Raw genomic sequence first — 61,042 nt, forward strand, 5'->3', positions numbered from 1 at the left:
TGTTTCCTCGTGTTCTTTGGATGGAATTTTTAAAATACATCAAAAGTATTTTTTTATTATTATTAATAAGAGAACATTCTGGTTCCAGTGATATCTAGATTAAAACTAGTATCTTTATTACACCATTAAGGGTCACTAATGCATGGTCTCTCAAAACATGACTTCATAGAAAAAAAACCTGTTGATTGTATATATCAAGGGAAATATATTTGTTTCTTTACCTTACAAACAGTTCACAGTGTCAACTGTGACGGATACATAATGTCATATCGTTAAAACTAATATATTGAAGACAGAAGGACTACTAGCTTAATCATATAATACAATGTTCACGGTGAAAATGTTACAAAACGCTAGCATTCAGTGTGGTCATACCAAAATTGCATTCAGAAGAAAAGCTTGTATATCGAATGACGGTAGTGAGTAGATGGATGAGGTCATTCAGTATAGTCATACCAAAATTACATTTAGAAGAACAGCTAGTGTTTCAAATGATGCTAGTGTATAGATGAAGGATGGTATTCAGTGTGGTCATACCAATATTGCATCCATTCAGAAGATAAGCTAGTGTACACAAAAAGATAAGTGTATAGCTGGACGAGGGAATTCAGTGTGGTAATACCAAAATTGCATTCAGAAAAAATCTAGTGGAAGGGGGCTTTCGAATAAGTCATAACAAAATTCATTCAGAAGAAAAGTTTGTGTATCAAATGTCAAATGAGGCTAGTGTAATGATGGACGAGGGTATTCAGTGTGGTCATACCAAACATACCAAAATTGCATGCATTCAGAAGAATAGCTAGTGCTTGTTTATAACTGGACAAGAGCATTCAGTTTGGGTATATCAAAATTGCATGCATTCAGAAGAAAAGCTAGTGTATCCAATGACGCTAGTGTATAGATGGACGATGGTATCCAGTGTGGTCATAACAACATTCATTCATAAGATAAGCTAATGTTTTCGTTCAGTGTGGTCATACATTTTGTACCAAAATTGCGTTCAGAAGAAAAGCTACAGTACTCAATGTAGCTAATGTATAGCTGGACGAGTGCATTCAGTGTGGTCATTCCGAAATTGCATTCAGAAGAAAAGCGTGTGTATCTAACGAGGCTAATGGATAGATGGACGAGCTTATTCAATGTGGTCAAAACAAAAATTCATTCAGAAGAAAAGCTGTTTTATCAAATGAGGCTAGTGTATTGATGGACGAGGACATACATTGTGGTCATGCCAAATTTACATTCAGAAGAAAAGCTGGTGTAGCCAATGACGCTTGTGTATTGATGGATGAGGACTTTCAGTGTAGTCATATCAAAATTGCATTCAGAAGAAAAGCTAGTGTAGCCAATGACACTTGTGTATTGATGGATGAGGACATCATTGTGGTCATGCCACAGTTGCATTCAGAAGAAAAGCTATTGAAGCCACTGACTCTTGTGTATTGATCGATGAGGACATTCAGTGTGGTCATATCAAAATTGCGTTCAGAAGAAAAGCTAGTGTAGCCAATAACGCTTGTGTATTGATGGATGAGGACATTCAGTGTGGTCATAACAACATTGCATTTAGAAGAAATATGGTGTATCCGATGAGGCTAATATATAGTTGGACGAGCTTTTTCAGTATGGTCATATCAAAATTCCATGCATTCAGAGGAAAATCTGGTGTATTGATTGACGAGGGCATTCAGTGTAATCATACAAAAAATGCATTTATAAGAAAAGCTACTAGTAGTATATTGATTGAAGAGGTCTTTCGGTGAGTTTATAACAAACATTCATTCAGAAGAAAAGATTTTGTATTAAATAAGGCTAGTGTATCGATGGACGAGGACATTCAGTGTGGTCATACTAAAATTGCATTTTGTAGAAAAAATATGTATCCATTGAGCAAGGCAAATGTATTGATGGACAATGACATTTAGTCTGGTCATACTGCAGGTAATTGTGTATTCAAAGAAAAAGCTAGTGCAATCAACGACACCAATGATGCAAGTGTATTGATTAAATAAAGGCATACAGTTTAGTCATACTAATTGTATTTTTAAAGGGAAGTTAAACTGGAGGCTCTTAAGAGACTGTGTCGGTCTCCTTGGTCTATGTGAATATTAAACGAAGGAAGCAAATGGATTCGTGACAAAATTGTGTTTTGGTGATGGTGATGTGTTTGTACATCTTACTCAACTGAACATTCTTGCTGCTTACAATTATATCTATCTATAATAAACTTGGCCCAGTAGTTTCAGCAGAAAATATTAGAAAAATTTACAAATTTTATGAAAATTGTTAAAAATTGACTTTAAAGGACAATAACTCCTTAGGGGGTCAATTGACCATTTCGGTCATGTTGACTTATTTGTAAATCTTACATTGCTGAACATTATTGCTGTTAACAGTTTATCTCTATTTATAATAATATTCAAGAAAATAACCAAAAACAGCTAAATTTTCTATAAAATTACCAATTCAGGGGCAGCAACCAAACAACAGGTTGTCCAATTCATCTGAAAATTTCAGGACAGATATATTTTGACCTGATAAACAATTTTACTCCTTGTCAGATTTGCCCTAAATGCTTTGGTTTTTGAGTTATAAGGCCCGAGAACAGTTATTCCGTACTCGTTTCTTTTAGACACAAAATCGAACCTGCTCTTTCTCAAAAAGATTTTTACAGAGTAGTGTACCACCAGTGAGACAAATAATATAAAAATTATAGAAACATCAAGATCTAACTCAAAATATTGCAAATTCTGTGTTAAGGGTGTGTAAAATTCAGTTTGACAGCGTCAGACCCGATAAATTTGACCTTTTAGAACTGGACCAATTCACTTCTTAACATAAAGATTCAGCACCCAAATTTTTTTGCCAGGTAATTACACCCCCTTACTTAATATTTCATGCATTTAATATCAAGAAATGAATTGGGAAAGTGTATCAAATAAAACATGCAAGTTATACACTGTTTACACTAGGGACTATATCGAAAACCAAAGGACGATAACTGTGTCCTTAGACCATAAGCCAAAAACTGCATTTTATCCCAATGTTCTATTTTAACCGTGGTGGCCATGTTGATTAGATGGCAGGGTCACCGAACACATTTTTTTAACAAGATATCCCAAAGATTATTGTCGCCAAGTTTGGATTAATTTGGCCCAGTAGTTTCAGATGAGAAGATTTTTGGAAATATTACTAAGATTTACGAAAAATTGTTCAAAATTGACTATAAAGGGCAATAACTCCTAAATAGGTCAACTGACCATTTCGGTCATGTTAACTTATTTGTAAATCTAACTTTGCTGAACGTTATTGATTTTTACAGTTTATTTCTATCTATAATAATGTTCAAGATAATAACACAAAACAGCAAAATTTCCTTAAAACTACCAAGTCAGGGGCAGCAACCCAACAACGGGTTGTCCAATTCATCTGAAAATTTCAGGGCAGATAAATCTTGACCTGATAAACAAATTGACCCCATGTCAGATTTGCTCTAAATGCTTTGGGTTTTTGAGTTATAACCCAAAAATTACATTTTACCCCTATGTTCTATTTTTAGCCATGGCGGCCATCTTGTTAGGGTGGCCGGGTCACCGGACACATTTTTTAAAAGAGGGACGAAAGATACCAAAGGGACAGTAAAACTCATCAATCTAAAACAAACTGACAACGCCATGGCTAAAATGAAAAAAGACAAACAGAAAAACAATAGTACACATGACACAACATAGAACACTAAAGAATAAACAACACGAACCCCACCAAAAACTAGGGGTGATCTCAGGTGCTCCGGAAGGGTAAGCAGATCCTGCTCCACATGCGGCACCCGTCGTGTTGCTTATGTGATTACAAATCCGGTAAATAGTCTAATTCGGTAGGTCAAATTCATGAAGTGAAGGGGCTTGTAGTTACGACGTAAGGAAGATATCTGATATCATTTGTGAAACGGTTATACCATAACGGTCAACCAACTCGTGATGGCATCCGTAAAATTTACGAAGGGATGATTTCAACTTCCCCATTTGGAACTCTTGGTTTAATAGCTTCCTTGTGAGCAGTAACCCTCTATCAAGAAAATCATGATAGGAAATGCAAGCACGGGAATATCGTATCAATTGGGAGATATATACCCCGTATGCAGGTGCTGCTGGAATGTTGCTACTTAGAAATGGAAAGTTCACAATTGGAAAGCTGAAATCATCTCTTTTGTCGTAAAGTTTTGTCTTCAACCGACCCTCATTGTCAATTTCTAGATGTAAGTCAAGATATGAAGCCGACTTAACTGTATCTGTAGTATCCTTAATCTCCAATTCGATGGGATAGATGCGATCCACATAGTCACCAAATTTTGAATTGTTTAGTGAAAGAACGTCATCTATATATTTTAAACTAGATATCCAAAGATGATTGTGGCCAAGTTTGGATTAATTTGGCACAGTAGTTTCAGAGGAGAAGATTTTTATAAAAGATTACTAAGATTTACGAATAAATTGTTCATAATTGACTATAAAGGACATTATCTCCTAAATGGGTCAAGTGACCATTTCGGTCATGTTGACTTATTTGTAAATCTTATTTTGCTGAACATTATTGCTGTTTACAGTTTATCTCTATCTATAATAATGTTCAAGAGAATAAACAAAAACAGCAAAACTTCTTTAAAATTACCAATTTAGGGGCAACAACCCAACAACGGGTTGTCCAATTCATCTGTAAATTTCAGGGCAGATAGATTTTGACCTGATAAATAATACTATCCCATGTCAGATTTGCTCTAAATGCTTTGGTTTTTGAGTTATAAGCCAAAAACTGCATTTTACCCCTATGTTTTATTTTTAGCCATGGCGGCCATCATGGTTGCTTGGCCGGGTCACCGGACACATTTTTTAAACTAGATACCCCAATGATGATTGTGACGAACTTTCGTTTAATTTGGCCCAGTAGTTTCAGAGGAGAAGATTTGTAAAAGTTAACGACGCCGGACGCAAAGTGATGGGAAAAGCTCATTTGGTCCTTCGGGCAAGGTGAGCTAAAAATTGAAAACAACATGTTCAATAATTTCTTGCGTCCAAAGCAGATTTCTGGATTTACCTTCACCAGAAACGCTGAAAGCCAAACATTTGAAATCCGAAGATGTATAAGTACCGATATCTTTCAAGAGCTATATGTTAAAAATACCTCAAATAAATAGCCAAATTCTTCTAAAGCCAAATTTGCCTTAGGGAGTTGAAACCTTAGTTTTTTTGTTTTTTTTTATAGTAAACGGTATATTCAGTGTGGTATTGATAACTGTATATTCAAAAGGAAATCTAGTGTACTCAGCCAGTAATACCAAGAGGGCTAGTGTAATGTTGAATGTATAAACATTTAGTGTGATAATAATAATTGTGAAGTCAAAGGGAAAGCTAGTGAAGCTAACGTGAGGCTAGTGTACTGATGAATGTAGAATAAGTGTATTCAAATTGAAAGCGGGTGTAATCAGCAAAGCCAACGATGCTAGTTTAACGTTGAATGTAGACATTCAGTGTGCTCATCTTAATTTTGTATTCAAATGGAAAGCTAGTGTGCTCAGTGATACCAAGAGGCCTAGTGTATTGTTGAATGTATATACATTTAGTGTTTAATTTAATAATTGTGTATTCAAAGGGAAGCTAGTGTACTCATGGATGCAAAGGATGCTAGTGTTAAATCAGTGTGATCATATGAATTGTTTACATATTCAAATGGAAAGCAGGTGTATTCGGCGAAGCCAACGATGATAGTTTACTGTTGAATGTAGGAATTCAGTGTGCTCATTATAATTGTGTATTGAAATGGAAAGCTAGTGTGCTCAGCAATGCCAAGGGGACTAGCGTATTGTTGAATGTATACATTCAGTGTAGTATTTAATAAAAGTCAAAGGGAAGCTAGAGTGTACTCAGCAATGCCAAGGAGGCTAGTGTACCGATGCATGTATACATTCAGTGTGATAATAATAATGTAGTATAAGGAAAATCTTGTGTACTCATCGATGAATTCAAGGCTAGTGTACTGATCAATAAGGGCAATCAGTGTGGTAATACCAATAAAGAGCAATCTAGAATAACCAAGTTGGCTAATGTATTAAACAATTCGCACTAATTATATAGTTAAAGGGAAAAATAGTGTACTCAGCGAGGAAAACGATGCTAGTTTACAATGAATGAAGACATTATATGTGATAATAATAATAATGTATTTAAAGGGAAAACTTATGATTGCAACGATGCAATCGAAGCTGACATATTTATGAATGAGGGCAATCTGTGTGGGCATACCAATACAGTGTGCAAAAGGCAAGCTAGTATAAACAATGAGTCTAGGCCGCTAGTGTATTGAAGGAGGAGTGTATTCATTATGGTCACACTAATTGTGTATACAAAGGGTAAACTAGTGAACTCGTTGAGGACAAAGAAGCTAGTGTACAGAAGAATAAGGGCAATCAGTGTAGTAATACCAATATAGTGTTTAAATGGCAAGCATGGATAACCAATGAGGCTAGTGTATTGATGGACGGGGGTATTCATTGTGGTCTCACTAATTGTGTATTCAAAGGGAAAGCTAATATGCCCAGGTATGCCAGAGAGGCTATTATTGATGAATAGAGGCATTCAGTTTGCACGTTGTTATAACACTCATGTATTCAGTAGGAAAGCCAGTTTTACATAAGATGGAAGTGTGTACATGTATAGTATTGTGGTCCTTGTGCACATGGAAAGCTAGTTCTCTTCTAGTAATATGGTAATAGACAATAAATATTCTCTTTCATTTGGCACTTTTATTTCAAACAAATAACAAAATGTTCTCAAGAAGATATAAAACATTAAGAACATCATTTAAATATATCAAAAACAGTTCACACTAAATAACAGTAAAATTAAAACCTTCAATTCAAATTATATTAAAAAAATTTTTGAATGAACCCAACGGCTAAGAATATTTAAAATTAAATTATGACCTCTTATCCCTTTTATTATTATACAAAGCATTAATATACAAAATTAGAATATGCACATGTAAAATGTTTTATCTGATTTATATAAATATTTAAAAACCACAATGACGATCTCTTATTGGAATGTCAAATGAAAATCAATATCATTAAATGGCTATTTTTTTAAAATTTAAGCATGTGTATACAAATACTTCATATTAAAATGTCAACATTATATGACCAATTGTCAGTTTTTAGATTTGTTTAAAACATTACCAAATAAGGCACTGGTCACTGACATTTATAATCTATTTCAACTTTACAATATTATGTATGACATATATGTAAAAGGTATTGGAAAGGTGAGTGGTGCTATGGTAAAGTTTGCTCAGAAAGGTTCAGACATACTGTGAAAGCACTTTTATTAGTGGGGTACCAATTTTTGAGGTTTTCGTGGATGACTTTATCCTCGAATTTCAGTGTCCAACCAAATGAAAAAAACTTTGTCCAAATCAAGCATAGAAAGATCCCCATGTAGGTTTGGCTACTGATATGATCTAAAAAGTAAATTGAATATCACCAAACTGAGGATACTACAGTACATGTAGTTGTCACAGGGCAAATGCACTATAAACTACAACTGCAGGCAGGATTGTACCTATTAAATTTTTAAAAACGTAAACTGTTCAACTTTTGATCTGTTAATTCTCATTAAAAAATATTTTTGATCAATGAAAGTCGGATTCCCGGCATTGATATTCTATGATTCAAATTTATTGTTCATTTCATGTCCTCAAAATTCTCGTACGAGTTTGAAATAATAATTTCATGCTAGGCTTGCTTTTAATAATAAATATATTATAATTCAAAATATGTTTAAAGTATTTGTTTTATGTAACTGTTTTCTTTAGGTGACATGTTTATGGCCTAATTTACACCTTTGATTGTCTTTAATCTGTTGATCACTCTATCTCAGTTAATAAGTGTGATCACTACGTACGGGTCAATTTGCAATTTTCTTCAATCCAGACAATTGTAACTTTCGTTTCTAATGGGTACAATTTTTCAATCGTTTATTGTTTTAAGAAAACTTAAATCCACGAATTTAAAAACCCTCGAACATGTAAATGTTGCTCAAACCACAAAAATTGATACCCACAAATTAAAGTACTTTCACAGTAATCATTCTTTCTCACAGGGAATAAGGTTATTTTTATGGACAAATTCAGGAATTTTACTTCCTCCCTATCTTATTATGTGTCAAAGACTCAGCTTTCTTATGAATGAAATCTAGACCAATCAGAATGTCAAAAAAATAGTGATAGACCAAAAAATGGTTAAAAAAAAAGTTGAATACCCACTTTATCAAACATACTTCAAAAAAAAAATCAGAGCAATCGTGTATCAAATAATTTAACTTTTAAAGCTTAGATTAAATATCATGATTTTCTTCGAAAGTAGATAGTAAATAATAAACCTGCTCCTATAATAGAACCAATACCAAATACATAAAATCGTAAGTGAGATGATTTCTGTTTTAATTTAAGGTCTGTCCTAGAGATAACAAAAGCTTCATTCACCTCCTCCCGAGTTATAGCTTGAGGGTGGAATCTATAAATAACTTCAAATGCCGCTCTTTTCCCAGCTTGCACTGCTCCATTCATAAACCCACACCACCTAGTGGCAGATTCTGTACCAGCAAAATATATTCTAAAATTAAAAAAAAAAATTAATGTTAATAATATGAAAATCCTCATCTATTTATCATTCTGTATGGTCTCACTGCTTTTGGCAGAGAGTAACTGTCTTGCAGATATGAAAATAACCCACATTTGCCATAAATCATTTAACTCAACATTGTTAAGTCCAAATCAAAATATAAATTCATTTTTGTCGAGCCTTTGACTTTAGTCGAAAAAGCTAGACTAAGCGATCCTACATTCCCTCGTAGTCGGTGGCGGCGTCCACAAATATTCACTCTGTGGTTAAAGTTTTTCAAAATCTTAATAACTTTCTTAAACTATACTGGATTTCTACCAAGCTTGAAAAGAAGCTTGTTTATGATCATAAGATAGTATCCAGAAGTAAATTTTGTAAAAATAAAATTCCATTTTTTCCGTATTTTACTTATAAATGGACTTAGTTTTTCTGCGGTGCAACATTACATTCACTCTGTGGTTAAAGTTTTTAAAATTTTAATAAATTTCTTAAACTATCCTGGGTTTGTACCAAACTTAGACAGAAGCTTGTTTACGATCATAAGACAGTATCCAGAAGTAAATTTTGTAAAAAAATAAATCCATTTTTTCCGTTTTTTACTTATAAATGAACTGCTAGTAGTCTGTTGTTATTTATGTATTATTGTCATTTTGTTTATTTTCTTTGGTTACATCTTCTGACATCAGACTCGGACTTCTCTTGAACTGAATTTTAATGTGCGTATTGTTATGCGTTTACTTTTCTACATTGGTTAGAGGTATAGGGGGAGGGTTGAGATCTCACAAACATGTTTAACCCCGCCGCATTTTTGCGCCTGTCCCAAGTCAGGAGCCTCTGGCCTTTGTTAGTCTTGTATTATTTTAATTTTAGTTTCTTGTGTACAATTTGGAAATTAGTATGGCGTTCATTATCACTGAACTAGTATATATTTGTTTAGGGGCCAGCTGAAAGACGCCTCCAGGTGCGGGAGTTTCTCGCTACATTGAAGACCTGTTGGTGACCTTCTGCTGTTGTTTGTTTTTTATTTGTTCGGGTTGTTGTCTTTTGACACATTCCCCATTTCCATTCTCAATTTTATTTGTATAAAAATAAATCCACTTTTTTCCTTATTTTACTTCTAAATAGACTATAGCTTGTTGTTCGGTGTGAGCCAAGGCTCCGTGTTAAAGGCCGTACTTTAACCTATAATGGTTTACTTTTTGAATTGTTGTTTGGATGGAGAGTTGTCTCATTGGCACTCACACCACATCTTCCTATATCTAATTAGTTTTTCTGAGGGGAAACATTAAATTCACTCTGTGGTTAAAGTTTTTAAAATCTTAATAACTTTCTTAAACTATCCTGGGTTTGTACTAAACTTGGACAGAAGCTTGTTTATGATCGTAAGATAGTATTCAGAAGTAAATTTTGTAAAAAAATAAATCCATTTTTTCCGTTTTTTACTTATAAATGGACTTAGATTTTCTTCTAGCTAACATTACAGTCTGCAGTTAAAGTTTTTAAAACATTTATTGGATTCAAAAACTATCCTGGATTTTTACCAAACTTGGACAGAAGCTTCTTACAATCAAAAGATAGTATCAAGAGGAATATTTTTATTGATTTTTTTCCTCACTTTTGTTGAGCCTGCGATTTACAGCAAAAGTAGGCAAGACACCGGGTTCCTTTGAACCCTTACAAATTTTTTAACACAGAAGCAAATTGCATTTGGATGGATGGACCACAGATAAATAGAAGAAAAAAACAAATAAACAAATGGGAAGAAGTCAGGAACCTGTTGAACAGTGGTTGTAATTGTTTATGTGGTTCAAGAATAAGTGATTCTCTTTTCACGTTTTTTATATAGATTATAATGTTGGTTTTCCTGTTTGAATTGATTTACATTAGTCATTTCAGGTCCTTTATACCTTGTTGTTTGTTGCAAGCCAAGGCTCCGTGTTGAAGGCTGGACCTATACTTGTTAACTTTTTACACACATTGAAACTTGGATGGATAATTGTCTCATTGGCACTTATACCACATCTTCTTTCTATAGATAATGTTATTGCTATGAACCACCAATTTCAAGCTTGGGATTTTAAATTCAAAAACTGTTCAAAGGAGGATAATAATATAGTTCCAGTTCAGTCATTTACTAACAATAAATGTATTCCTTTCTTTAGTTACCTATCAAAAGAATGACGTAATCCACTAACAAAGTATGGCATAGCCCCAGGTGCTGCACAACATACAGGGCTACCTTCACTGTAGGGCTCCAGTCCCCAGTCTTGTTCCCTGTAATCTTTATAGTTCCATACAGCATCACCAAAAAATGAAGACAAGCTTTTTAAAACAGCTGACTGTCTGTCTGCTTCCTGTTAAATAAAATACATGTGAGTATCAATCAGATTTCTCAATAAATTTCTTCCATTAATCTCTATCAATTTTATCAACTTGAAGATACAAAGGTATTTACCATTAATTTACTTCAGTTCAATGAAGATCTTTTTTATAACATGAAGATTATCTGTAAGTTTTTTGCTGAAAAACTACTGCTGTGAATTTCTAATTAAGTTTTGTATTTAATTAGTGTTTTTGTAAACAAGTATTACTGTTGATATTACACATATTTAATAGGTGTTGTGGATTAATTAAGGAATGACTGTAATATTTTTTCTGTCTATGAAGAAATAAACATAAAAAATTTGGTGCACACTAAATAACGTGTGTAGCGAGTTATTTAGCAGTGTGCATCACATTTTTATGTAATTTTGAATAGACAGAAAAAACACTACAGTCATTTCTTATAATTTTATTCTTAATTCCATTTTAAATCGTAGAAAACCATGAAAAAACGTTGATGACGCCACGATCAAATGACTGAATTATGTCTATGGGCTGATAACAAAATAACGTCAGCCAATCAGAAGACGTGTTACATCCAAAATTAAATTATATGTGTATAAGTATAAATCCCTAATTTTAAATGTTTAACAAAGCATAAATTGTCTATATCATTGTATGAAGTCTTTAGCAAATCTATGAAATCAAAACATCCACCAGTATAGCTGAATCCATAGTATATAATTTTTAAAAGTTATTAAAAAAAACCCATATTTATCCACTAAAACCTAATCAAACTAGAATTTAACTTAACACTTACTGGTTGCAGTTGCCACTGCACGGCTTGTTTACCACCAATAAATGCCACTAAAGCAGCATTGTTATTTGATGACGTAGCATCATATACGATACACAATGGTCCTTCATCACAGCCCTCAACAGAAGATGGGCCACCAATAGTTACAATCTCACCAGAACATCCAGCTTCTCTCCAGAAGGACTACAAAACAGCAGTATTGAAATAAGGACTATTCTACCTGGATTTATATTTTTGATTCTGATATAAATAACCATTTTAGGGGTTTTGCTTTTATTTTCTGAATACTGTGGACTTTATAGATGACTGTTGATTCATTATTATTCTTTGATATTATTTTTTTGTGAATTTTAAAGGTACATATAAACAACGAATTAAATTTTTTCAAATTTTCTATAGAGATATATACTTCGGGTCCGGGAATTTCTCGCTACATTGAAGACCTGTTGATGATCTTCTGCTGTTGTTTTTTTCTATGGTTGGGTTGTTGTCTCTTTGACACATTCCCCATTTCCATTCTCAATTTTATATAAGAACATTTGGTATGAGCGCCAATGAGACAACTCTCCATCTTAGTCACAATTTGTAAAAGAATCAAAGCCTGAAAGGCTGTAAAAGCAATTGCTGCCATGTTTATGTTTTGGGGACTTTTTTTTCATCCACATATATTTAAGAATTAAACATGACAGGAGTGTTGTCTAGTGAGAATTAAGAAGGTTTTAACTTTATATCAATTAAAGACTTTAGCAGAAAGTCATTTTTAATATGTTTTATATTTCACAAGGAGACAACACGTTTACCAGGCTGGGGTCAAATATAGATGTGCTGAAACATATAACTCCAAGAGAAATTATTATGGATTATCCCCTAGTAGTGTTTGTAACTGGGCAATAATTTCCTTTATTGATTTAATTTTCATAATTAATTTAAATTTAACACTTCAGTTAAAACATTTCAACTTTCCAGACGCAAATGTTGAAAAACGGGAAAGAAACAAAATATTTTACAAGACATAAACATGTAAAAAATAAATATATATTTCAGCTGACTAAAAATATTTTCATAATGTTAATTTGTCATCATTTCTTAAAAACTAAGTCCCAAACATTATTGCTCAGTTGATATGTGTCATCCTCATGCGGTACGAGATAACTATAATTCTCATGCAATCCCGAAAAGAGGGGCCATCGGCATCACAGACAAACATGACATTAAATCGTCATTATACGAACAAGAACAAACAGCTCTAAGTTGCTTTGATATGTTTCCAATTTTCAGGAAACATTGTGAAAATGATCTTCAGTATTTCGAAAACATGTGAAATAAAATTGCAAACACGGTGGACCGTCGAGGGTCAACAAACGTAGTAGACTCGTCCATTGGAAAGACGAGGATAATGGTTTCATCATTTGTCATGCATACCCAGTTTTGAATATGATATCCAAAAAGGATGTACTTTTTTTAATCTATGAAACTAGAAAATTCCAAATTGTAAATATCTCTTCATCTGGACTTGGCCTCTATCACGTTTGGACGGGTCCATTTCATTAGTAAGGTGATCGATAAATCTTACGGAGTTATGACAAAAAAGGAAAACAAACTTATTGTTATGTGTTTTTAACAAGGGTTTCGTTCCTCCAAATTATTTGCGCAAACAAATCAACAAAATAGGTCAGTTAACTTTGTCTATTTTTAGATTACAGGTAATCATTTGACACTACGTATAACCTGATAACCTGTGTAGTGATTTTGATTTTACGATAAATTTATGAATGAACGACATTTTTATGAATGAACAAGAGCACCTGACCTCTTTCTTAAAAAAACACCAATTAAACATATAAAACCGTATATTATAAAAGATAATTCAGTCAAATTTTCAATACTAAATCAACAACTGAAATGATTCCATATTTTGTTGAAACATCGTACGAACGGAAAACGGAATCGCAGGTATAAAAATGCATTTTTTTCACTCGGACGTCTATGTTTTTTGATAGTCAAACGGTTGTCCCCCTAAATACAAAAATACATCTACAAGAATGTATGCTGAAACTTCTTAAATCCACTAACGTTTTTCAAAAGTTTCAAGCTATGTATTGCATTAGAAAACATACATAGGTGTTTAAGAATGACAGACCAGGAGCCTGTTTAACAAAATACTATGGCTTGATCTGGGCGGAGTCTCTGATCTGGGTCACAAAGATGGCCATACGCGACGGCATGAAAGCAATTGCTTTAAAAACCATTATAGGTCAAAGTACGGTCTTTAACAAGGAGTCTATATGCTTGTACATGTTGTATGCTAACTTTGGTAAAACCTCAAAATTAATTATCCACAATTGTGCAAAAAGTAAAATCACAAAAATACTGATCTCTGAGGAAAGATCAAAACGGAAATTTTCTCATCAACAAAAATTGGTACCCGCGAAAAGAAATAAATCCAAAGTATATGACAAAATGCACTTAGAATGTACAAGAAAAATAATCTAGACATTCTTAAAAATGACTCTTGAGAACTGAATAAATGTCCGAGGATGATTGTACTAGTTAGATTTCTGTACCTGCCTGTTATTTGTTAATATTTTTATAAAACTTTGTTAGTCAAGAGGTGAAGCATTTATAACATATAGCAAAGAATTTTGTTTCAACTGGTATTAGGACGGACTTAAACTTTTAGTAAGAAGACCTGGTTGTGACCTAGGATAATAAAATAAAATAAAACGCTGTTTCTATACTTTGGATTTTGTCAAGAGCATGAAAGGATTATGTGTCATGAATAAATACACTCTGTTCTATTGGATAATAAACTTACTTTTTCATAAGTAATAATAACTTTATTTAATAAACCCACTGGCATTCTGTTCATTATTTCCTTTTTGGGTGCTGGAAGATTAGGCTTGAAATTTATTTTATCTGCAATAAAAATATACATGCTTTAGAATTTTACTCATTCTTGAAGGCTGAAGGTTGTACAGTGACCTAAAGTTGTTAATTTCTGTGTCAATTGGTCTGTTGTGGAGAGTTGTTTCATTGACAATCATATCACATCTTCTTATTTTCATATTAGGATTCATTATATTGTTTCATATGCCTTTTATTTCACAGCTTCTGATCATTTTTTCTAGCCTATGGTCATGATGGTTAGAAAGGCAAAGCCCGTCCTCTCCACCCTTGGCAGGTTAAGCCATCATTTATGATAACAATGCTGCATCATCTACCAGTTTCAAAAATTATGCCTATTCCGACTACATTATTCTTGACCAAAGAACTCTCTTCAATGTGGAGGAGTAAAATGGTTGTTTCTAATGTTTTCAAGTTTCATGAAGCAGGAAATGAAAATATACATTGATATTTGCATGCGAAGCATATCTGAGAACTTCAATTAGTTGCTTCAGAACTTAAAAAAGTGTTACTAAATATCTTCTTATATTTTTGGGGTAAACGCATGTTGCACCATAATCATATGACAATTGTTTAATTACATTTTCTGTATTCACTCACGATCATTTTAAAGGCATTTTTAGAGTGGACTCTGACCAATGGAAATAATTTACTTGTGGATTTAAAAAATAATAGAAACATCAAAACAATTGATTTTACCATAATTACTCAGTTTATGATTAATTTAAATTAAAAATTAATCTTAAAGTTACTATCTAATTAATCTTAGAGTTCGACCTTTACCTGGACACCCGGATTAGGTATTTTTAGGCTCAGGATTTTGGGATTGATCCTTTTTGGATCCAGGATTTTTTTTTTAATTTTTGGATGTCAGGATTTAAATTTGTACCCCCCCTCCCCCCGTTATATTTATTACGAATTTACTTACTTGTCATGTTTGGTGGTGTGGCCATTATCACAGATTTACATTTAAACTCAGTTCCATTAAGGGTTTTGACAATAACACAATCTTTGGTCTACAAAAAAAATATGAATATGAGCAATAAACATAAATAAAAAGTTCAACAATGATTGAAATTTTAGTAAGATTTTAATAATAATTGATATTTAAGTACTAAGCGTTCAGTAATAATTGAATTTTAGTTTTACATCATTGCTTACCTAATTATTCTTTATGCAAATTATAACAAAAGGAATACTGTAATTATTGGGTGCCCTTATATGAGATTTAAATGATAACTTTTATGATATTGAGAAAAATTCTGTTTAATTCATAAAAAAATTAAATTGCAAGTGTAAATTATTGCAATTACAAATGTATAACCCTGTTAAGTTTTTCGAAATAATAAAAACATCGCAATAATTTCTGAATTTACAGTACTCCAGGTACTTATTTGTTGTCCGCAACAAGTCTTTCACATATTCCAGGATAGCAGTCATGTTTTAGGATTTTATGTGTGATTGTTGGCTTCTTTATGCATGTCATGCAGAACACCCTACATACAATATAACATGCAATGTCACATTTAACAATAGACCTTATTCCTATTCGTCTGCCATTACTGCACATCACAAAGTCAAAGGTTCCCACAAGATTTTAATGTTAAAAAAGAAAATGTCTTAAGCCAGAAAAAAAATTGGCAAGTTTACTGACTCATCAACGCTTACTTGTTCAATACTTAGTACTGGATGACTAAGTTTAACAGTGTCTTTGGCAAGTTTACTGACTAGTTGTTCAGAAATCTGCTGTGCTCCTCCCTAAAACAAAAAAGTAGAATAAATTTATACATTGTTTGTACTAGATACAAGTCAAAACAATCATGAAGTCTTAAAAGTTTGTTTTTTCTTGTGATGTCTTCCTACATTATTATCTTCATCATACTTTATTTCCTCCTAAAGGAGATTGACAAAATGCATATGAATTATGTACAATTACAAAGTTTAGAAATTAGATAATAGAATTAATGTCACTAAATATTTTGAAATCAAAAGTATTAACAGTCTACAGTATTTAAGATAGGAAAATCCTTCGTTCAGGACGTCTAAACAATGCTCTGGTGTTAAAAAGTCCAATAGAGCTTCGTGATTGCCAAGCAGAAAACAGGACACATACTCGTCTGATTTTGAAAGCAGTGTGTAAAAGAAATTGTCACTAGTAATTTCTGATAATCTTTTATAGAGCAAGTGTCTTTGCGTTTGAAGTTCTGTGCACATTTTAATTTGATGGTTAAGTGTATCTTGAACAAAGTGCCCACACAAGTTGCAGTTTCCGCTTGTCGGGGGAGTAGACCAAAGTTTAGCTACATGACTTACTAGACACATATATAAATCATCTGGTACTGTAAATTCAGAAATTATTGCAATTATTTTTATAATTGTGAAAATGCCAATAATTTGAGCTTGAAATTTTTTAATTGAAATAGACAAGACTTATCTATATCACAAAACTTAAAATCGCATTTAGTCTAAAATGACAAAATTGGCAATAATTATAATAAATGAAAGCAATAATTTCTAAAATTTACAGTAATCTCCGTTTTAAAAGATGTCAAAATTTAAAAAGATTTTATTGAACAAAATGTTTTTTAATGAATGTTTATGGGTTGACATATCTCCATACTACAGTAAAACCTGTTTATACAAATCAGTCTCCTAACCAACGATAACTGACCTTTTAAGAAAATTCACCTCCACACTGAGGATCAAATTCATATGTATTACTTACCATTGGAACAGACCTTACAAGACAGTTTTTCTTTTTATAAGGGTTCAGGTTTAATTTATTTATTTCCTTTACTTAAATTGAATTCTGGACAGTTGTGCATTTTAAAGATTAATAATTATATTACATGATATTGTATGTTTCTTATGAATCCTTCCTTTTAATTACTGACAACAATTTAAAGGAGTTTCAAATTTTTTTTTTATTTCGCAATAGATAAACTCATCATAGATACATGAGAATAGATATAAGGATTGCAACTTTATATTTATGCCAGACGTGTGTTTCATCTACAAAAGACTCATCAGTGACGCTCAAATCAAAAATATTAAAAAGGCCAAATAAAGTACGAAATTGAAGGGCATTGAGGACCAAAAATTCCTAAAAGTTTTGCAAAACACAGCTAATAAATATAGGAAGATGCAGTGTGAGTGCCAATGAAACAACTCTCCATCCAAATAACAATTTAAAAAAGTAAACCATTATAGGTCAATGTACAGACTTCAACACTGAGCCTTGGCTCACACTGAACAACAAGCTATAAAGGCCCCAAAATTTCTAGTATAAAACCATTCAAACGGGAAAACCAACAGTCTAATATATATATATATAAAAAGGTTATCTACTCCTAAGGTAGAAAAATGCTACATTCATGGACAGAAAAAATGCAATTGAAAACAAACCAAATATTTCATACAGTTGTAAAAGTATTGATCAGGCACATGTCATAAATATGTATGAAGCACTTCTTAGATTTAACAACCCAATAAAATTACAAGAAGATGCTTTTAATTCTAAGGTAAATGTTGAAGCGATTGAATTCAGGAAATGTGAAATGTTATGTGAACAATTTTCTACTTATTAAACCAATTGTATGTACAAAACATTTATTTTTCTTCTTTACCTTAATTTTGAATTCCTGACCACAATTTTCAGTAGCTTCAATCAGTTTTTGTAAAGAACCAGCTGCATTTACGTATGATAAAAAATACAACACTGAAATCTGTGACAATTCAACACCCATCATGCACCTAGTTGCAGACACAAGGCAATCTTTTGCAGCTAAAATTATAAAGTTTTGATATATAGCAAAAGGCTTTAGGCTGAGGATGATATGGCCAAAAATTCAACAATATCCAAATCGCATTAATTGTCAATTACCTTGTACAGTCAACCATTGCAGCTAAAAGAAATGCACGCAATATTTTCTGAATTTATACTTTTTCCAAATTACTGACCAGAAATTAAAGATCTGTTTCCATTAATAGGGACCAAAGTTTAACCTTAATGGTTTTCAATATTTATTCTTTACTAACAATTGGTTAAAATGTTTGTTTATCACTTTGTATTGGCAGCACAAAGATTTGTCCAGTTAAACAATTTTAAAGAACTTAGACAACAAATACCAAAATGAAAACAAGTTGTGTAACATAGTCAAAAGTATTAATTGGCAAATGGACTATTATATTTGTATTACATTCTACAAACCTTGAGTCCACACATTCTGACTGACAAAAGTTTCTACTGTCATAGCATCCCATTTTTTAGCCTGTGGACTTTTATAAGGGTCGAGAATATTTACAAGTTTGGCCATTTTGTCCATCTGAAATATAAACTTACATATTGTGAAATTAGTTACAAAAGAAAACTGGAATTTCAAAATATTTTAAAATGGTAAAAGTTCAAAAAATGTTTCTAAAATTTTAGCACCTGTTTTTAAAAGTTAATTAGAAACATAAGAGACATGTTACAATTCATTTCATTAATTAACTCATATATTATCATACAGTGCTTCATATTTTTCATGTTGAAACCTTTTATATCCAACTTTAACTGATGGGTTTTCCTCATTGATGAAGGCTGTCCAGTTGCCTATAATTGGTAAGATCTATTTCATTTGAACTTAGTATGAGAGTTGTCTCATTGGTTATCATACCACATCTCCTTTTTATGCCAGTCATGACAGATAAAAACTGTTTATCTCAACTGCATTTGATGAAATTTATTAAAGAAACATGTGTTTATTGTTTATCTAAAATTGAGAATGGAAATGGGGAATGTGTCAAAGAGACAACAAACCGACCAAAATAAAAAACAACAGCAGAAGGTCACCAACAGGTCTTCAATGTAGCGAGAAATTCCCGCACCCGAAGGCGTCCTTCAGCTGGCCCCTAAACAAATATATACTAGTTCAGTGATAATGAACGCCATACTAATTTCCAAATTTACACAAGAAACTAATATAAAAATAATACAAGACTAACAAAGGCCAGAGGCTCCTGACTTGGGACAGGCGCAAAAATGCGGCGGGGTTAAACATGTTTGTGAGATCTCAACCCTCCCCCTATACCTCTAACCAATGTAGAAAAATAAACGCATAACAATACGCACATTAAAATTCAGTTCAAGAGAAGTCCGAGTCTGATGTCAGAAGATGTAACCAAAGAAAATAAACAAAATGACAATAATACATAAATAACAACAGACTACTAGCAGTTAACTGACATGCCAGCTCCAGACTTCAATTAAACTGACTGAAAGATTATGATTTCATCATATTAACCTCAGGCACAATCCTTCCCGTTAGGGGTTTAGTATCATACCATCATAACATATATGAGAAGAAAATAACCCGTGTCATGCCAACAACTGTTTTTAGAATAAATGTCTTTAGTTCTGACACAAAGACCTTATCAGTGACTCAATATTAACGCCAAAATATGCAATCTTTAATGACTTGACAACAGTATCGTAATTACATCCCTTCTTAATCAGTCTATTTAAAGGTTTTGTAAGTTTCTGAGGTGAATACTGACACCTTTGTGCTTTATAAAGAATATTTCCATAAAAAATTGGATGTGAAATACCTGAACGTATAAAAAGTCTGCATGTTGAGCTATATTTACGAATGATGTCTTTATACCGATGATAAAATTTAGTAAAAGTTTTGACTAGTTTGTGATATCGAAAACCCTGGTGTAATAATTTTTCAGTAATACATAAATTTCTCTCATTTAAATCTAAATTGTTACAAACACGAGCGAATCGTACAAGTTGAGATATATAAACACCGTAAGATGGTGACAAGGGAACGTCACCATCTAAAAACGGATAATTAACGATAGGAAATGAAAAATCATCCCTTTTATCATAAATTTTAGTATTCAGCTTTCCGTTAGTGATATAGATATCAAGATCGAGGAAAGGGCAGTGGTCATTATTAGTATTAGCTTTATTTAAAGTAAGTTCAGCAGGATAAATTTCATTAATATACATACTGAAGTCGTCATTATTGAGAGCCAAAATATCATCCAAATATCTAAAAGTATTATTAAATTTGTTTATCAAATGTTGTTTTGATGGGTCTTTGCTTATTTTTGTCATAAATTGTAACTCACAACAATACAAAAAGAGGTCCGCAATAAGTGGTGCACAGTTAGTTCCCATTGGAATTCCGATAATCTGACGATATACGGAATCCCGAAAGCGAACAAAAATGTTATCTAGTAAAAATTCAAGGGCATATATAGTATCAAAGCATGTCCAATTAACATAGTTTTTTTGTTTATTGCTACTAAAAAATTACCTAAAAGAGTTTGAACATATATATTCACATTCTGATTTTTTGAATGCCCATTTAATTAGGTGTGTGAATTTTTTCTTAATGAGAATGTGAGGCAATGTGGTATACAGGGTAGAAAAATCAAAACTTTGAACAGATTCAAAATCACCAATATGAGCATGCAATTTATCAAGTACTTCCAACGAGTTCTTGACACTCCAAAAGTAATTTATTCCACTATTTTCGAAGGCCTTATTTGAACAATTTATTATAAGGTTTTTAATTGTACCAAGTGTGCTGGTAAGAAGAATATACAATTTAGTAGTTGAACAATGGCTTGAAGACGAAATAAATCTATATTTGTAAGGGGTTTTGTGTAGCTTTGGAAGCCAATACATAGTTGGGACTTATCTGTATATTTCAAATTAAACTATATAAAAAGATTTATAGTAAATTCGTTATAATTTGTGAGGTACTAATTTTTCTACATCTTATATAGATGAATCCTAAATTGAATTCAATGCATAAAAAAATAGAAACTTAATACCGACTTATATCCTGCATTACCAATGATTAAAACAAGAACCTATGGAAACGCATTTATGTTCTTGCTGTGTTGAAGACTCATTGGTGGCCTTTAGCTGTTTTCTGCTCTTTGTTCATAATCCCCATTTCCATTCTCAATTTTATTCTTAAATCTACGATAATCAGTACTCACAGGTTATCAAATTGTTAGGGCATAACAGTGGGGTATCCAGGGGGGGGGAGTTCCAGGTGTTACCCCCCCCCCCCTGTTTTTTTGGACGATCAATGCATTTAAATGGGAGCATGAAGTTGGAACACCCCCCTTTTTATAAGGCTGGATCTGCCCCTGCATAACCAATTACCTTCTTTATGGACATATCCAAGTCAATCAGTGAGAAGAAAGACAGAGAGGGTATAGATGATGTATAACTGGATATTTTATGTCCATCAACCTGCATAAACTTTCTCCCTTGTATATACTGACTGTAGGTATCTATACCTAACTCTTTCAGTAGGTCCATTACATCTATTTGAGAACTGGAAATAGAAAAATTATATACAGTGAACTCTGTTCTTCTTGTTGAACAATGGACAAAATTATGAGATTAATTATACCATTTAAGAAAAGGAAGCATATAAATAATTTGCAGAAAATAAAAACATCTTCAAATTTGAGAATCTAAAGTATTATGCAAAGTTAACACAAAATATTTTTTTCAGGCCCCACATTATTATATAAGAAAGTTATTTAGGGAACAACTATTTAAGGTGGTACCTAACACTACAGGGAGATAACTCTGTAAAGTCAGCTAAACATTTTAATTATGTTGTGGTGTTAAGGACAAGTTACAGTAAATTGGCTATGTCACAGATTTCAGTAAAATTTGGCATACAACTCTGGCTCGATGAACTTCAACTGAAAATCGAAAAAATAATGTATTTATCTCATTTATCATTTGAAATATTACTGATTGAATTCTTACAAAATGGGTGAACATTTGTATAGAAAGCACATAAAATCGGCGAAAACCCTTCTAAAATTTGGCTTACAATCGCCAAATCTCTAATTCTACTCCACAGATTTTTCTTAAAAAACTATATGTTGTTTATACATAAATTTCCATTATAATGATGCAAAATAAAGATAGGGTCACCAACTTCGTTTTTACGGTATATGTCATTCAAAGTTGCTTTCTTTGTGAAGAAATCCAACAAAACGTTGAAATAATCGTAACTTTATCGCGTTGCAGGCCGTAAAACGTTGATTTTTGATGTTTTTCACTACCAACAAGGTAACAAATTGATAATTAGTCAAAAAACGAAGTCGGTGACCCTATGATTATTTTATATCATTAAAACAGAAATTTATGTGTCAACAATATATAGTTTTAAAAAAAAAATCTATGGAGTAGAATTAGAGATTTGGCTATTTTAAAACAAATTTTAAAAGGTTTTTCGCTGATTTTCTGTGCTTTCTATACAAATATTCACCCATATTAAAAGAAATCAATCTGCAATTTTTCAGATAATAAAAGAGATAAATGCATAATTTTTCGATTTTCATTTGTAGTTTAACGAGCCAAGCTTGTTTGCAATTTTTTAGCAAAATCTGCTACATAGCCCATTTACTGTTCCTTGACCTTAAGGGAGTATTAAGCTTCTCAAGGATCAAAATTTGCATTTGTCAAACTGCTATAAAACCAGTGTAATTTTTCTCATAAAATGGTTGGTTCAAAATTTTCTAAATTTTATGAAAATTAAACGAGCCAAATTAATTTTAGTGAAAGTGTTGTGTACCACCTTAACTTCAGGGGGTGGGGTATGATTTGTCCTAAAAAGATATTCTGATTCCCTAATTGATGTAAAAAAGTCTGTTCAAGCAGACAATAAGGTGTGAGTGAGAGGCAAAAAACATATTCTAAAACCAGATTTTCCACATTACTTATCATGCTTATACTTGTAGTGTTAAATTTTGAACAAAATTATTTGATTAATAGCTTAGAAGAACTAAATAAAATTGTTCATGCTTTGAGTGAAAAAAATCATAAAGTGAAGTTAAACTGTTGCTCCCTTAGAAAGGAGTAGGTCCGGTAAGAGCCCTTTTTGGCCCCAAAATATAGCAGTTTTACAAAATTGTTAAAATGTAAATTTTCAGTTATTTATTGGATAGTAAAATGGTTCTGTTACATAAATATGAGCTGTTTTTGGCAATACAATGCACATATATTGAGTACTAGCACCATTAAGTCATGCTAAATTACTGAAATCTTCACAATTCTAGCATTTTAGTTAAATTTTAGACGGTTTCCGTGTAAAACAAAAGTGGCCGCATTCGTGTTCATCCAAAATATTAAAATGGAAGTTGTATTTGATGATAATACATAACATATATAAAGATTGAGGATGAACACGGATGCGGCCACTTTCATTTTTTACAAAAACCATCTGAAAAGTGACATTTTTTCACATATTTGGTAGATTTTTCATATTTTAGCTGGAATCGGATCGTTTTTTATGACTAAATGAGTTAAAATCTTTCACAAAAAGTCATCGAATCAAATGAAATAGACACTAAAGTGTTTAAAAAGTGGGCAAAATCTTTCGTCAGATGAAACTGAAATTTGAGGCCAAAATCGGTCCTTACCGGACCTTCTCCTTTGTATTAGTTTTTTTAACATATATATTAAACAATGAAAAATTTAATGTACACGAATTGGCAAACAAGAAGTAGAATTCTGAAAAAAATTTTCATTGAGCACATTATGGCTATGTTCCGGACCATATGAGTATTTGGACCATACGCGTATGGTCATGACCATATGCGTATACTCATATGGTCCGACCATACGCGTATGGTCCGACCGTACGCGTATGGTTGGACCATATGAGTATTATACTTGTTTGGTTATTAACGGGCCGGACCATATGAGTATTTGGACCATATAGGTATTTTTTCAAATATACAATAGAAATAAAACAATCAACTTTATCTTAAAAACAAATGTGTTTACAAAAAAAATGAATTAGTTTTACATTTCAAAAGCTACATAATCATTAAATATTGATGCCACAGTCAGTTGATCTTAGTTTTCATCGCTAATTGTATTCGTGTATACTTTTGTATATTTCGAATGACTTTCACACGATACCATACATGTAGCTTTTCTGCGATTGCTTGTTTTGGCTGCGTGCAGTGATATCGATTGGGACAGTTCAGATGTGTCTACGGTGTTTTTAAGAAACTCTTGATCTCCAATATCGTAAAATAAATATTACAGATGAAATTAAATAAAAGCAGTGGCTATTTCATAGCTCTTAAATGCTATTTTACCGGTCTTATAATAAAGATTAAAATAGAAATATAGAAATAAAGAATAGAAAAAAATAATGAAACATACACTTTTAATATTTTACTTATCAAAAATGTCTTAAAAAATGTCATGATCTTTAAATAAATATCATGATCCTTGGCGGTGATGTAACCTACTTTAAACAATAAAATTCCTTTTAAGATATGTTCATTTGATTTTGACATCTTCTTATAATTGTACTTACAAATAGTAAGTAATATTAACTGTGTGAAACTGGGTTTTTTTAATAAGTTGTTTTAATATATAATAAAATTACATTTTAGTAACGTTACAACCAGAAGGGTCACACCAAATGAAGAGTTTAAAAGTATACGTGTTGATTACCCCGACCATACGCGTACGGTCCGACCATACGCGTATGGTCAGACCATATGAGTATATACCCATATGGTCATGACCATACGCATATGGTCATGACCATACGCATATGGTCCAGATACTCATATGGTCCGGAACAACTACATAGGAGGGTCTGGATGAGTGGGACTTCTCTTTTATTTGTAAAAGTATTTTAACACCAAATTTTTATTTACTTCTAATTTTTTATTTAATTTTTAATTTTCCAACTTACGTGCCAACCCATTGTCCTCCAAGGTCAAATATGTCTGTACCAGTACCAGTTTTAAGGGGAACAGAAAAAGTTCTGCCGCCAACTCTATCTAGAAAAAGAAAAGAAAACTTACTAAAAAACTCTCTCTGCAAGTTTAATTATTGTGATTTTTGGGAGCTGCGTACAAATATAAGTATATTCAAAGAATGCAAGTCCTCATTATTCTATACTTGAATATCCTAATAGTAATCATTGTTTTTTGCATATAAAAAAACACACAATAATTTCTGATTTTTTAATGAAAATGGATGTGATTCAGTTCATGCAAAATCTTGAATAATTCATTTATTTATCAGGGGGATAGGACATTTATCGGGACTCCAGGATCGGGTGTTTTTAAGCTCAGGATTTCGGGATAAACCCTTTCGGGGTCAGGGTATTCTTTTTTTCAGATTTCGGGACCTTGGAATTTCCGTATTTTTAAGCCCGGGATTTCAGGATTTCATGTTTTTAAACCCAGGATTTTGGGATCAGGACAACTCCTATCCCCCCTCATTGATGTACATGTCATGCATGTACTTAGATGAAATGGAAAAACAATAAATTTGAAATTGATACAAAATGTTAGAAGACCAATAGTAGCTAATTGACATTTTAAAATGAAAGTGGATTTTTATACTGCAAGCAAATTTTACTGTACATAGATTAGCCTGGGATCCGGCCCAATCTAGCTGCGCGTTAACAAGATTAGCCAGGACCCCAGGCTATACATAGATTTATAGTTTTATAAATTAACAATAGTTAATAGAATCGTCCCACTTTCATAACAACTATGTACTATTAACGGGAAACACCTTTAGCTTCTAAAACAACATATGTCAAACTTGGGTCTCTTTTAGATATAGTATATGCAGCTGTCAAACCCGAAATTCCACCTCCAACAATCAAAACATTTACATCGATTGTCATTTTCTTCCAGATGTTGAAAACGAAAGTAGATGACCTTTGACCTTCGGGGTTCGACTTTGAAGATATAGTAGACACATGAGATGTTTCAAATGGTCTACAATATGTCTAGTAACCTAAAAGCTATGTAAATATATAGCACCAACGCAACCTCCCAGATTTAACGTGATAAAAATTCAAAATATTGTATCTATTCACAAGTTCTAGGATTTAACGCTTATATTAGTATTCTGATTATTAATTTTAGGTGCAAAATTGTATTTTTTTAAATTATCGAGTAATGATTTTTTTTATATCTGCATGAGGACAGTGCGGCACTTGACTGAATACTGGAGCTACCATCAAGTTTTTTTCTTTGTCAGACTAGATACGGTGTTGCTTTTTTTTTATTAGGTAATGCAGACTTTTTTTACATAAATCATCTTCCTGCTTTGTGGCCAAGTTTTGCTTGTTCAAATCCTCAGCCTCAGCTGCTACTTTTTTTTTTTTAACTCAAAACTCCTGTACGTACTGCCGTTTTTTTTTTTTTTTATCCTAGTCCCCCTTAAAATCAAATGGTCCCCCTAGTCTTATGCTACGTTCACGACGGTAATTCGAATTCGATTCGCATTAACTAATTCGAATTCGATTCGCATTAACTAATTCGAATTCGATTCGCATTAACTAATTCGAATTCGATTCGCATTAACTAATTCGAATTACTAACGGTTTAATTCGCATTCGAAACGTAATACGTCCGTACATATTTTTTTATTTAAATTGCAATGCGCGTCAAATTGACATATATACTGTTCAAACGACGTTAACTTTTAATTCGTATTACTGAACCAAACAAAAAAGCATTTCTAATGCGAATTGGGTAATGCAAACTAGCCAATTCGAATCAATTCGAATTAGAAAAGAAGAATGTGTGAACGCGATTATATATTTGGCGAATTCGATTCGCATTCGATTCGAATTCAATTAGAATTAAATGTACGTGTGAACGAGGCATTATATAATTTATTACCTGAAAACATTTGCCAGTACTCCACCAATAAGTAGTGAGAAAAGCATTCCTGTTTCATAACAATTAAGGTTCTCCAGGAACATATATATTAACATATACATTTGTTGATGAGCCAAACCCTTTTTCTACTAATTTCCAATGCTTTATTATGTATAGTGTTGCTACATAACGGTTCATAGAAAGGTATACGTAGATTTGAATAATTATATAACAATCCTAGTGTTACCCAAAAAAAAGGTTTAAAATATCAGTCGCAATATGTTTCTCTCCAGTTCTGTAAAACATTATTATGAAATACCCCTTCACCATTGATAAGACCAGTCTGTTTATAATGATACAATCGTTCTCAATCCAGGAGATAGTGGGGGGAAAAGGGAGGGGTCCAACCATATGTCCTATTTTGATAAATGCATTGATCGTCCAATAAAAAATGGGTTTCCAATCTACGAAACCTCCTTCCCTCAAAGATGCCAATAGGTGGACAGGATTCTGGAAATGAGCGGGAGTTAGGTTGGAGGTAATTGAGAGAGAGGTGGGAATCAATGCGAGGGAAGTGCAAAAGGATAATTTTTGCTTCACCAAAAAAATAGAAAGGGGGAGACAAGTGAGAATCATTCCATGTCACAGTCACCCTCAATTACAGGGATCAGTGTATTAAGTCACTTTATTATTTTAAGAACTATTTTTTTTAGGTTTTCTGCAATTACTTTACCCCGACTAGGTTAACAGTTTCATAGAAAGTAGTACTTTTTAACTCTCAAACAAACATCAGACAAACCTAAAAAAGGAAAAATTCAAGATTTATGCTTTATCCATTTTTAAACGCCTGTGTTTTAGACAGGACGAATAATGGTATACTATTGTCTGGCCGTCTGTCTGTAGACAAAGTGTCGTACATTAACTACAACCTGATTTCACGATTTCCGATAAAGCTTTGGTGGATTGTTTATATCTATGGAGGAAAGATACCTCTCGATTTTTTGAAATTTCAGATTTAAAGTTTTTGATCGTGAAAGGGGGGGGGTATAGTTTTCAGAAAATCAATCACATGCTACTTTTTTAAAATTTAAATATAAATCCAATTGATATTATTACAGAAACTTGCAATATTAGTGATATCATTATAGATACTTGCAATACCATGAATTTTCCCCTGATAGATTATTAAAATATATAGTAATCACTGCAATTTATTAGTGGAAAAGAATAATTTACTTAGTAAAAATTAAATTCAACTGAACAAAATTTACTATTTATATCTTTATATTTGCTCTAAATATGCATGCACTATTTGTGACTGTACAAGAAGCAATCAACCATCAAGAGTTAGTGTATGTGTTGCTAATTATTATGCTAAATATGAACAACTGACTTTCAACAAACCAATGCTAATAAATGATCACTTAATCAATAGCTGGAGCACGGAGACCTTGCACTAGTCTAGTAAAAAATTACGAGATAAAACTAAAGCAAGATTTCAGCTTTAAAGCATCACAAATATGATGAACAAATGGGCCAACCAAAGATAATAAGAAACATTAAGGTTCATCATAACCTTTTGGCTAAAATGGCCGTAATAACACCCCAAATTTTACTCTGAGTACAGACTAACCTATCCACCTGCAACAGTTTTAAGGATGGCAGGAACTAGATATATAAATTTTAAATGCATTTTATGTTTCAGAAAATTATAAACTTTTCTAGATTTTGCTATCCATTTTTTTTCGTTCCTGCAGAAGGTGCAAAATTTAACTAAGTAGTGAAAACGATTGAGAAGCTCCCCTCATATCAGGGGCGGATGCAGGAATTTTCGAAAGGGGGGGTGCTAACCCAGGGCAAAGGGGGGGGGGGGGTGCAAAACATATGTCCCGATACAAATGCATTGATCGGCAAAAATAAAGGGGGGGGGGTGCGCACCCCCGGAACCCCCCCTCTGGATCCGCCACTGCATATAATCAATGTGGCGAGTAGTATTGATTTAAATGGACAATAGATGGACAATAGACACCTGTAAACAATAGGTGATTTAACAGGTTTAAACTGTGTAACTGCGTGGACCGTATCAAATGAAACTCGGGTGTTTGTTCATTTTGCTATCTTCTGCAGACTGGAAAAAAATGGACATCAAAATCCAGGTAAGTTTTTACTTTTCTGAAACGTAGACTTCATATAACTTTTATATATCTAGTTCCTGCCATGCCTTAAAACTTTCCTGGATGTACCAGTTTGTCTGTACTCATAGTAATTTTTGAGGTGTAAACACGGCCATATTTTTCAATTCCTTATGATGAACTATAAGGGGCTGCATGTTATTGTTGAAACAGTTCAACGAGTTTTTGAGAGTCAGATAAAAAAATGTTATATAACCTCATTAGAAACACCCTTATGATATAAATAAGAATTAACGATATTAATTAATGTTCAGTTGATTATTCTACAGTTCAGTAATTACTATGATTACAAGTGAACTGATTTTGACATACATGGCGTATATTTGTTTCGTTATATACACAGGCGCTTGGGTCTATGATACAGATTTTTTTTTTTTTTTTTTTTATTAAAATATTCAATTTTCTATATTTATAATACATATCTATCACTTCTGTGCAAGTTTTTGAAACTTGCACAGAAGTGATAGATATGTATTATAAATATAGAAAATTGAATATTTTAATAAAAAAAAAAAAAAAAAAAAAAATCTGTATCATAGACCCAAGCGCCTGTGGTTATATATTAACAATGACTTAAGGATTGTCACAGTTAGCACCCTTTATTCCATCTCATTTTCTATTTTTTGTGCATACAAAATGTACGAAGTTTTATAAGTAACTGAACATAAAAAGGGTCAAGAATATTAAAAAAAGTAATATGCAAATGTAAACAAAAATGTTGGTTCTTCATGCAAGTCTATATTGCAAATTGTAAAATGTTAAAAGACCGATAAAGTATGACATTTTCATTGCAATAAACTGCATAGATCTTCTTACTCACCAATTCATCCACTCACGTCTCAGTCATTACAGCTGAACGGACGTGCTGGGTCAGCTCTCCTTTACCCGCTATCTTCGATGAGGGTTTACAGTTAGATGTTCAACGACTTACTACTAAGATGACAGAAACCAATCCATGCCGTACAGAGAGACGTAGTAGTAGGCGTACCCGCGTTAACATGCCTCCAAAACCATTGTCTATTATGGGGAGTGTCATGCCGATTAACGTCCGAGGGCTGTATCCTAGGCTGTTGGGTGATACGACCTACATTTCACTGCCTCAGGGCTTTGGTCCTGATAACGCTTCCTGTCATCTTAGAACTACGTCCACGATTCATCTACCAGTACTCCATCATCGAGGCTAGCGGGCTGCCAAGCTGACCAAACTGGCCCTGAAAGCAGCCGTTAGTGAAGAAAAACATCAAAATAGTAAAAAACCAAAATCTACTCACCAAAACCAAGATGGCGGCCTCCATATTGCGACCTCCACTACTTGTTCCTGACCCATGGCATCAAATCATTTAAAGCTCACCAAACGCCTTCGGGCACCGAGCCGACCGTGCGAGGGCTGAAAGGCCAGTCAAGGTCGTTAAACACTTCCATATATACACACTGGTGTTTGTTAACTGAATACTTTGGAAACAGTTTTTATTAGCTGGAATTACCAAATTGAAACATGTAGCATATGAAGTGGTTCCAGGATTTTTACCTTTTAATGCTATTTATGAAATGATTGAATATGTTGATGACAATGTAGATTGTAATAAACTTAGACAGCAATATAATAGTTTGCTAGAATGTACTCCAAATGAATGGAAAAAGGTGATATTAAATGAAACAAAACCAGTTAACTGTGATGAGGTTCCATTGTTTATTGTAAATTATAATAACAAAACAAAAAAATTTTATATGTTGTAAAACAAAAGATTTTTATGGTATATTAGTAGATAAATGTTATATTGAACCTGATGCTCATCAATATTGGTTAGAAAGTTTTAATGTCCAATATGTTCCTTTTAAGTTCGTATGGACAAGTGTTCATTGTTATTGGAAATCGCCAAACTGTGTGCAATTAGATTTTAAAATTGTTCACAATAGAATATTTACAAATTTAAAACTAAAAAGAATAAAACTTTCTGACTCAGACATTTGTGATAGTTGTAAATCTGAAGTAGAAGATTTGTTTCACTTATTTTTGAAATGTCACGATCTAGATGTTTTTCATAGCAATATGTTTAGTTTTTTATGTGAGCTTCTAGAGAAATGTAAAATTGATGTCTTGGTAAATCAAGGATATAGACAGATGTTTTTGCTTGGTATGACAAGTACTTATACTGATGTAAATACATATTTTGTTAATTTTGTTCTTTCTGTTGCAAGACTTTGTGTTTTCAAAAGGAGACAAATGATCAAAAATGATGTCAAGAAAATAGATCTTACGAGATTTTTCAGGTATACAATGAAACATTATATTTCTTATTTTCATGTATATTGTAAGATGGTTAACAAGATGAACATTTTTGAAAGGAACTTTCTAAAGAATAATTGTAAAATCATTGAAATAGATGGTGTTTTGATATTTAACTTTTAATGACATGTTAGAAATACTGTGATACTCTATTGAATATTTTATTCTTTAATAATCAATGTGAATTGTGATTTTATATGTTTTATTGAAAAAAGATAAAAAAAAAAAAAAAAAAAAAAACGAAGGGAGGAGTTGATATTGTGAATTTGATAAATTATGAGGAACTGATGATATTTGGATACCTTGGTAGTTCAAAGATTGTGAACACATATTTTTTGAACTTTTTTCTGAGTATAGCAAGATTATGCATCTTTGAAACACGCAATCTTGAAGTGTTTCATGACAAAGACATAGACACAGTGAGACTATTCAAATTTACAATTAGAAAATACATAGAATATGCATACACTTATTACAAAATAAAACATCAACAACAGATCTTCGATAAATATTTTCTACGCAATAATTCCTTACTACGTATTGAAGACGAGAAAATAATTTTATTTTTTTAAACACATGAAATCTATATCAAACTGATTACAATTGTTAACTAGCAGTTTCTGAACATTTTATTTAGAACCGTTAAAAGAACATTATAATTTTGGAAAAACAAGGAAAAAAGGAAAAGCGTCCGAAAAATCACTGTCAAATAGGTGTGTTTGACTTTTGAGAAAATATTAGAGTTATCTCTCTTTGGGTATACGTTGAATTAATTGCCATTGTTTTACAAACACTTGTCTTTTAAAAAATATATCTAGATGGAAATCATTACTAACAAAAAGGTCAATACTAACAACTCTGTACATACCAAAGATGGCACCAAAGAGGTTTGTCTCTTGGTGTTTTTATGTAAATAGTAAATAAATAATTTTAATGATAAAAAAAAACCGAAGGGAGGAGTACCAACGGTAGACAGTGGCGTCCTCCCAGATGGATTGTGGTATCCACAGCCCTGAAGGAGTAAAACTCCTGTACTGTCATAGCTAATTTCAATCTCTGTTAGTTTGATATTTCTCATGTGGATGATATTAGCAAGCAAAATGGAGGGAATTGTGCAAATGATGATACAAGCATAAAAATTAGCACGAAGCATTATTATTATATACTTTTTAAGAAAAAACTGCTGGCCATAAAAAAAATCATTTTTTCAACCACCTTTTCAAAAAGGCCGTTTTTTTCAGGTTTAAAAATACTTTTTTTTCTGGAAATCATTTTTTTACCTTCTTTTAGAATAAAATATAATCAGATTTTGGTGGCTACCTTCTTTTTATGTGATGTATATACTATAAATGAATAATTTACATGTTCAGGGTTTGCACATGCGCGACAATGTTACAAAATTCACACAAAACATTTGAACTATTCATATACTTAGCGCTTTTGGAATTTTAATGACGTTATGCATTTGTTTGATACCATTTTTTAAGGTTATGATACACATGCGTTTAACAATTTCGCGCACGCGCAGACTATTTTAAAACATAAAGAGATATTTGCACGCACTATAAAGGCACATGCAATGATGTAAATCGTAGTTCATCTTACAGATGAGGATTTGGATGTTGTGAACATCTTTGTCGTCATTTCATTCCTGTAACCATCTAGGCTCTTCTGTTAAAGTTTGTGTAACTTTTATGATGCCACTGTTTGAAAACACGTCCTTTCAGGTGCAATGATCAAGCATTCATTGAATAAGGTGAAAAAGGTGGTATACTTTCTAAAACCACTTTGGTATTAGCTAAGCAATTTCAGTGGGAATGGCCAGATTTGTACGGAAAAGATAAGTATATCGACATGTTTGGTGGATTGTACATTACAATGTCTTGTTTTAAAAGTCTAAGTGAAATATTGCGTGATAGTGGATGGACATGTGCCCTCACTGAAGCCGTTATTGCAACACCTATAATGGCAGATTCTTTTCATATATGTTCAAATGTAATAAGAACTAAACACGCACATCGATGACAGCATGTGTTTTGCTTGAATTGATAATGTCAGATTATAAACGTATAAACGTAGAACATATTTCCCATGACTCTGTGACGTTTAAGTAAGTTAAATCAACTGATGTAAGGAAAGAGAGTCATCTCGACCACAGTTTAATTTCTGGCGTTCAATTATGAATTAAGAACTTGTTGTGCTTTCGGCTGTACGCCCATAACACAAGTCAGATATCGTACTTTACAAACAGTCCATACTATGCATGATACGTATTTTGTTTGTCTTGATCATGTTAAATATGCTCGATGGTTACCGATCGCGATCCATTTCCGAGGCATGGCATCCCTTCACGAACATCACCCACAGGTGGCAATGGAATTTTCAAGTGGTAATTTTACTTTGTGTAAGACCAGATAGTTGTTTTCTTATATCACAACTGATCAGACACAATCATAGAATAATGCAATAGTGAAGGGCGATGTTGGTACCATATGTTAAACTGAATATCCCTTTAGGACGATGAATGGTAGCACGACCAGAAGTCAGTAGACTGGTATATGAATTCTTAATATCTAGTGGATTGAGTCATTCTATAGCAGATAAACAACATCATGAAGACTCCACGATACACAAAAGTATTTCTTAAAAAAACTGTCAAGGGCTTTCCAAAGTGATGAACTAATTTGGAAATTCATTTCTAGAAGTTTTGGATTCGGAAGCAGGTAAGATATGTATATATACTCCAAGATATTGGGTCCCACACAATACGGATATCTTTTAAAGCAAATGCAAAACGAAAGAGATACAGCTTTCTATAACCAGATAAAAAAGATCAATTTCCTATAAAAGGAGTAAAATGAAAATGGAACCGTCTTTGTCAAAATAAAAAAGCTGGAGAACCTGAAAAGTAATTGCGAAATCTTTATTTTACTTTAAATTCTTGTCAAAGTAGACAGTTTGACTTTGAAGATTTCTTAAGCCATGAAAACCAAAATGCTCCTTCGTCTTTGTCTCAGAATGTCACTTTAAACAGTGCTATAAAATCGCAGCAAATAAGTATACTTGAAACATTTTGCAATTTTCCATCAACTGATCCAGGTTCTGACGCATTTGTCGTTGGTAGAGCAGCAACGGTTTATTCCAGGCCACCATGTGAGGCACAAATATCTGATGATTATGCAAATGATGTCATACTGCCTTATAGCCTCAAATCTTGCAACGATAAGTATATAAGAGTAGACATTGTATTTCATGTTTATTAAATGAATGATTTAAAATTTTGGACGAGAAAAAAGAAAAGATATTGGTGCTAAACGGAAAGTTGGTGGTATTGGTAACACGCCAAGGATCTGGAGTAGTTTTCTCTGTGAAGATGACAACAAAACGGATTTGTTCAAGTTTCTTGCCGACATAATTCTTTAGTGATTTATAAAAATGCTTATGTTACTCAAGGTGAATATACTCTTTGCAATTTCAATACGGATTAGTCACAGCTATCCCCTTACCATGAAGAAACAGATATACGGATGATGATCCATGATAAGCATGCTACTGAAAATGATTGTTAAAAGTAGTACTAACACAGATGTAGTAGCATTACAAATTGCAGCACTCGCAAGATAAGTTGTGGACAAATTGTGAATATGTTTTTGAAGGAATATAGGCTTTCTATGGCTTCCTCTACATGTCATAGCAAATTGTGTGGTCCTCGTGTAGCCGCTCTTATACCTGCCATGCATTTAATGGGTGTGACTCTGTGTCGGCATTTCACTGTAAAGTGAAGCGGTCAACTTTGCACACATAGAAGTATTCCCTAATGTAACGGACTTTTTTACCCCTTTTTTGTATAGAAACACAAACACAGACATTGACAACATAGAAGCATTTGTTTGCATCATGTATTGCAACATCAACATTTGCTGTTAAGGAGGCACGATTTGAATCGTTTGCAGGGAAGCAGCGGCTTTATGATGCTATTCTGCCTACCAGAGGTTCTCATCCGGATCACATCAAAAGAGAAGGCATATTAAGTGAATATATTTGGGCTCATCCGGATTTAGTTTAAACAATATTTATTCAGATAAATCAACATTAAACATATTATACAATGAAATAATATTAGGGATTCAGAAACAAGCAATTTGCTTTTACAAATCTGTCTCCCTTTACAGACATAATACACTTATTGAACAATACATAAATATAAATACTGGCATGCTCTGTAATAAATATATGAATATGAAAAAGGTGAAAAGGAAGAGAAAAAAAAAAAATTCATGAGAAAAATAAAATAAAAATAATAATAAATAAACGTGAATAATTGTAATTTATACTGTTTGAAATGCTTGGGTTCCTATTGAGCGATGAGGCATTAACATCAAGGGTTAAAACGTTTACTTTTAATAATATATTTTTGCACCAAACTGAATAAAATACTATTTTGCTCATCTGAGAGTACCGTTGATCCAAAAAGCAAAGTTTTTGTGTTTACTTGGACAGGAAGAACTGAAATAGAATCTAATAGTTCATGTCTTAAATTAATGTATATAGGACAAGATAACAGAAAGTGAGTATTTGTTTCTACATCACCACAACGACAATTTGGAGAGTCTACTAAATTACGAACGAAAAGGTGAGAATTCAAAGAACTTGAATCCATTCTTAAGCGAGCATGAAGAATTTGCCCAAAACGATGTCCTATATAATAATACATTGGGACCTTACTATTTTGGGTACTAATTTGTTTTTTGAATAATGATAGAGATTCACATTTTCTTATGTTCAAGTTAAGAGTGTTCCATAGTTTTGTTGTTGCAGGGATGAAATATTCAGAATATAAACGGGTCCGTGTGTTGACTTGGGTAATATTATTTCTTTGTCTTGTATTATGATCATGCCTACTTCCTACTGAATCAGGCAATAAGTCTCTTAAATACTCTGGAGTTTTATTATTCAAAATTTTGTGATAATGAATTAGTCTATGATTGCGTCGTCTTTCAGATAATTTTTCCCATCGAGTTTCAATATATAAATTGTTTATACTGGTAAGTTTAGTACCCCCCGTGACGATACGCGCTGCGTCAAGCTGGATATTTTCAAGTTTAGCAATCAAATTCTGATTTTGGGAGTCCCAAACGACATCGGCATATTCGAGAATCGGGCGAACAAATGATATGTAAACTTTTTCAAGTGAAAATCTATCAAGAACATTTTTCATTTTTCTCATTATATTTATTCTTTTGTAAGCTTTAGAAACTATATATTCAATATGGTCGTTCCAGGATCCGTTGTTAGAAAAAAAGACACCTAGATGTTTGTGTTTGCTAACTGTTTGTAGCTCTTGGGTATTCATATTTAATGGAGGATGAAAGGGTCTATTTACTTTTTTTGAAATTATCATACTTTTAGTTTTTTGGGCATTAAAATTCACAAGCCATTTTTTGGACCAATTATAAATCTTATCTAGATCGTCATTTAAAATTGTAGCTGTTTCTGTTGGATTGTCAACCATAATATATAATGAAGTGTCATCTGCGAATAGCTTAATTTGAGCTTGAATGTCTTCTACAATATCATTTATAAATATCAAAAAAAGGAGAGGGCCTAGAATGGACCCTTGTGGGACGCCTGCATTAACAGGTAACCATTCGGAACATGAACCGTTTATAACCACCCGCTGGACTCTGTTTGTAAGATAATTTTCAAATTCATCCGGATTTATTCATTCGACAGGTTCTTGTACCAAGTCATGAACAGTTGGATGAAAGAAAATAAAACAATGACAGTTGGAAACCAAAATGGATTTCTTTGACTGCCGTTGCATCCTCGTGTCAGTTTTGTTTTAAATGAAAATGCAAGAAACCAAGCTGTGTGTAACTGTATATGCTACCGTTCTGGTCGTCCTTGTACACGTGTGTGTTTTGTCACTGTCAGATACTTATACGATAGTCAACCTGTTTTTTATGCATTTTAACGGGACTAAGACCGTGATATCTCTTGTTAAGTTGATAGAAATGATAAAATTTACATTTTCCACGTTGTTGCCGCCATGTTGGAACCGGAAGTAACTTTTTTCTTCATGTATGTATTGTTTTATCAAACTTTAATTGAAGTTTTATCAAAACTTACATTTGATTATACATATAAAACAACTATAAAAGGATTTGCGAAATGTAGCCAATTGGATATGACGCAATTTCCAAATGTATGGTAGCCATTTTGAAAAAAAGAAAAAAATTGATGGCCAGCAGCGGATTTTTTTTTATTATCATTTAGTCAACCTATATACCAAATTTCATGCTTGTATCACGATTTGCACAATTATGTCCATAATAATTAGTCTTCCACTAATGGGAAATAGTCGTTTACAGAGCATTGACAGGGAGAGGAGTTGGGGACATTTTTCGATCACAATGGGAAGTACACCTCCCAAATAGACTACATAATGTTCCCCGAAACTACAACTGGGATACTAAACTCCAATATAGTCGTAGAGGACAGACATCCTACGAACACCTCAGATCACACTCTCGCGACGGCTAATATACCCATGAAGATCGACAAAACCTCAACTCAACTAGTCAAAATCTACACTAGACCAAATTGGGCAAAATGTGATAAGAACATATACACATCAACGTTAAAACAAGAGATGGAATGCAAAAGCCGAGGAAAAGAAAGTAGCGTGGAGGAACGTATCAAACTTCTTGAAAAATCAATTCACAAGGCAGGAAAAAAATCCATACCCAAATATAGACAACTCAAAAGTCTAAAAACAGTAGGCAAGGGTATTTGGAACAGAAAAATAAGCGAAGCATCTAGAGATTCAAAGAATGCCCACACTTTATGGAAAAGGAAAATGAGTAGTCATCAAAATGCTGACATGGAAAAAATCAATCCGACTATCAAAAAGCGAAAATTAGGGCAGCTACAAAGACAAGCCTACGCCTCCAAGAAAGAAAAATTTATCAACGATATCATGCAAGCCTCACAGAAAGACAGCAAAACCTTTCATGAACTTGTGAATCAACAAAGATCTAAACATGATACCAACACAGATATACTATATATTGGAAACAAAGCGTTCGAAGGAGAAAAGATTCTATCAGCCTGGCAAACACATTTTGAAACACTGGGAACACCAAACTTTGATGAAAATATTTTTGACCTGGAGCGTTTAGAATTATCAAAATTACAAAATAACATAATACCGGAATTGGACATTCAAAACAAAGAAATAACAAAAGCTACACCAACAGAAATTGAATCTGCAATTAGGAAATTAAATACAGGAAAAACTTCCGATGAGAACGGCATCGTATCGGAACACTACATACATGCCATTTATGTAATCACTGATGAAATAACTGACATTATAAATCAATTTTTTGAAGAATTAGACGTACCTCAAGTCTAAAAAATGGAATTTTGACACCTGTCTTGAAAAAGAAAAAAGATAAAACTATACCTGAAAACTACAGAGGTATTGTTGTCACTAGTATATTTTCCAAGATATTCGAAACAATCATAAAAGACAGACTAGAACCTGAGCTATTTCCATCACAAAATAATCTACAGAGAGGGTTCACAGAAGGCGCGTCAAGCCTATTTACAGCTTTTATTGTCTCTGAAACAACTATGCTATACAAGTTCCTAAAGATTGTACTAGAGCTATTAACATTAGACGCAGAAAAAGCTTTTGACACTGTTACCCATGAAATAATGCCGAAAAAAATGTTCCATGATGGGATTAGAGGAGATATGTGGGTAGTTCTGAAAAACATCTATACCAATATGACACTGCAAGTTAAATGGGGAGACCAAACAACCCAACATGTCAACATACAACAAGGAATACGTCAAGGAGCTAAACTATCTACTCTCCTATACAAAAGGTATAACAACACTATCCTAAATGCAATCACAGGCAGTCACCTTGGAGCAAAGATTGGTACCATCTGCGTAGCCTCACCAACCTGTGCGGACGACATCGCCTTACTAGGGGAACCACATGATATACAAACAATGCTCAATATTATTGAATTCCATACAAAGAGAGACATGGTGAAAATAAACCCAGAAAAATCAGAAGTCCTATGCACATCTAAAGGAAAGAACTACCAACAAAAAGCATACACCCTTGGTGAGAAACTAATCAACAGAGTAGACAAGCTAAAACATCTTGGTATTACAAGGAACGTCAAAAGCAAAGTAAACACAGATGAAAGGCTAAAAACTGGTAGACAAACCATATATGCACTTCTAGGATCTGGCCTACATGCACGTACAGGAATGTGCCCGTTAGTACTCTGCAAAATCTGGAAAACATATGTAGTCCCAAGATATCTCTATGGTCTGGAAGTACAAATCTGCACAAAAGCTGATATATATGAGCTGGAAAAACTACAGAGGAAAATATTTAGACAATTTCTCAGTCTACCTGAAAGGACTGCATCCTCTGCCCTATACATTCTCATAGGAGCTGAACCAGTTGAAACTATACTAGACAGAAATATGCTTTCATTATTCCTTACAATCTCTCGGCTAGATAATGCAATAGAAAGGAAAATCCTACAATGGGAACTTGAAATCGGAAAGGACTTCACAGAATCCTTCATAAACAGAATAGACAAAATTTTAAATAAATACAGTCTGCCAAATCCAAAAGAAATTATAGAAAACCCGCCATCAAAATACAAATGGAAAAACATGCTGAAAAAAGCCATAAATACATACTGGTCAAATATCTGGAAAGAGGAATGCTTGATAAAAACAACGATTAAGTACTTGACAATCCAGGAAAATCCTACTGAAAACCCACATATCTGGAAAGCTGCCAGAAACAATCAGAATGACATTCGAAAAGCAGAATTCAAAAGTAGACTAATAACTGGAACCTACATGCTACAAACAACTAAAGCAAAAATCAAATTTCAGGAATATGTGAGCTATGTACCACAGCTGAGGAGGACATTAAGCACTTTCTGCTGGATTGTGAGTCTCTGGAGAGTGTTCGTCTAAAACAGATGAACAAACTTCTATCTCTAACCGAGTTGAAAGGGTGAGGTGATAAAGCTATTTATAAAGAGGAGGATGTGCTTTAAATCATAATGGACTGCTCGAAGCTATCAACAACTAGCCTATTCCACCTAAAAGCAATTGACCTGATAGAAATAGAAAAACAATCTCAAACTTTCTGTCACCAAATGCATAAGGAGCGCACCAAAATACAAACACGATGATACATGAAGTAGAGGCTGAAGTGAAACCGCTGAACCATCCAAGTACTTTTCTATAAGACCCTCAGCAGAGTGAATTTACATTTAAACAACAACACTGTTATTGTATCCAGCTATATAAACTGCATATATATATATACAAAACGGAAAGATGGACCAAGCAGTCTGCATGGAATGCCAAGCTAACTGCCTCCATCTACGACTAGATTAGCTGCTTACATCTAATTATATGCTAAGACCTAGGCAGAAGTTCAACTTTTACTCAAATTTTACGATATATATGAAAGATTTCAGCTTTTTTTTTTTTTTTTTTATTAGCTAAAGACAATTTTTATTTTTTAATTGGTTACCTTATCTATTATAAGCAATTACCATACTGCCATATATTTAATCCCATTTATATAATTTTTTTTAAATACTTATTTTTTACCTTTTACCCTTTGATTTTATCATTTTTCTTTCACATTTAAATCTTTTAATTCTTTAAACATATGATAGTAACGTCTCATAAAAAGGGATCAAAACTGTTTTCAAAATCATAAACTCTAACCTAGGTAGAATCATAAATGATGTAAATAGCACATAATTTTAAACGATTGTTTTTAAATTTCACAGTTTTACCTGTAAATAAGGTTTTTTAAACTTAAGCACCACACCTCACTGTAAATATCTGTAAATATTTTAAAACCATATATCCCCAAGTGGGAGTGCTCCGATATATAACGGAGGAATCTACCCGAACAGAACATAACAGAACATGTATACGAATTAGGGTTAAGTGTCCTGAATAGGAGTAAGGGTTAAGTGTCTTGAATAGGAGTAAGAGTTAACCGTCCTGTAGGATAGTGGCAATGATGGGATGTTATTTTTGGGGTAGGGATAGCTAGGGTTAAGGGTTATGGGTAATGTAGTTACGGCTATGTATGGTTGGGCTATAGGACGGGACTAATTGAGGGGGGAGAGGGGAAGGAGAGTGGAAGAGAGAGAGAGAGTAAGAAAGAAAGAGAAAGAAAGAAAATGAGGAGAGAGAGAAAGAGGAGAGAAAGAGGAGAGAGAGAGAGAGGGGAGAGATAGGAGGGAAAGGAGAGGAGAGAAGAGGGAGAGAGTAAGAGAGAAAGAGAGAGAGAGAGAAAGAGGAGAGAGAGGAGAGATAGGAAGGAAAGGAGAGGAGAGAAGAGGGAGGATAGGAGAGAGAAATAGGAGAGAGAAGAGAGAAGAAGAGAGAGAGAAGAGGGATATAGAGGAGAGAGAGAGAGGATAAAGAGGGGGAGAGATAGGAAGGAAAGGAGAGGAAAGGAGAAAGGTTAGGAAGTAAAGGATCGGAGAGGAGAGAGAAATAGGAGAGCGAAGAGTGAGGATAGGAAGGAAAGGAGAGGAGAGAAGATATGAGAGAGAAGAGAGTATGCGTGACAGGTAGATGGGAGGAGAAAAGAGAGCAGATGAGAGGGCAGGGTGTGAAAGAGGAACTTGCGTGGTTTTTTTTTTAAGAGACAAGTGAGAGAGAGTTTCTGTGTGTGCGGGTGAGAGAGAAATAAAAGAGCGTGAGTATGAAGAGGCATGAATGGAGACAGAGTGTGTGAGAGGAGTGAGTGAGAAAATCATAAGAGGTGGAGGGAAGGGAAGGATAACAGTGTGAATGAGAATTTTATAAATACCTTTCAAAGGTCAATTAAACCCACAGAAAAAAAGTTTCTTGTTGTTATCCATTCGTTTGATATGTTTGAACTATTGATTTTGCCATTTGATTTGGGACTTTCCCTTTTAATTTTCCTCGGAGTTCAGTATTTTTGTGTTTATACTTTTTTAATAAGATAAGAGGAGAACAATGTTAGAAATAAAAAAATAAAACATCTGTCAAATCAATACATAGCAGAATCATCTATTTACAAACTCTTCATTTTATAAAAATATAAATAAAAACTATTCAAAGTATTTCGCTCTAGAAGTAATAGTCATTGTTTTGATATTTATTCTACCAATGCAGTATGGTATGATATTGCTCACGGACACGGTTAGCGGATTAAAAGTTTGTTTATCAATGTGTTTAAAATCTTTTTAGGTATTTCCTGTTTATTTGTATTACATTATTAATGTTTTTAACGTTGGAATCAATATACTAGTAGTCTTGTTTTCTAGTTTTGTGAAGTTTACTATCTATATCAGTATACTGAAAAACCATAAACTGCACATTGCTAGAAAACAAAGATATATAAAATTCCATAATATTGACAAAAATTGCATTATAAGTTCCATGGTATACTGTTTGTGTAGAATTTAAAATTAGCACGTTCAAATTTACCTTTATTAGAAAGAAGTGAACGAGAACAAAAAATATTGATATAAAATGGATTTATAACATAGGAACTGTATCACCAAAGGGTTATAAAAAGGCACAAATACAGTATCCTGGGTCAACTTTGTGCTACTTGTTTCTAAAAAAGTTTAGAATAAATAACGAAATATATTCGGACAATTCAGAACCATGGTATCAGGTTTGTTTATATATTTATGATAAAATGATTCACTTTATCAAAACAGTGTCATATATTTGTGTCATTCACATTTAAATATATGAACTGAATTAAGTTTTATCTGTGTGTATTTCCATGACCGAAAAGAAAATTGATCTTTTACGACAGTCAACAAATATTGCGTGGCCTTGGATTGCTTTTCATCATAATTAAAAATATTTCGTCAAAGTGTAATCATTTATCAGCACAAAATACAGGATGTGACAATGAAATAAGATAAAAAAATTATGTTATATCGACTCATTTCTACATGCAGCCTTATACAAAAGCAAATAAACTCATCATAGATACCAGGACTAAATTTACCAAGGACCAAGTCAGGAGCCTCTGGCCTTTGTTAGTCTTGTATTATTTTGATTTTGTTTTTTTGTGTACAATTTGGAAATTAGTATGGCGTTCATTATCACTGAACTAGTATATATTTGTTTAAGGACCAGCTGAAGGACGCCTCCGGGTGCGGGAATTTCTCGCTATATTGAAGACCTGTTGGTGACCTTCTGCTGTTGTTTTTTTCTTTGGTCGGGTTGTTGTCTCTTTGACACATTCCCCATTTTCATTCTCATTTTTATTAGTATGTACGCCAGACGCATTGATATGTAATCAAAGTATAACTAAGCTCAAAAGCTTTGAGAAATTTCATTTCTTAGAACTATAAAACATCTTAAGGAAAAGTTTTTTTACATTAATGATTATAAAAAGGACGATGGAATTTAGATTAAACACAGAAGGTTACCATTACTGTCTGGTAATGAGTAAACATAAGTAAATAATTGCTGTTTTGCTGTTTGAAATCTTTCTTGTCAGAAGAGAAGATGAAATCAATTTTAGATTTGTTCGAATAAATGTCTGTACAAAGAGTACTAACAGTTGAGTTGATGATACCCACGAGTAGAAATGATTTTTTTAACAAAGTTTAAAAAAAGTAAAATCACAAAAAATCTGACTTAAGAGGAAAATCAATTCGGAACGTCCATAATCACTTGGCAAAATCAAATAACAAAACACATAAAAAACGAATAGACAAGAACTATCATATTCCTGACTTGGTACAGGCATTTTCAAATATAGAAAATGATGGATCGAACCTGGTTGTATAGCGTTAACCCTCTCACTTTAATGACAGTCTCATCAAATTCCATTATATTTACAATGATGCGTGAACTAAACAGACACAATAAATAAAATAGTGAAATTATGGGTACATATGATTTATCTCTACGTTAGACCAGACACTTTGTGTACATTGCTCATTATTTTTGTATGAAACGAAGTAGGGCAATTTCTCTCAATTTGTCTTTAAGTTTAGAATGGGGAATACTTGTATACAGGGTAGAAAATCCAAAGGATGTCAATACTATTACAAAAGAAAGACTTAGAATGTATGTTATCTAACAGATCTTTGAATTAATCCATGTTGCGCCTGTCCCAAGCCAAGAGCCCCAAGAGCGACATCAGTTGCCCGCTTCCGAGTTCAGGATTTTCTCGCTGTGTTGAAAACACAATGGTGGGCTTCAGCTGTTTTCTGCTCTTTTGTTTGGTGTTCTCTCTTTGACACATTCAACATTTCCATTCACTATTGTATATTCCATAAACAATCTATATGGATAAACTACTACATTGTTTTGAATCTGTTATCATTTCTTAAACAATCAGTAGATGTCTTTCGAAAGGTGTCTTGTTCAAGTTTGTCAATAATGTCCAGTACATTTAGACAATATACGTATAGTGTCTTGAAATATGAAATTTATTTGTATGAGGCTTAGAAACGGGGAAATGCGAGGTTCTACCGAGCATTTTCCCGTTTCGTGCCGAATACAAATAAATTTCATATTTCAAGACACTATACGTATATTGTTTTTATACTGAAATCGAAAAAAAAAATGAAAAATGAAAAAAACATGTAACAAAAATTGTTAAAAAAGTGTTTGGAATTTCCCTCTTGAGGTACCATTTTGGGGTATTTCCCTATGAGCGTAGTCCAGGTGGTAAGACATCGGCGTATTAAGGAATTAGAAAGGGAAAATGAACTTAATTAATAACATTTGATAAACATGATATATAAATAACCAATTTGAAGACATAAAAGTTTAAATTGAAAAAAGTGTGACCATTGTTACTTTACGTTGTCATGGTCGTGACGTGATGTTGTTGATGAAATACAATAAGGAGGCGGGGCTTATAGGTCAGTTAGGGTCATTGACGTATAAAGCTAACGTTTATACGTATAGCTTTATCTGTACAGTAAACTAGCTGATTGCAGTTTAAGTAATATTTAGAGTTAGATTCGTGTTAAGCAGTCTTTTGTTTTCTATGTTGTGTTCTGAATACTGTTGTTTGGCTTTTGGTTTCTGTTTTGCCATGTCGTTGTTAGTTTTATATATTCTACTTTGACTTTGTTTGTCCCTTTTGATATCGTTCGTTTCTCTGTTGCCATTTTGTTTAAATATGCTAATTTCTACTTTCTTTTATGGCATTTTAAAGTTCAATTTTTAAGAATGACTCATATTATCCAGGATGCATCACTATGATTGATTTAGAATCATTAACAGAGAAGAATGATAAGCAAATGACATTTTAGGGGGTGTTTGCACACTTATTCCCCGACGAATTTGGATGTCATAATCATAACAAAACTAATAACACAAATGCACTAAAACAAGCATGATTTAATACATGTAACATGCAAACTAATTCTTAATTAACTACACTGTATATCATGAATACTTACTAATGTGTTGAGCCGACTGTCGAACCCAAAGCTACCATTGGCATTTAAATGAACGGAACAGCAAGCTGCATTTCAACTTTCTTTCAAGTATTTCTGCAATTTCTTTTTCTAAAAATGACAAACTCGTATTAAATGCTTGATACAAGATTGCAATGTGCCTCTTTTAAAACTGTATGAATATTTATTCAACACACATCTTACTGTAAACCACTTTTTTCTTTCTACCATATTGATGACTTCATTTGAGATCATGTTTCAAGAAATTAATGTGTTGGGAAGCTTCACTGTATCGTGTTTTGTTGAAAGAAAGAAAAAAAAGTAACTTCCTTAAACGTATTTATCAGCAATAAAAGCGCTGTTCATTATGTTTTGTTGTTTTACTTGGCATTTTAATTAATGATTTTGAGTGATGGATTGATATCCCATATTTTTTCCCCTATTAAGTCTAACTTGTAGAATTTTCCTTTCACGTCGAGATATTCAACATATTAGTCGCATATCAATGCACCAATAACTATTTCATAACTGAAAGCAGACGTTTTGATCGACAATATATGAATTTTTTTGATTGGGATTTCAGCGGAAAGCTGGTATATATTATTCAAATGGGTGCTATTTATGCATTATTACTGGAAGAGTAGTTTCTGTAATCATATGAAGTAGAATTCAATCTGAAACTTGTAAACACCCTAAAAAAAAAGTATATTGCAAATTTCGTTGATTTAACTTTCCGATATATTGATGATAACGGACTTTCCGTTTAGAATGTTCCTCGGAGTTCGGTATTTTTGTTATTTTACTTTTTGTCAATCAGTAATACATATTTCAATGAGTGCTTACATTTCGTATATCCTAGTTAAGCTGAAATTCTTCCAAAAGTAAAGTTGACATCATATTTTGTTCTTTTCTTCGATATTGACACAGATGGACGTGATAATTTCAATTTTCCAATTGTCAACTCCCAATTTCTTAGCAGAAGTATACCCTTCCATCATCGTATGGACTTCACATACCTCAATAATACGTAACGCTCGTGTTTATTTTACTCTATACAGACTTAATTAAACGAGCTATAATGAAGCACTACCAAAATCCACACATCATACGCTTAAATTTTTACACCATAAAGAATTGATTGACTGATTCGATATGTCAGTGTCTCAACCTACTAGCAAAATGTGTTTGTAGTATTTGATCCCCAGATACCAGTACAGTCGTCTGATCCCTAATTTTATGGAGTAATTCTTATTTCAGACTGTAACACTTTTAACTAAGTTTAAGTTCGCATGGCAAGTCTGGTATATATATAGCAGGACACACTTCTCCAACGACACATGCGGTCTCGCCCCTTTTGGAGTAAAAGCGATTTTATAACTTTCTGTTTGTTACCTTGGTGAGTCTGGTCCTATTCGAGATTTGAATATTGATAAACTTTTGTTGCCTTTTTTCATGTAATTTCATCTTCTGGCCTGTTAAGGCAAATTTTGATTAAAGAAAACTGGAATTTTATTGTTTTGATACGCACTTTATTGGTGCGAATATCATTTCAGCCTAGCGGCGGATCAGCTTGAAAATACTTGGTAATGAGGTCAGTATAAATGAAAAACAAAAAATACATTGTCCTATAAACACCAATTGGTAACCCTAAATTCTCCGATAACCCTATTTGTGAACCCATTTAACCGGGTTATATATTCTGATGATAATGACCCATTTATCAAATGCACTTGAACTAGAAATGACCACAGCTGACCGTAAGATATGATAAATGTTTGATGTTGATATCATGCGCATGGTAGGATGATTAAAACAGCGAAAATCAACATAGAACAAAATATCCTCACGCCAGCCTTTTATTTCAAAATAATGTGCCAAATACCACTTACGATTAGAAGCATGTTGATATTTTACTTTTTATAAACAGTAAATCTACAACAAATAACCGAATCAAAACATCAATGTCCCTGATATGTACTAACTGTATCCATTTGACTTTGTTGACATGTGATAAGATATTTTGGAATTTATCAACGCTCCTTAATTATAGAAGAGATTTGTGATCTTACTTGATAGTGTAAATGACTTCTTCAATTACATGAATCTACATTTAGTTTGAAATTAAAAACTGAATAACAGCAAACGAATCTGTAGAACAGATCTGGAACAGCAGTATACACTACTGTTGCTTTTATTTTATGTTGTTGGTGTTGACGCGATGACTTCATTAGAATTCCATTTATACTCAAAGAAGGAAAAGACCGAAAGCTATGAAAGTTGTGATATCTTATCAGTATGTTTCAAATGGATTAAAAGAGATATACGAAAACGTATATCCTATTTACCATGTCACGTACTTGCGATTCAATTAATTTCGTTTATTCCGAAATCGAGTTTTAGTAAAATTTGAAAATAGTCCAAATCGTGTGTTGTACGTTATAAATAAAGAAAATAATATAACATCAAGTCTAAACATTTTGTTTGTTTACATAACGATCATTGTGGAAAATTCGATATTTTTTTTCTCATACATTATTATACTTAATTTATTGAAAGTTATGAAAAATTTGCAGAAGTAGTTGTTCATTTGCATTGAAGAACACAATTTTACGAGAAAATATTACAATAGTTATTTAAATTTATCGAACTCTAGATTTAAACCTAGTTTGCAATAAAAAAAATAAAAAAATATTATAGTCAGCAATAGTTTACGGGAGTGCAAAACACGTTTATCCATTTTAATTGCTTCAGATTGGTTGTCGATTGCTAAACGTCCTGTGACAAATATTGCGTACATGTTCAGAACAAGAACACTTAAATCAATAAATGCAATTGATATGTCCTGTAAAACAGTCCAGTAGGGATAAGGTCGGGAAAAGTTCGACTATACTAGTAACTGGAAAATGAGGGTATATTGGATACAGACTGAAATGTTGCCTTGCAACAGGCCATCAACGGACTACTCCAAGAGTTGTTGTTAGGGTTCCTAAGAGAGCACAGAGAGCGTGGCAACGAATCATCTGATTTAACGTCCCCAATTTTACCGGACGTGAGTGTACCTATAAGCATTATGCATGTGTGTTTGATATAACAGCTAAACATAAGAAATTGGTATAAGTTAATCTAAACCAAATTACAACAAAGAAATAAATCATGTATTTCTCTCAGACTAAATTATCAATCAGTGCCTTATTCAACGAGTTTAGAAAAAAGTCGTCGTAAACCGTTACGGTATTAGAAAATGCAATGTCAAATTATAAGTAAACAGTATCGAAAGGATGTAAGAACATAATCATGAATACCTATTGTTGTACATGTATATATATATATATATTTCCAACTGATTTGACAATGTGTTCTTATGTAATGCTGTTACATCATTTCCAGGTTAGGGAAGGATTGATCTTTCCAAATCCTATTTAATCCCTCCACAGTCTACATAAGCCTGTTAGAAGCTAAGACATTATTGTTCGTTGGTTATGGTTGGTTGCTGTCTTTTTATCTGCTTCTCGTCTATTATTTTGTCATAAATAAGGCCGTAAGTCTTTCCGTTTGTATTATCTAAATTTGTTTAGAAATCTTCAAACTACTGTAAACCAACTTATTTTCGCGGATACTTTATTTCGCGTTTTACCCTTTCTCTTGACCACTTCGAAGCTATTCAATTTCGCGATTTTCTGATTTACTTGATTAAGTTTTATAAGGACAGATCCAAGTTTTACATATTCGCAACGATTTATATTCGCGTTAATTTTCTACTCGCGAAAGTTGCGAAAATAAATTGCTCGCGCAAATAAGTTGGTTAACAGTAGTTCGTGATACTGACCTGTAGGAGAGGCATGTGACCAGAATATACATTGATAATGGTGCCTTATAACAACTCGAAAGTCACCTGTCGGTCGTCAACAGTATACAAAAACATATTAAATATTCATCTATAAATGTCATAGAAAGGACAAATGTAAAACAATTCCACGGGCTCGAGAAAACTAACGACTTGATTTATATACTAAACAATGAACCGTTATGTTTATTTTTTATGACTTTTAACTGAGCATGTATATTAAAGAGAGAAAATGCTGACCAGCAACTATGTAAAAAATCATGCCTTCCAATTGAAATAATATTGGGAACTTAAAATGTTGACTTAATGACCTTAAACTTACATTAACTTTTAAATATATTGGCCTCATATTCATACCTAATATCACAAGCTTAAACCAGGTCATACCAGTTTATCAGTTTAATCAGGTTGACTGACTGCAATCGACACCTTTTAAGTTTAACGGTCACTATCACGAATTGCTTCACCTATACGATTTTTCTTTGACTCAAATCACTCGCAACATGACTTATTTTTTGAAATGCAAGAATAATGGTCTGATCCGTGTTCTATTTTCGACTCAGATATTTAGTTTACCAGTGTTCTATCATGTTTATTGTCGACTTTGTTATTGAATGAGCATATATCAACATGACGTATGGTTCATCCCAAAGCAGGACACGTTCATCTTGTCGGTACATATGTTAATCTTTCAGGCTTTTATTTTTGTCTCGAATTGTGTCTTTTACATTAATTTCTGAAATTCGATTAACTTCTATTGCATCTATTTTACTAGGGTTCTTATTTTTATATAGCTGTAATGGAACAACACAGTCGTCTGTTAATCATTTAATTTATTTGTGCGTTTCTCAGTGATGAATGTTCTCGCGTGTGTTTGTGCTGCATTCCTGTCACGTAGTATTGCCATTTTAGCGTTATGTTTTAACATTGTCGGAAATTAACATAAAGCGGAAATGTTGTCTAGCCATTAAACAAGGTTGAATTCCCCGTGTTTCTTAAAAGGTTCTGTACCAATTCAGGTATATGGCAGTTGTTATCAAATTGTTCGTTTCTATGTACGTTGGCGTTCGTTTTGTTGCACTCCAGTGTTCTTGTTGTTCCTTTGTTGTATTTTCATAGTTTATTTTTTTCCTTCGGTTTTACTTTGTAACCCGGATTCGTTTTCTTTCAATCGATGAATGAAGTTTGAACACTGGTATACGACTGTATCATTTAGTTATACCTATTTTAAAAAGTTGTTGATTCATGAAATACATAAACATTATAGAGTTAGACAGTCCCTTTCGATTTAACTTTAGCAGTGTGAGCGATAACACAGACTGGTAAGCTGTAATATGAATCTTACCAGTGAAGAACAACAGACGAGTCTTCATCATAATTTGATATTTGCACAAATAAATTCCGGAATAGGGCTGATATCGATAGTGCTTAATTTCGTGGGAATTTTTGGATTTATAACAAACAAAACACTTAGAGAAAATCCATTTTATACACTTCTTATACCGATAATTGCAGTTCATTTTATGGATCAACATTGTTATCATCACATATTCAGAAAGAATAAAGTATATATGTTTTATAAGTTTGCTAGCTGGAATGTTCATGTCCCTATTCTCAACAGTGCAAACCGTCGTCGTGTCTTTTGACCGTTACCAAGCATCTTTTACCATTACCTACCTCGGTTATCCTTAGAAGGAGGAAGATTATTAGTATATTTCTACTATAGTTTAGTCATCATTATTTCTCAGTTTTGTATTTATGATAGCCGTAAACATTGGCAATGGAGACTGTTATGCCTTGCAATCATCACATACCGGTCCGGAAGCTAATATGTTCGGTTCTATATTCCTTATTGTTACCCTTCCTGTTGATATCGTGTTTTGTATATTAACTTTTCGTAATATCAGTAGGAAATGACATTCAGTCGGTATAATGATGTTCATTGTTAGGTCAAATCCAACAATAATATGCCAAAGAAGTCTTAACTTGTTAGCAACGCCTTCTTTGCAAGAAAATTTGAAAAATTAACGCCATGCTTTATGTGTAATTTTCTTTGTTGTTGTATCGCAGGCGGTGACATATTTGTCACGGATTGTCATAATTATGTCCATTAGTCAGGATCCTGTGGCAATAAACTGTTTGGTAAATATTTTAATTTTATTTAACTTCTTTACGTTCATATTTGACGCTATTTCTGCATCATATCAATACGGACATTGCGAGAGAAATGTAGACGTAATGGAATTGGAATCTGAAACGGAAAACTTGAACGTAGTGAATTATTGGTATGTCAGATTTCTTTAAATTCTTGAATTCTTATTACTCATAATCGATCTTAGAGTAAGGACAGGTCTTCATCATCAAACAGCTCTTATTTAGGCCAGACACTGCCCTTTGATGACATTTTGAAGAACAAACCAAAACCATTTACACAGAAACATTTTGAATATTTATGAGATTTACATGTATCCATTTTGTCGCCCTGAATTTTTCTGTATATCTTGTTCATTCGTGTTATCCGGTACGCTCCCGTTAGGTGTTCGTTTTATGTGGGAACCCCTCCGTTGGATGTACGTTCGACATCCGTTCTGTCCAGTACGTTTCTGTTTCTCTTTGCATTTCCGGTGTTTATCCGTTATGCATTCGTCACGTATCCGTTTTAATTGGTTAGTACTTCAACGGACTCCAAACGAATTACAATTTTGTCAACAGACGACTTATATTTCCATCCGTTAGTCGTCCAGTCATGCTATCCGGAAAGGTGTGACAGAGGCTTTAGAATAATTCACCAACAGACTTTTACCGGACATATAACGGATAAAACGAATGTGAAACGGATATTTACCGAATATAAAACGGATGAATACAGGTCTGAACGGACTGAACTTAAATGTTACAAAGTTTAACAATATATCAACAAACCAAAGTATACTGATTTGTTTCACAACAATATAATAGTTATCACGTTGAGGTTAAATTCCCTGTCATTTATTCATCACCCACGCAACAACTTATCTCAGAAAGAAATATAATATTTCTGTACATTAACCGTACGTTTAGGTAAACAGATATGATTTCTTATTCTAAGAATGGTAGTTGTGACCATCATTAACAACTTGTGGTCATCCAATTTTTAGTACTTCAGTAGTGTGATTGTAATTGTGTATATATGAATAACAAAAATAGATTAAGGCCATCGGGTATGATTAACAATGAGCCAGATATAAAAGGACATATGTGAAAAAACTGCTATCGGTAATTACTAAAGATAAACGACTCATTTTTACTGCAAATTCGCATAAAAATTATACTTTATTAGTGATATTTCAAAAGGGTTCTACGTCATAAAAGTTTTTTCTTTAAAGATGTGGAAAATATATATTCAGTCAAACAAAGACAAAATGAAAAATACCAATAATGCTGTAGCCTACGGAAATACCATCTATACACAAATGGCTGTAACGAAGCTGTTAACAATAATTACTTCCGAAACGAATGGATGAAATGAAACAACACATAATTATTAAACTTCTTAGGAATTAACAATATACTTGTAGAAGTCTCATTTCTCATTGGTTCATTAAAAGGTTCATATATATATTATGGAGATGATTCGCTCTTTGATCGCCAATACCAATTTAGTTATACATACACAATTTGAAATCTGGTTTTGATAGAGATTCATAATGTTTTGCACCATTTAGCTATTGACGAAAACACTATCGTCATGATGTTCTCTGATATGGTCGATAACGTTACTTCAATCCAAGTAACTACACTTGCGATTACCGAAGCAGTAGAGAACGTTACCTATATGATAAAGTTAAACAATGTGACTGATATTTTCCTACAAACGGATGACGTCTTTTCTACTTATTTGATAGCCTTTCTGTATTTCCTTTGCACCATGATCATAGTGATGAATTTACCATCAGTTATCATTGTATTTGTATCACTCTTTAAGAACATTGAACTGAAGAATTGTCAAATGCTCCTGAGTTTAAGTATAACAGATATGTTATTTGGTATGTGTTGGGCCGTTGTCATTGATACCAACGTTACTAAGAATAAGATTTCCTATTTAGAATGTTTGTTGAGAACCGGTATTGCAACAGTTTCATTCTTGGTTTCAAACACACAAGTGTTCATCATTTCACTGGACCGAGTTTGTACAATTTGTTTCAAAGTGAGATTTTTCATCAAGAACAAGAACATTTGTACCGTGTTGAGTGTTGTATTATCGTGGACATTTTCGAGTTTACTTGTTGTTCTTTTGATATTATTTAGAACTCAGGACAACGGCGGGGACGAATGTTCATTAAGTCGTATATTTCCAGACGATTGTCCTCTTCTTCCTTTTATATTTATATTACTCGAGGTTGGAACATTAATTAATATCTCGTGGTTAGTGATATATCTTATTCGACATCATCGTAAAATGCAAACACTTGGGGTACGTAAAGTAGGTCGAGATGATGTACGCCTCTGTATAACAATTGGCATTATTACATCTGTGTGTACGTTTCTGCACATCCCTTGGAAAATAACAATGTTTTACGGAATATTAATTGAATGGCCATCGCGATTCATTAGGAATTCGGTCTTTTTCTTGTCTGCCTTGACGTCTATTATCAATCCAATCATTTACATGTTCAGAGTGAAGAAATTTAGACAACTTCTTCAAAAAAGCATACGTTGTTGAAAGCATATTCGAGACAGTCACACATTGTGCAATTTGTATATATGGTGAATGTGTACTACTGTAACGATGACATATCAACAAATGTGTACATGAATAGATGATAAAGTATTTTTTTTTTTTTTTTTAAATAATATGAGATATTTTAAATATTCTAAATAGATATAGTAAGATGTGGTATGAGTGCTTACAACTGGTAAAATATATATCAAAATATCAACGAATGTGTATTTATGAAAAAGCAAGGATTTGTATTTTACTAAACAAATCCTTGAACAAAGAAATAAGGAGTCGACAATTTATATTTGTGAGGGTATGTTATTTAAATGCATTTCACATTGTTTGATTAAAAACTTCTTGAAAAAAATATAACTGACAGGAAAGGTTTATATAGTAATCAGTTTAAAGTTACGCATACGTTCCCGAAGGACTATACAACTCCTTGCTTTCCCTTAAACCAACTGTTGAAAGTTACTTACAACTCATCTTTCATTTGAAATCGCAAACTGAAATAAGTTAACCATACCTCTCTTCAAAAAACAAACGGTTAAAAGTTACGAATATTCCATCTTAAACCTCAAACACCTAAATTTCCCACATTATTTCCATTTACAATATTACAATAACTATACCTTAAACTGCAAACTGTTTAAAAAAAAGTTACAACTTTAAAACTCAAGCTGAGAAAAAATATGCAGTTGATTATATTAAACATACATTCCAGTTGTATCTTATTAGATTGTGTTGTGTTTTGCATAAAATGTGTTTGTCATGTTTGTATTATTCTTATATGATTTACATATCTGTAAATACTTCAATTGGATTGGTCAATGAGAATTTTTCTCTAGGTTTGCACTTCGATAAACCATGTTTCCGAGACTACTTTCGTAATCTATTCGTGCGCAATACACATTTTAGCAGGGATACTAGGATTTTCAGCAAATTGAGATTAAAAAACAAATGCATAACAGTGGTTTCTATTCTAATGCATATATGAAAAAAGAAATAAAATAAATGCATAAATTCGAAAAATATATAAAAATAAAATGTCAATAAAATTCCGCGAAAATTCATGAATGATTTTGGGAATTTACGTAATGTCAAAACACGACGTCATACGAATAAAAACTCTCAAGGGAAAGATTATTTCGTTACGTGTACGCTTCAAATTCGGAAAATATGTCATTAAAATGAAATTTTGAAGGTCGGTGCTATTTTATTATAATTTCTGTTGAATTTGTACAACAGTTTTGAATTTTAGAAAAGCAATATGGCGGATAACTCCTTAGTTATTACCTGTCAGTTGTGCATGTGATTGTTATTATAGTAGCCTTGACACACAAAGTACTTCGGACTTTTATTCAGTTTGTGAGTTAATCGCCCCAGTTAACACATCAATAAACTCCAGAAAAAATATGTTTAATCTTATAATAAAGGTTAACTGTTTTGATCAGACTACATCAATAACTCATTCCCGCCAATGCTACGTTTGCGAACATATTTTTCAACATAGAATATGTTAAATGTGCCAATATGCAATATACATTGTATTTATGAGTTAAAGTTAGCAACCATGATACAAACACCTTCTTTCCAACATTGGAATTCATCTTTTCTCGTAAAAGACGAATGAAAGATATCAGAAGGACATTCAAACTCACAGATAGAAAATAAACTGACAACGTCATGGCTAAAACAAAGACAAACAGTCAAAAGGTTGTACGCAAGACACAACAATGAAAACTAAAGAGTAAGCAACACGAACCCCATCAACAACTGGGGGTGATGTGAGTTGGTCCGGAATGGTGAGCAGTTACTGTTCACCATGTGGCACCCGTCGTGTTGCTCATATTATTACAAACCCGGTAAATAGTCTAATACGGTTGTAATGATTTGTCTAATAAAAAATAGAGAATTTTATATCCAGTTCATCAACACCGTCGCAAGTGAATAAATTGATGTCCTACACCAAAAAGTCATTATAGAAGGATTGTGACTGATGTTCATATGATGAAATAATAATCTTTCAGTCAGTTTAATTGAAGACGTCTGGAGCTGGCATGTAAGTTAACCTCTAGTAGTCTGTTGTTATTTTTGTATTATTGTCATTTTGTTTATTGTCTTTGGTTACATCTTCTGACATCAGACTCGGACTTCTCTTGAACTGAATTTTAATGTGCGTATTGTTATGCGTTTACTTTTCTACATTGGTTAGAGGTATAGGGGGAGGGTTGATATCTCACAAACATGTTTAATCCCGCCGCATTTATGCGCCTGTCCCAAGTCAGGAGCCTCTGGTCTTTGTTAGTCTTGTATTATTTTAATTTTAGTTTCTTGTGTACAATTTGGAAATTAGTATGGCGTTCATTATCACTGGACTAATATATATTTGTTTAGGGGCCAGCTGAAGGACGCCTTCGGGTGCGGGAATTTCTCGCTACATTGAAGACCTGTTGGTGACCTTCTGCTGTTGTTTTTTATATGGTCGGGTTGTTGTCTCTTTGACACATTCCCAATTTCCATTCTCAATGTTATCAGAACTAAGGAAAGGGGACACTGGACTATTTACTGTAATCGAATTATTGTGTATATATATAATTATGTGAATTTTAGTTATATGTTGAATATATTTTTGTATTTGTCACAAACTCAATGTTTAAAGTTTTTATAACAACAAATATTATGATTTAATTTTATAAATATGGGCGTTATTAGCGCAAATGTATGATAGCCTTTAACATGTTTCAACCTCTAGAACAGTAGGTTCGGAACAGTTTAGCGGAATAAACGCGCGTCTGGCGTACGAAATTATAATTCTAGTACCTTTGATAACTTTTAGCGTGCATGTTCATTACACGTGTATGAGATTGTGTGTTTCCTTAAGTGTTTAATATGTGTTGGATCCGATATGTCTTTACTTTGTAATATTCGCTGTATTTAAGGTATTCATTGTATTGTACATTGTAATCAGTTAGATTGTGTTTTTGCCCTTAAAGGTTACGACAGAGTGGTGTCGTTTTATATACAATCAGTCTCTTTACAATGATGCACATTAAAACAGGTTATTTATGTTAAATGTAAATTATTGTAATTTTTCGTGTTTCAGTCAAATGTGTTGCATAGTTCTTTTTAGTGTGTTATTTTGTTTTTGTAATAAATATGTTTAGATATAAATATTTCCAAGATTATTTTACTTTTTAACACCACCATATTATTACATAGGATTCTATAGCTGCGGTATCGTAGCTCTTTAGGTCCTTTTGTTATTTTTTGACTTTTTGCGGACCATAGAGCTACGGATTTTTCCTATTTCAAAACGTTCGGAATTGCGACCCAGGTTCAGGTCGCACTTATTTCCCTAAAATTTATTCTTTATAATCCATGCAAAGCTTGTCAATATATCTAGGTCGTTTCGTTAGATATTTTTCTAGGATATGACGTACCTATTTATGTTTGAATATTCATTTCCTTAACACTATTATCTAATTATTTCCATTTGTATACATTCTCCGCCTATTTTGTTCGGCCATATTGAATCTCGTGGTGACGTCACGAAAAACAAGAAAAGATAACTCTTATAGGAAAGCACGTGTTATTTTGTTTACGTTGTCTTTTATTTTATTTTCATGACTTTTTGAATGAAAGTACGTTTAATTAAGGTTAGATACTAACGGAAATAATAATTCTTTCATTGAATTTAAATATTTAGTATGAATAAATGTTTTAAAGTCTTTTAAACACTCGGATTCTCGCTTAGAAATAAGTAAACAAACCAACACGCGTTTTTCTATAAGAGTTATCTGTTCTTGTTTTTCGTAGGCGTTCCTCACCTCCAACATAAGAGATCGAGAATATTTGAGTTATCTTTTCTTGTTTTTCGGTTGTTGTTTTCACTTGTTCCCTTGATTGGTCACGTTTGATTTTGACACTTTTTTATGAACTTCTCCTTTTTGAATTTACCTAAGAGTTCGGAATTTATTTTATTCTTTTAATACTATAACAATGAACGAAAAACAAATATGGCTGACAGCAACAAAGGACAGCAAGTAGATGATAAGTTCATGTTTTGGGACATGTACACAGAATGTGGCAACTTGTAACACGTTTGTAATGGCAGAACATTTCTTATTATCCTATGTAGTTTATGTAGCAACATCACAATAAAAGAATAAATGTATAACACATTAGTTTGAAAATGTTCTAATCAAATAAAATGAAAAATGGTCAAAAGACACAAAACACAGGGAGCATACACGGTCTTATAATTGTAGATTTCCTCAAGGCTAGATAAAGTAAGAACGGATATTATAGGCGGGTGGTGTTGCATGCTTTAAAACTCTACCTTTTTTACTTAACAATTTCATCTGAATACTCATTTACAAGATGAGTACTATACAAATAAACTCATCATAGATACCAGGACTAAATTTGTATATACGCCAGACGCGCGTTTCGTCTACAAAAGACTCATCAGTGACGCTCGAATCAAAGCCTACAGAGGAACACCGCTGTTCAAAAGTCATAAATCGAATGATAGAAAACAAATCCGGGTTACAAACAAAAATTGAGTGAATCACATCAACTGTAAGAGGATAATAACAGAACAAGAGAAACTTTGAAGTGCAGCAAGCAAAAACGCCCAACATAAATAGTCACGAACTATTCGATATAATACCAGTGCCTGCTTGTGCTCGTTTGAAGTGATTTTCCCGAATTAGCAAGTATACAAAAATATCTTTCTTTTATAACCTTCATTGATAATCTGTATTATTTATACGATAGACAATAATACAGAGCAATACACTGTACAATGAACACATATTATGTTTGTTGTAGCTTATACTGTCATTCGCATTCCTGTTACGAACAAATACTCAAATGTTTTCGTCTCAAGTATTTTAAGGCATATAAAATTTAGTAACATGTTCAAAAACATGTTAAAATATGAAAAAAATGTAAAAATATTAAGGATACACACTGTAATTCACTTTAGATTGAAAGGTATTTCTTTAATTGTTTTGATAGGGACAAAATAACGGTAGTGTGCCCCACCTCCTTGTAAGCTACAAATAAGGCTCTAATATACAGAGCAAAATTCTATAATAGACGGTTTTTGTAACCCGGATTTGTTTTCTTTCAACCTCTTTATAACTTTTGAACACAGGTATGCTACTGTTGCCTCCATTTCTTGTCATTACAAAAAAGGAAATAAAACCGACTATGAAAAATCTAAAATTGCAAAGGATTGAATTGCGGATGGATTAGATTAAATAAAATACTCTTTGAGTGACCTTGTGATTAACATAAGACTATTAAATACATTTATTTTGTATTTTTGAGAAAAGAGCAACAAAATAAATCAAGGAAATATTAAGGTTCAACAAAAGGAAAAAGTCACAAAAATACTGAACTCCGAGGAAAATTCAAAACGTCCCTCATCAAACGGGAAAATCAAAAGCCCAAACACACAAAACAAATGGACAACATCTTTCTGACTTGGTACAAGCATTTTCTTATATTGAAAAAGGTGGATTCAACTTGGTGTTATAGCTAGCCAAACCTCTCACTTGTACGACAGTCGTATAAAATTTATCAATTTATAAAGTATAGATTTACTTTACCTGTGTGTACCACAACAGTACAGCCAACTATGTGCACCTGAAATAGGCTAAGACATGACACAATCTTGATAACAAAACTTTAAATACATTTTTATGTTTCAGTAAGCTATAGAACCAGGTTTAATCCTGAATTTTCTACATTTGAAAATGCCCGTACCAAGTCAGGAATATGACAGTTCTTGTCCATTCGTTTTTGATACGTTTTGTTATTTGATTTTGTCATGTAATTATGGACTTTCCGAATTGATTTTCAGAACTTTGAAGAAATTGAAGTTCAGTATTTTTGTGATTTTACTTTTTTATATATAAACTTCTCTGGATTTAGAGATTCTTTATTTTCGTTTTCATAGGAGTGAAACATCTTTATATAAGACATCAACATTTTTTTATCGTTTAAAGTTTAACTATAGATGGTGGGAATAGATTTCAACAATTTCAACAATTTCCGATGAAATATTTCTGATAGTAATCAGCTAAGTGAGCAAGTAAAATAGGTGCATTCTAAA

General features: G+C 32.9%; 1 protein-coding gene across 1 annotated transcript; it reads right to left on the reverse strand.

Moving 5' to 3' along the window:
• Positions 1-6,932: 6,932 nt before the first annotated feature.
• LOC134724558 (probable flavin-containing monoamine oxidase A) lies at positions 6,933-26,454 on the reverse strand. The gene is made up of 11 exons (XM_063587658.1): positions 26,299-26,454; positions 25,466-25,553; positions 21,886-22,060; positions 18,925-19,039; positions 18,341-18,498; positions 16,383-16,472; positions 15,643-15,730; positions 14,626-14,726; positions 11,814-11,993; positions 10,838-11,025; positions 6,933-8,662 (listed from the first exon to the last, which is right to left on the reverse strand). The coding sequence occupies exons 1-11, from the start codon at positions 26,411-26,413 to the stop codon at positions 8,392-8,394; spliced, it is 1,569 nt and encodes a 522-aa protein (XP_063443728.1). The 5' UTR covers positions 26,414-26,454; the 3' UTR covers positions 6,933-8,391.
• Between the last annotated feature and the right edge of the window lie 34,588 nt (positions 26,455-61,042).

The sequence above is a fragment of the Mytilus trossulus genome, chromosome 7 (assembly GCF_036588685.1).
Source record: "Mytilus trossulus isolate FHL-02 chromosome 7, PNRI_Mtr1.1.1.hap1, whole genome shotgun sequence".
In the NCBI taxonomy this organism is placed as follows: domain Eukaryota; kingdom Metazoa; phylum Mollusca; class Bivalvia; order Mytilida; family Mytilidae; genus Mytilus; species Mytilus trossulus.

What these genes read in the sequence shown, in the direction of transcription:
- LOC134724558 (XM_063587658.1), bottom strand. Translation starts at nt 26,413, where the DNA reads ATGACAATCGATGTAAATGTTTTGATTGTTGGAGGTGGAATTTCGGGT. An exon ending in GGAGGACAATGGGTTGGCAC is followed by an intron (nt 22,061 to 25,465) that starts GTAAGTTGGAAA and finishes TTCTATTTCCAG; the next exon opens with TTCTCAAATAGATGTAATGG. An exon ending in TGCAGTGGCAACTGCAACCA is followed by an intron (nt 11,026 to 11,813) that starts GTAAGTGTTAAG and finishes TTTATTTAACAG; the next exon opens with GAAGCAGACAGACAGTCAGC.